The sequence below is a fragment of the Ochotona princeps genome, chromosome 12 (genome assembly GCF_030435755.1).
Source record: "Ochotona princeps isolate mOchPri1 chromosome 12, mOchPri1.hap1, whole genome shotgun sequence".
NCBI classification, from domain to species: Eukaryota; Metazoa; Chordata; class Mammalia; order Lagomorpha; family Ochotonidae; genus Ochotona; species Ochotona princeps.
In genome coordinates, this window is record NC_080843.1 from 48,035,138 (window position 1) to 48,096,085 (window position 60,948).

General features: G+C 40.6%; 1 protein-coding gene and 1 long non-coding RNA gene across 3 annotated transcripts; one reads left to right on the forward strand and one right to left on the reverse strand.

The window, feature by feature from the left end:
- Positions 1-13,614: 13,614 nt before the first annotated feature.
- On the reverse strand, positions 13,615-31,230 carry LOC131481569 (uncharacterized). 2 transcript variants are annotated; one of them, XR_009246407.1, is made up of 3 exons: positions 31,085-31,230; positions 30,466-30,547; positions 13,615-13,954 (listed from the first exon to the last, which is right to left on the reverse strand). It is a non-coding gene; the product is annotated as an uncharacterized LOC131481569 (long non-coding RNA). The 2 variants fall into 2 exon arrangements; XR_009246406.1 differs by lacking the exon at positions 13,615-13,954 and adding an exon at positions 21,310-21,373.
- A 673-nt stretch (positions 31,231-31,903) lies between these two features.
- ITM2B (integral membrane protein 2B) lies at positions 31,904-60,391 on the forward strand. The gene is made up of 6 exons (XM_004577480.4): positions 31,904-32,248; positions 53,582-53,710; positions 55,641-55,847; positions 57,481-57,591; positions 58,032-58,182; positions 59,649-60,391. Exons 1-6 carry the CDS (start codon positions 32,132-32,134, stop codon positions 59,732-59,734), a joined length of 801 nt encoding a protein of 266 aa, XP_004577537.1. The 5' UTR covers positions 31,904-32,131; the 3' UTR covers positions 59,735-60,391.
- Positions 60,392-60,948: the final 557 nt, after the last annotated feature.

The following is a 60,948-nucleotide window of genomic DNA, read 5'->3' on the forward strand; positions in this document are numbered from 1 at the left end:
TCTCAGAACTCTCAAAACCACTCCAGTAGCACTCTTGGAACCTTCTTCCCCACATTGGGGTCTATTAAGACATCATCCAATGACTGTTCCCTATTAGTAGGTACTGATGTGGTTTGACAGCAAGGAGTGGTCCCCTCCCTTTCTCCCCCTGTGGACACTGGAGAAAAAATAAAGAAAAGAATCGAAGCACTTGTGGAACCCACCTTCCTGCATACCTCAACCCTCCCCACCTCCCTAATCAGAGACGCACCTGTGTGTGCATTCTTCTCAACTATGTAAACAATATTAAAAAATAATATTTAAAAGTATTTTTATAAAACGGATGCTGTAGATTATTGTTGCTGATAAGCTTTTGTAAAAGTTGTAACAAAAAGGCACATGGGCATAAATTTACCATCTTTACCATTTTTTATAAAGATATGCTTATTTTTATGACAGAGAGAAAGATCTTCCATCAACTGGTCCACTGCCTAAATGGCTGCAGCAGCTGTAGCTGGGTCAGTTGGAAGCCAGGAGCCTGGCGTTTTCTCTGGGTCTTCCACATGGATGCAGGGACTCAAGGACTTGGGCTGTCTTTTCGCTGCTTTCCCTGGCACATCAACAGAGAGCTGGATCAGAAGCAGAACAGTCAGTACTTGAAACAACATGCAAAGGGGATATAGCACTGCAGGAAGAGGTGCTGGCCCATGGTGCTGGCCCCATCATAATCATTTTTTTTTTAAAGATTTGTTTTATTTTTATTACAAAGTCAGACATACTGAGAGGAGGAGAGACAGAGAGGAAGTGGAGCCTCCGGGACCAGAACCAGCGGCCATATGGGATCAAGGCGAGGACCCTAGCCACCAGGCCACGCTGCCGAGCCCCCATCATAATCATTTTTAAGATAGGTTATTTCTTAGAGCAGTTTTAGGTTCAAACAAAATAAGGAGGAAAGTAGAAATTTCATACACACTTCCTATTGCCCTTAGACATGCAAAACTTTCTCACTACCAAAATCCTACACCAGTATGGTTCTTGCTAGGATAAAAGAATAATCCTATACAAAATAGATAAAAACCATTTATTTGAGTAAAAAATGATTTGTGAACTCAGCAGCCTCTGAACCAGCACTCCCGTGTGGGCAGGAAGTGTTTATGACAGCAAAAGGCAGAAGAAAGCAGAAGCAAGTAACAAACACTAGATTGGTCATGTCAATATCACTTTCTTTGTAAAGGTTAAAACAAAGGGGACTTTCCTATTATACTGGCTGACACCAGTCTGTATGGGGATTGGAATACGATCTCCATTTCCAGTTTCTCAGGTCAGATGAGTGGCTTGCTTTCTGTTGGTGGTGTAGAACTTTAGCCTGAGAAACTCCATTGTGGTCTGATCTTCTGGTGCCTGCTGCGGAACTCAGTCCTAGCCAACAGCACCTGATATCAACTGCAATCAATGAAGTTACATGAGCATATCTTTGTCACACAGAGTCCACACTTTAGAGCTCATTCTTCAGTGTTGCACAGTCTGTGGGTTTTGCAGAATCAAGCAGAACTCTGTCATGACCCTAAAAATCCTTTGCGTTCTTCCGGTTCATCCCTGCTTCCATCCCCATTCATCTTCTACCTGCTTACAGTCTACACATCTTTGCCTTTTCCAGAATGTCACGGAGTTGGAATCACAGAATATTAAATGTTTTCAAATTGACTTCTTTCCCTAAATAAGATTCACCTAACTTTCCTCCATGTTATTCCCTGCCTTAAGGTTCTTTTTGTTTTTTGTTTAGTGCTGAATAGTATTCCATTCTCTTTTGGTATTACTGACTATTTATTTACTCATCTACTAAAGGACAGTTTAGCTGCATCTGAGTTTGGGCCATTATGAGTAAAACTTCTATAAGCATCCCTATTATCGCAACTCTCAGGGTAAATATCAAAAACCATAATGCCACAGCTAAAATGCGTCTCTCTCAAAAAATTTAAGTTTTGAAAACTTGATTGCTGTGTTATAATATTAAGAGGTAAGGTCTTTAAGAGATGATTAGAAGGGGGCAAGTTGTGGCATTGAGACATGTTAAGCAGCCATTTGGAGCACCCATGTTCCATTTTGGAATGTCAAATTCATGCAGTTGAGGATGGCCCAAAGCCTTGGGACCCTGCATCCATGTAGGAGACCAGGAAGAGGCTCCAGGCTCCTGGCTTTGGATCGGCTCAGCTCCAGCCATTGCAGCTGCTTGGGGAGTGAAATCAACAGACGGAAGATCTTCCTTTCTGTCTCTCCTTCTCTCTGTATATCTGACTTTCCAATAAAAATAAAATAAATATTTTTTTAAAAAGAACTTTAACAATGTAAGAACTTTAAGTGCATTTTAAAACCCAACAGTATGTGTGTGAGAGAGAGACAGAGAGGGTGAGGAGGGGAGGGGGGGCAGAGAGAGAGAGAGACTATCCCCTCTATCATTCTGCCAAATAATTAGGGCCTAGGTCCTGGTGCAGTGGCATAGTAGCTAAAGTCCTTGCCTTGCCTGTGCTGGAATCCCACATGGGCATCAGCAAGTATCCCAGCTGCTCCATTTCCCTTTCAGTTCCCTGCTTGTGGCCTGGGAAATCAGTGAAGAATGCCCAAATCTTGAGACACTGCACCTGCGTGAGAGACCTGGAAGACGTTCTTGGCTCCTGACTTCAGGTTATCTCAACTCCAGCCATTGCAGCCACTTGCGGAGTAAACCAGTAGGTAGAAGATCTTGATCTCTGTCTCTCCTTCTGCCTGTAAATCTGATTTTCGAATTAAAAGAAATAAATCTTTAAAAATAAACTAATAAATCTTTTTTTAAGGATTGATTGAATTATAAGAGTTCTTCCTTTGTGAATGGGTTTAAGATTCTTTTAAAAGAGCCTTTAATCAAGACACAAGGCCCTCTTGCCCATCTGCCTTCTCCTATGTCGAAACACAAAGTTCCTATCCTCCAGAGATTAAAGCAGCAAGTCTCCTTGTTGGAGCAGCAGCCCTTACCAGACAAACCGGCTCACACCTTGACCTTGATTTCCCAACCCCCAGAACTGGGAGAGGTAAATTTCTGCTCTTTATCAACAAACCAGTCTCAGATATTTGGTATAGCAGCACAAAATGGACTAAAACAGGTGGCATGAATATATTCAGTGTTGTAGGAAAGTGCAAAACTGTCTTCCAAAATGGCTGTGCCATTTGCATTCTGCCAGCAATAAATTTGAGTTCCTGCTGCTTCTCACTCTTGCCAGCATGTGGTGTCACAAAAGAAAGAATTGAGAAGCTGCATTATATTACAATGGAAGACTTCAACTTTGTAAAAACAATGCAGAGAGAGAACAAACAAGGCAAGCCACAGAACAGAGAAAATGTTTGCCAAAAACATATCCCAAATCATGCAACAAACTCAAGTCCATGCACAAAAACAACCCAAATAAAGTATAGCCAAAAGACTTGCACAGAGAGTGCATCAAAAAAGATCCATAGCAAATGAGCACAGCAGATGATGTTGACATCATGACATTAGAGAACTGCAAACTAAAACTACATACCCATCAGAATTGCCAGAATCCATTGTCAACATTTTTACATATATGTTTCCATAGTATTAACTGTATTCACATCGCTGTACAACAGAGTTTTAAAAATCTCTGAAACTGGACCTGGCACAACAGCCTAGTGGCTAAAGTCCTTGCCTTGCATGAGCCCAGATTCCATATGGGTGATGGTTCAAATCCTGGCTGCTCCACTTCTCTTCTAACTCCCTGCTTGTGTCCTGGGGAAGCAGTGGAGGATGGCCCAAGGACTTGGGACCCTGCACCAATGTGGGAGACCCAGAAGAAGTTTCTGGCTTCGGGTTGTCTCAGCTCTCCTGTTCAGCCACTTAGGGAGTAAACCAGTGGACAGAAGATCTTTCTGTCTCTCCTTTCTGTAAATCTGACTTTCCAATTAAAAAAAAATAAATCTTTAAAAAATCTGAAACTTTGGATGTTGCAAAACTGAAACTCTATACCCATTAAGTACACAAATCTATTTTCCCCTCCCACAGATCCTTGCAATCACCTTTCTACCTTCTGTTTCAATGACTTTGACTATGTAAGTTATCTCAAATAAGAATAATACTATTAGCATTTGTCTTTTCATGAGTGGCTGACATAATAACTCTTAGCATAAGGCCTTCAGAGTTCATCTGTATTATGGAATGTGTGTTTCTACTGTAAAAAAATTATTGATTTATTTGGGAAAGAGAGAAAGTGAGGGAGAAATGAGATTGAAGAGCAGAAAGAGCAAGAGAGTGGGAGGAGAGGGGAAGAGAGAAAGCTGGAGACAGGGAGAAAGAGAAAGTGAGATAGGAGAGAGAAAGTGAGATAGGAGAGAGAAAGTGAGTGGGAGGGGAAGAGAGACAGAGAGGTATGAGAGAGAGCTCAAGACCACCTTCTTCCTCTGGTTCTTTCCCTAAATGCCTGGAACAGCAATGACCAGTGCTGGGCCAATGTGAAGGCAGGTGCCAAGAACACACCCAAGTCTCCCACATTGTTGGCAGGGACTCAAGGTTTTTTTGTTCATTTGTTTTCAGTTTTTATAGTTTTATGGGTTTTGTAGTTGTTGTTTTTAACGACTTAGTATTTTTATTGGAAAGGCAGATTTACAGAGAGGAGAGACAGAGAAAAAGATCTTCAATCTGCTGGTCCACTCCCCAATTGGCCACAACAACTGGAGCTGAGCTGAGCTGAAGCCAGGAGCTTCCCAAAGCTCTCATACAAAGACGCAGGGTCAGAAGGCTCTGAGCCATCCTCCACTGCTTTTCCAGGCCACAAGCAGGGAGCTAGATGGGAAGTGGAGCAGCGGGGACATAAACTGATTCCCATATAAGATGCTGGTGAAGGACTGGCCAGTAGAACCATCATGTCAGCCTTTAAGTTCTTGTGTTATCTCCTGCAGATTCAGGAGCAGAGCTGGGGGCAGCACCTCTGTAGAGTGCATCACCTTGACCTTACCCTTTAACTTCTGGTTGAGTTTGCAGAACCACCAGGAGACTGAATTCCTCTACACAATCATTCCCTTTTTGCCCCTATGGCTTTCCTCATCTCCCTGAACAGCTGTTCACTCTAGGTTCCTTTCCTACCACTTTGACCAATTCCTCTCATCCTATTTGCCTATTTAGACAGAGGAATAGAAACAACTTTCTACCATTTCTGATCCCTATATACATTACCAGTACCTTTTACCACCAGTTTTTACCCCCTTGCCCAAGCCGTGGTAAATAGTCCCTCTAGGATAGTCTCTTTGTGATTCCTTCTGAGTATGCTCTCTGTTCACAGGTTGTTGCTAAGATCTAGAGTCACACACTTGCAGCTCTAAAATAAACAAATAAACAAATACAATGTAAATCTGTCTATACCCATTGTTCCTTCTCTCATTCAATCCATGGATTGTTGCCATTTTGTTTGATGTGTCCCTACTGAAATAATATCAAATAATCATGTTTACTTCATCCCCCCTGACAGTTACAGGTTAACTAACCTAACCCATTGATATGGGGTATTTTTTTTTTTGTCATGGCAATCAGGATCCAAATGGGTAAATAAGTCATTGCCACAATTCAGGGCTGGGAGAAGTTTGTTGTAAGATTCCTCTCAAGAGACCCAAGCTTGGAGGTGAACCCCAAGTGCTGGAATCAGTTTGAGTGGAGCTAGTAGAGAAGACAATTGAGGAGGATGAAAGAAAAAATTCAGAGGAATCCATGTTTCCAGTGAAGTACCCTGATAAATTTCATGAATTGCTATTCACTTGCTACAGAAGTATCTTTTTTTTAGATTTATTTATTTTTATTGGAAAGGCAGATTTACGGAGATAGACAGAAATATCTTTCATCCGTTGATTCACTCCCCAAGTGGCCTCAACAGCCAGAGCTGAGTCAATCTGAGGCCAGCAGCCAGGAGCTTCTTCTGGGTCTCACCATGCGGATGCAGGGTCCCAAGGCTTTAGGCCTTGCTCCACTGCTTTTTCAGGCCACCAGCAGGGAGCTGGAAGTGGAGTATCCGGAACACGAACTGGCACCCACATGGGATCCCAGCTGAAGCAAGGTGAGGGTTTAACTAATAGGCTATCCTGCCCAGCCCAGAAGTATCTTAAGAATACATTTATAGAGTCTGGCACATTGGCTCAACAGCTAATCCTCCACCTACAAGTGCAGGGATCCCATATGGCAGTGGTTCATGTCCCAGCTGCTCCACTTCCCATCCAGTTCCTTTCTTGTGGCCTTGGAAAGCAGAGAGGATGGCTTAGATTCTTAGGATTCTGCCCCATGTGGGAGACCAGGAAGAAGTTCCTGGTTGCTTGCTTCAGATTGACTCAGCTCTGGCTGTTGTGGCCACTTGGGGAACAAACCAGAGAGTGGAAGATCTTTCTCTCTGTTTCTCTTTGTCTTTGTAAATTTAACTTCACTTAGTTATTTAAATACCAGACCGCATTTTGTGGAAGGTGATCATGACAGTTTCGGGTTTTTTTCTGGTTGTTTATGTTTTTTTTCCCACTATGAACAGAAACACAATGGCAATAAACTTGGCTTATCTGTATTGACATATATATAAGATGAAATCCTGGTGGAACTGCCTAGTCAAAAAGTCTGGAACTATTAAATGTTCGTGAATGGTCATCCCTCAGGGAATATAGTCATTTATAGGGGTCTGAACACCAGGATTCATCGATGTTCAAGTTTTGTTCAAGTCCCTTAGATAGAATGGAATAGTATTTTCATAGAAGTTGTGTACATCACCTCATATATTTTTATCATTACTTATAATGCCTAAATTCAATGTATATGTTTAGTAAATAGCTCTTATACTGTAATATTTAGGGAATAATGACAAGAAAACCCTTTGCAGGGATTTAGTCCATACAGCTTTTATTTCCCAAATAGTTTTGACCTATGACTTCCGTCATAAAATGTGGAACCTATGGCTATGGACCTCTGACTGCCCCAATATTCTTCACATTCATGTCAACATTGTGCAGCAGAAAAAGCTAAATCTTTGGTTATCAGATAAAAATTACATCATAATATTAATTAATATTTTATTAATGAGATTGAAAGTGTTTTATATGCTTTCCTGGGAAAGATATTCATATATTTTGACCAATTTTCTATTCAATTGTAATTTTCTTATTCATCTGAAGTAGCATTCAAAATAGTCATTAATTATGAATAGTTTAAATTTTGTGTACCTGCCTTTTTCATATTTTAAGTTTTCCATGACTCATTTTTCATGAGAGCATTTATGCAATTTAATGTGTGGATGTTTCCCTTTATCATTATAGAGGATTATTTTATCCTGGAGTTCTTCCCTGGCTACAAGATTCTTATGTAAATTGACCAATGATGTCTTCCAGTTAGTTTATGAACTCATAAATTTAAATCCAAGAGAGAAAATTTTGCTCTGCACAAATACATGCTGTTCGATTTTACTGCAATGAGCATATTACTATCATAATTTTTAAGAACGTGGTCACTAGCTAGTACAGTACAGATATGTCTTTCTATGAAAATCCTGACAAAAACAAACCCAGTAACAGATGTGATTTGAAAACTGCCAATATGGTAACAGAGTGAAACCAAGCTTCTCACATTTTTACTTTGAAACTTGAAAGATCAACATATGTGAGTGTGTCTCTCCCTGGTGTCTCCAAGTTCCTCTTCCATGTGTACACACTGTTCAGCACAAGAGTTTGCTGACACCATAGCCATGGCCACTCTCCCTAGAGAGGCTTGAAACCAAACCACAGAAAAAAGGAAGAAGCCCAGAGGAAAAGAGTAAGACAAAACAAAAGTGTTAGAAACAGAACCAGCATGTACAAGCACGCAGCAGCTCTGTGTGAAATGCCTGGACTGCCTAATGTAGGATTCCTTTCTTAGTCTCCACTCCATGCAAAATCTTCCCAGGCCGCAGCACCTCTGGGCCATAACCCCAAACCGTGTCCACTACGCACCAAATTAAGAGCATGGCTCTGGAGCCAGAATGCTCAGACCTTGTGAAGCACTGCTACTTGCCATCTGTGTGACCTTAGCCCCTGCTCGCACATCTGTGGGTTGCAGTTTTCTCACCTGTAACATGGGGATGACAACAATAATGTTTATCTTTCAAGCAGGCCAAGTGTATGACTAGGTAGTTAATACCTGTTGGGGATTATTTTTAAGTTATTTATTTAATGTGAAAGAGACAGAGACAGACAGCATCTCTCATCTGTTGATTCAATCCTCAAATGCCAGCAAGACTCAGGGCCAAGCCAGGTCAAAGACAATAGCCAAGATGCTCTTAGTCAGGTGTCCCATGTAAGTGGCAGTTTCCAAATTACTTGCACTGTCCGCTGTCCCCTCCCAAGGCACACATTAGCAGGAAGCTAGAATTGAAAATGGTACCAGAATTCAAGGTCAGGTGCTCTGATACAGAATGCAGGCATCCCAGGTGGCATTTTAACTTCTATACCAAATGCTTATCTCTGGTTATCATTTTTTATTAGCAACTAGTTAAGTCTATGCAAATATCAGGGGGACCAGTACTGTGGTTCATCAGGCTAATCTGTTTGCCAGTGCCAGCATCCCATATGGGCACTGGTTTGTGTCCTGGCTGTTCTATCACCTATCCAGCTCTCTGCTTGTGGCCTGGGAAAGCACCCAAAGATGGCTCAAGTCTTTGGGCCTCTATACCCACATGGAAGACCTGGAAAAAATGCAGGCTCCTGGTTTCAGATTGGCTCAGCTCTGGCTGTTGTGATCAAGTAAGGAGTGAACCTGCAGATGGAAGATTCTCTCTCACTCTCTGTCTCTGTCTGTCTCTGTCTCTGTCTCTCTCTGTCTCCTGTAGTCTGCCTTTCAAATAAAAATAAATAAATTTGGGGGGGGGGGAAGGATATCAGAAAGGCAGTAATTGCTAATTGTGGGATGTTGCGATTTTGCTTGTTGTTGGATGGGTTTGAGCCCTGCTACCTCTGCCTTTTTACTTTCCTGAACCTTTACACACAGATAATTAGTTTCCTATAACAGTTAACTACTCCTCCTAAAATGCAATAACCATGCAGTGTGAGGACTACTGTTACTAAAGTGGCTTTCATTCACCTGACTGAAGGCATGCTCACTTTATTTCTCCAACTGACTCAGTGATCTCCTTGCTGCTGTTGTACAACGAACTTAGGGAAAGCTAATACATTGTTTCCAACCGACTCATTAACACTAAGATCTCACTGCATCATGGCAGAAAAGATCTCAGTCCCACCAGCAAGGACTGAGCAGTATAGTTGGAAGGAAGGCAAGTGTCCTTCAAAAGCTGTTTGACTCTGGTGTGTTTATGATAGTGATCCTCAGGGCAACTCCAAGGAGAAACAGCTGCATGAACTCATCCCATGCAGCTTCCCTTTTGCAGTAAAGCATCGCAATATCACCTCGCTTGCTGGCAGGGACCACCCGGAGCTGCCATAGAAGACAGTCTCCCACCTCTATATGTAGGTCTAAGTTTTACCTTTTTTCAAAAAACAAAGGAATGTGTGCAATTAAAACAGATTAATGCCTTATTCGATTTCTTTTTGTTGCACTTTCAATTTCTGGCGTGCTGTTAGGACTGAATGCTAGTGTTTATTGCTTACAGTTACCTGTTTTAGTCTTTGGCCTGCTTGAAAACTGCCTACCATTGTGACCATAACAACTCTTCTTACTGCTAAGGTTTTCTGATACAGTTCATTCTTTTGGGCTGCCTCTGTGGATGAGATTTGGTACTCATCCTTCCTGATGATTTTTGGTTTACTGCTTGTCTTTGTGATTCAGAGTGCTTGTCCATGGGAGCTGGCTGTGGTGCCAAGAGCTTGTCTGGGGTCACTGAGAATAGGTTAGGTAAAGATGCTGAGAGGAGCAACCCAGGACTCCCTGCACTCTTCCAAGTTTGCTGCTGTCCAGAGAAATGTTTCTCAGTATTGCTTGTCTTCCAAGCACCTTTCTAGACAGTTTTCACCCCATGATATTTTAGTATCACCGATATGTGACACATAGTGTGGAGGGCCAAAATGGTGCCAATATCTCAGAGAATTTTGTTCTCTTATTACCCAAGAAGCAACCTTCACTCTGATGGAAGTGATAGCACTCCCAGCTGAGATACACACTCTGAGGAACACCCCTGTATTTCTGTCCTGTGTGTCCTGGAGGTCAAGGTAGTGCTAGTTTCTGTTCAGAAAACAGTTAACTGAGGAATTCTCTTCCTTTACCTGATGTATCACTCCTTCACCCACTGATGCTTATGAAGTCTCTGGGTATTGTGGTTATTTTGTTTTCTTTTAAAAACATTTTAAAGCAGTTTTAGATTCAGAGCAAAAATGAACAGAAAGTACTAAGTTCCTATACTGTCCCCACACCTCCACACCCAGCTGGCCTACCATCTATATCCAGCAGCATTTCCTAACATTTATGTTAGGTTTTATGCTGGATTTTATTTATTTCCACTTAAAAAGCAGAGAGATAGAGTCAAAGGAGAGACAGAGAAATCTCCCATCTGTTGGTGGACTCTCAAAATGCCTCCAACAGTGGGGCCTGGGTTCAAACCAAAACTTCTACAACTAAGTCAAACTTCTAAAAGTGAAATTAACTTACATGCAATGAAGTTGCACGGTTCTGCTTTGTAAGTTCTTTCTTTTATATGGTTGTTGGAGTTTGTGATATATTTAATTTATACATTATACTAAAAGTATATATTAGTGCTGTTCATTAAAACAAGTTTATAGGGTCCGGTGCAAGAGCATAATGGTTAGGGTCCTTGCCTTACATGCGCTGGGATCCTACATGGGCGTCGGTTCTAATCCTAGATGCTCCACTTCCCATCCAGCTCCCTGCTTGTGGCCTGGGAAAGCAGTCGAGGATGGCCCAAAGCCTTGGGACCCTGCATCCACATGGGAGACCCAGAAAGAAGTTCCTGGCTCCTGGCTTCGGACTGGCGCAGCACTGGCTGTTGTGCTCACTTGGGGAGTGAATCATCGGACGGAAGATCTTCCTCTCTGTCTCTCCTCCTCTCTGTATATCTGTCTTTCCAATAAAATAAATAAATCATAAAAAACACAAGTTTATATGGAAAAAACATACAGGCCATTCAGTTAGCTTTCTGTTTTCTATAATCACTGTCAATCTATCAGTATATATGATAATATTTCAAAAAATTAGTGGAAAAATTAAAGATTCCAGCACAAAAATATTTTTATATCTAGTCCTAGTTTTTCATAATACACATTTCCCCACAAACTTTCTAAAATACCTGATATATTTACATTTTTGCATAACTCTACTATTTTATGCATCCTATGACTTGTGCTGTTTTATTCATGTATAAATTTTTTATATCTACTAGTTTACAAAGTTGCCATTTTTACTGTTTTAGAATTATTAAACAACATCGAATCAAATTAATTGTTTCTATGTTTTTTATTGGGTCTGAGCATATGGCTATTATTAAGCAGTTTTTCAAAAAACCTTGAATCAATTTATAATGCATATGCAGTCCCACCAAGCACCATGTTCAACATTTTTAGTTCTTTGGAAGTTACACTGTGACTTCCTTTTTCCATATCAGATCTGATTTCCTATCTATTCTGTCACACACGAAAGTGTCCGTGACAGAATCTGTTTTCCCAATCAATCTACAGCCACAAATCCAGGCCACACATTCTTCTCTGACGCTCCTGGCTCTGAGAAGTGAGACCAAGGCTCATTCCCCGTGCTTCTGGGCTGGCCTTGTGGGTATGGCTCAAGTTGCTAGTGTGTAACTTCCAAGACTAAGTTATTAAGTGCAATATAGCTTCCTCTTAGGTTTTTCCCATATGTATGCTGGCTCTTGGCACTGAGCCACAAACTATGAGGAAGCTCAAGGAATCTGGGAAGAGGTCCACCTGAGGCAGAAGAGAGCCCCAGCCCGCAGCAAACAGCCAAGACCAGTGTGCAGCCAGGGGCATGATTCATCCTGACAGCAACTCTGTAAGTGTCCTAGCTAGCCACGCCTCTGATCTGCAGGAGCAGACACAGGCATCCCTTAGGAGCCTGCCCAACTCAAAGACAGTATGCATAAAATAAATGATTGTTGTTAAATTTTAAATATCAAATTTTGGTACTGCAACAGATTATTGATGCAGTGTATATGCCTTTTAAGTCTCTTACAGATTACAGTTTGAAATACTGACATATTTGTCTTTATTACGAACCTTTAAAAAAAATCAGAAGAAACTATAAAGAAGGGAAAAGCAATCTAGCCTAATGTATAAGAGCACTCCAGAATTAGACTACCTCCATCTGAATCCTGACTTTGCCAATTACTAGCAAGTTACCAACAGTTACCTTATTATTTGTTAGATTGAAATAGTGGTAACTACCTCAGAAGCATTTTGGGGCCTGGCTTGTATATGAACACCGATTCATCCTTGATGCTCCATTTCTGATGCAGATCCTAGGAAGGTAGGGAAAATGTCCCAAGCGCCTGCACAGTGTGAGAGATCCAACTGCTGGCTTCAGCCTGATTCAGCCCTGGCTGTTGCAGAAACTGGGGAGAGAACCGGCAGATGGAAGATCTGTGTGTGTGTGTGTATGTTCCTCTCCCTTTCCTTAGCTCTGCCTTTCAAATAAATAAGTCTTTTTTTAAGTAAGTACTTCAAAGATTAAATGAGTTAATATATTTATCTCAATACATAATCCACTATTAGATCCTGTTTTCAATGGTCACCACTTCTAGCAGTTATATGTTTTTACATCTGTGTATTCTCTATTTTGCTTTCTTTTTTAATTGTATTAAGATGTATAAAATTTCTTTACTTTTACACTTTGCATCAGTCAAAATTGTTCTCAATACATTAAAAGAAAACTAAATAAGACTGTGTTGGGCCTGGCAGGATAGCCTAATGGCTAAATCTTCTGAGATCCCATATGGACGCCAGTTTGCATCCTGGCGGTTCCGCTTTATACCCAGCTCCCTCCTTGTGGCCTGGGAAAGCAGTCAAGGATGGCCCAAAGCCTTGGGATCCTGCATCCCTATGGAAGACCCAGAAGAAGCCTTTTGGGTCATTTGGGAGTGAACCAGTGGACAGAAGATATTTCTCTCTGTCTTTCCTTCTTTGTATATCTGCCTTTTAAATATAAATAAATAAATCTTCAAAGGAAAAAAACTGTTAAGAAATTATATGTCTTGACTAAGTTAATAAGAGGCCTGAGAACAGGAAAGAGCCTCAGTTGGCCGAGACATCATTTCAATAACACTCTCAAAGACCAACGTTCTACCCAACTCTTAGATTTATAAATATTGGTAGCTAAGTACTTAAGTTACCCCTAGTCTCATATCCAAATATGGCAAAACCAAAAGGAAAAAATGAGGCCATCTTCTTGTTATATTTTCTCATAAAAGTGAGAAAGCTTATTTTCACAAACTTAAAATCACTGGTAAATACTGGGTACCGGCCCAATTCAGATACAATCCCTGCCTGTGACAAGAGTGGGACAGCCATTGGAACATCAATACAATACTTCCAGAATGCTTTGGAATACATCCAATTTGTTTCTGGCACTATCTATCTTTTTTAGTTAGTAGTTCTGATTTTTTCTTTGACCCAGGTGTTGTTACTTAAGAGAGTGTGCTATGCTTTCCAGGTGGTTGATTACTTTAAAGTTCTACATCTGTGGGGGGCAGTTGTTTGGCATAATGGTTCATTGCTTGAGACACACACATTCCCTGTTCAATTGCCTGGATTGAGTAGAAGCTCCTCTACTGATCCAGCTTCCTGCTAATGTGTACCCTAAAAGGTGATAAGTAATGGCTTGAATACTTTGGTCCTTACTATGTGGGAGATATGAACTGAATTCCAGGCTTCTGACTTCTGTCTGGCCTTACCCTAGTTCATGCAGGTACTTGAAGAGTGAGTCAGTGAAATGGAAGTTCATTCTTTATCTCTGTTTCTCCTCCTTTCAAAGGAAGTGAAAACAAAAAAGTAAAAAATTTTAATTCCACTTTATAATGGTAAACAAAGTGACATGTAAGGTATTTTGTGTTGATAGTGTATCTTCAAAGATTTTACTTCACATGAAGAAAATATTTTTCCATCTCTGTTAACTCTAATTGTTTAGCTATATATAGCTATTTTGATAGCATAACTTAAAAGTCTTCAGTTACAAACATATTTTTACTTATCTCTTCCTGTACAAGAGCTTTTGTTTTGGGGCATTGTTTGTTCTATTTCTTGGGGGCATGCAGATTTATTGTTATTAATATTTTACTTCATATAGTTTTTACCATCATATAATGATCTTGTTTCTCACTTGTTACGTTTTAATTCTGAATCTGTTTTACCTGATGCCATAGCAATAAGTCTGCCTTTTGTTCTTTCATGTATTTTTATTTTATTTTGGGACCAACATGTTGAAACTCAGATAACCTTTAATAACCCTATTACTTCTTGTTTTGATAACCATTGTTGGTAATAAAAACATTTAGCCTAGAAAAGTACAAAAAGTTACTGCTAGTTATGCACATTTTATGTCTGTTCTTAGAATAGCAAAAAGGTCTTTGAGTCCCTGAAATTTACATTTCTAAGGAAATTCATCTTTTACCAAACCAGTTTGTACTTCATTAAGGAATATCTAGGTGGGGGAGATTCAAAATGGCTAAACAGTGAGAAGCCACCCAGACTTGAGCCACAGAAAAGTATCAGAAAAACAAAGGCCACGTTCCTATTGCACTGACTGAGAGAAACTTCCAGGGGAGAATGCACATGGCAGAACTCCATAGGACAATGAGGAGGAGGACAACACACACACCAGCCAGCCTACCCCTGCATCGACACAGCCAGCTCACAGCTGGGAAGCCTCATCCTGCCAGGAAAAACACAAAGGAAAAGATACAGAAAATGGAAAGGCAAATTTCCTGGTTTAATCAATTTATGTTGCTCTACATGCCAAAATATTACACTGTACTCCATGAAAATGTTCAAGTATTATGTATTCATTAAAATTTTTTAAAATGATTAAAAATTAGTGTCAGAAAGAAAAAAGAAATATCACCAACATCTGGCTATGATTAGTAATGAAGGGGATATGTTGCATATAAAAAATACTGCTTTTGGTTGGGATTTTTTTAGAAGATCTATTTATTTTGAAAGAGTAATATACAAAGAGAGACAGAGCAACATTTAATGGTTCACTTTCCCAGATGGCTGCAATGCTAGCATTTTGGCAGGCCAATGCCGGGAGTTCATCCGGGTCTCCTATGTGGGTGACAGGGACCCAAACACTTGATCCATCTTTGCTTTTCCCAGGCCATTAGCAGTGAGCTGGGTTAGAAGTGAGGCAGCCAGGACATGAATTGGTGCCCATACAGGATGTTGGTGTTGTAGGCAGTGGCTCCACATGCAGTACCACCAAGTGTTTACAAAAGACAGCAATGCCTCAAAGGTTGTTTTATTACCTCTTTTTTTTTTTTAAATAATGTCTGTAGGTATTATAAGTAATTTCCCAAATAGTTAAAAAGAAAAAAAGATTATCTCTAAAAAAATTGCAGGCTTGAAATGGCTCGTATTTTCTGTGCTTTTTAAATGAAAACTTTCTTTGAACATCTGCAGCATTTATAATCTAAGAAAAGTTTGACTAACCTTTGTCTTGCAGTGTTTGTGTCACTTGTGTGTGAATCTTTTCTTCCAATCATATTTGTCTTTTACTACAAGGCACAGGTTGTGTTTTTTGTGCTCCTCTTGTTTTGCTACCGCAATTTGCCAAACACTCAGCATAGAGCAGGTGCTTAGTAAGTGCTTATTAGTTAATTAGAGTTCTCCAAGCAGCCCAGCGATGACTCTTAGAATAGGGTGGGTATTGTGTGCAAGACAGAATAGAATGTATTTCTACAGTAGGCTGAATAATAGTCTTTAAAATAACAGGTTCTAATCCCAAGAACCTATAAACATTACCTTATATGGGAGAAGGGTTTTTTGCAGATTGATTCAGCTAAGAACCTTGAAATTGGGAGATCATACTGGATTATCCAGTGAGCCCAAAATGTCAATTACAAGTGTTCTTTTCTTTTTTTAAGATTTATTTATTTTTATTGGAAAGGCGGATATACAGAGGAGGAGAGACAGAGAGGAAGATCTTCCGTCCAATGATTCACTCCCCAAGTGAGTGCAATGGCCGGTGCTACGCTGATCCGAAGCCAGGAGCCAGGAACTTCTTTCTGGGTCCCCCACGTGGAAAGTAAAGATATTTGAAAATAAGATATACAGAGAGAAGGAGATCCAGAAGGGAAATATTCTGTCTGCTGATTCACTCCCCAATTGACTGCGATGGCTATTGCTGAGCCAATCCAAAGCCAGGAACCAGGAGCCAGGAGCTTTTTCCAGATCTTCCATGCAGGTGCAGGGTCCCAATGTTTTGGGTCATCCTCCATTGCTTTCCCAGGCCACAAGCAGGCAGCTGGATGGGAAGTGGAGCATCCAAGACATGAACCGGTGCCTATACAGTATCCTTGTGCTTGCAAGGCAAGGATTTTAGGCACTAGGCTGTTATGCCAGGATGGTAACTCCACCTTTCAAATAAACAAATTTATTTCTTTATTTTGAAAGATTTATTTATTTTTATTGGAAAGTCAGATATACAGAGAGAAAGAGAGACAGAGAAAGATCTTCCATCTGCTGGTTCACTCCCCAGTGGCCACAACAGCCAGAGCTGAGCCAATCCAAAGCCAGGAGCCAGGAACTTCTTTAGGGTCTCCCACATGCATTCAGGGTCTCAAGGCTTTGGGCATTCTTGACTGCTTTCCCAGGCCACAAACAGGGAGCTGGAAAGAAAATGGAGCAGTCGGGGTTAGTACTGGTGCCCATATGAGATACCGACACAAGCAAGGCGAGGACTTTAACCATAGGCTATTGCGCCAGGCCTAACAGATTTATTAAAAAAAAAAAAAGAAGAAGAAGAAGAGGAAGAAGAAGAAAACAGGTCTAGCACAGGTAATCTAGTGGTTAAAATCCTCACCTTGCATGTGCCAGGATCTCATATGGTCGCTGGTTCTAATCCTGGTTGCTCTACTTCCCATCCAGCTCCCTGCTTGTGGCCTGGGAAAGCAGTCAAGCATGCCCAAAGCCTTGGAACTCTGCACCCATGTGGGAAACCCAGAAGAAGCTCCTGGCTCCTGGCTTTAGATTGGCTCAGCTGTGCTCTGGCCATTGCTGCCACTTGGGAAGTGGATCAACTGACAGAAAATGTTTCTCTCTGTATGTCCTCTCTATATCTGCCTTTCCAAGATAAATAAATAAATCTTAAAAAAAAAAGAAAATGGAAATACTCTAGTTTAAAAAAAAAACTCCAGTTGAATAAAATAATCTGTCTTTAAGTAGCCATTGAATGAAATGTAGTGGAATATGGCAGGGCAGGTGTTGTGACACAGTACATTAAGTACCTGCCTGGCATCCTATATGAGCTCTCCACTTCTGCTCCAACTGCCTGCTATTGTACCTGGGAGAGCAGTGGAAGACGGCCCAAGTGCTTCGGCCCCCGCACACACAGGAAAGGCCTACATGGAGTTCCTGACTCCTCGCTCTGGCCTGCTCCAGACCCCACAGTTGCAGATATTTAAAGAATATTTGATTTGATGATCTCTTTGTTGCTCTCTAACTCTGCTTTTCAAATAAGTAAATCTTAAAAGAGAGAGAGAAAGAAAATTGGGGCTGGCACACACTGAGGCTATGCTTTTGCTTGTGGCACCAATAACAGATATGGGTGTTAGTTCAGGTTCTGACAGCTCCACTTTTGTTCCAGCTCCCTACTAATGGCCTGGAAAAGCAGTGAAGGATGGCTTAAATTCTTGGTCCTCTGAACCCGTGTGGGAGATACAGAGGAAGCTCCTAGCTCCTAATTGGACCAGCCCATTTCCAGCTGTTGTGGCCATCTGGGAAGTGAACCAGGGGATGGAAGAGCTCTGTCTGTCTCTTCTTCTTTTTCTGTAACTCTGCCTTCCATGTTAAAAAATAAGTAAATCTTTTTTTTTTTTTTTTTAAAAAGGCGTGCGGCTAACCAGGCAAGGCATGCCATTTCTTCACTTGCTGAGCTTCCCACTGGCTGCTCTGTGTTTAGATTATTTTAGAACAGCTGAGGGCTGAGGGCGGGCTGAGGGCTGCAGATCCTGCAAAGGCTTCCCTGTTTCTCAACCTCTTCTTTTCTTTTCTTTTCTTTTCTTTTTCCTTTTCTTTTCTTTCTTCTTTTCTTTTCTTTCATCCTTCCTTCCTTCCTTTCTTCTTTCTTTCTTTTCTCTCTTTTTTTTTTTGATGATTTCTTTCTTTCTTTGGTTTTGAAAACCAGGAATTCAGCCTGCATTTCCAAGGTCGTAAACTCTATCTCAGGTCTCTTCATGACCATATTGTTTTGTTTTCCTCAACCTGGGAAAAAAGCTCAACCACAAATGTAATGTTTATCTTTCAAAACAGTAGCTGAGAAAAAGCACAGGATATGTGAGACTAAAAACACTCTTTTGACTTCCTCTCCCCTTTTTGTCTTTCCTCTGGTTCCTTCCAGAGGGAGCTAGCTCTAAATAACACATTTCAGCTGGGTGTCAGGGCCACGGGGAAAGTTCCCTGATTGAGAGCACTGTCATGTTAGAAACAACTTTGTCTGCTGGGCTCAGGGACAACAGACTTGGACTCCACTTCCATTAGGCTATCATTCTTCACCATCTTGCGTGCTCACAATTGCATGACCACACACGCTCCTCTTGACTTCACCCCTTAGTTGTCTGAAATGCCATTTAATCCTGGCTACCAGAGCTTTTGTGATATCGATTTTCTTTGGGAACACTATTAAAAAAAATCTTAGAAATCTGTCTTCAACCAAGTGAGCTGGTTTATTTTCTTTGCTTTTTGGGTGCAGTCCACTAGCCAACAGGAATTATTAGTCCAAATTCCTGCCTCACAGAACGTCTTGTTCTTAATAATATGTGTCCTTTCTTCTGCTTCTGAGACCCCATGTCCTCTCTGCTCCATTTCTTTCTTCCTCTATTAGTTTAGCATTGCACAGTCTCCTACAACCACCCACCTACTGGCCATTACCCAGGGACCTCTTGCACTCCATTATGACACAGGTGGCTTTTATAAAGTAAGGTGGCAAAAAGTTTTTAAAACATCCAGTCAAATTTCCTTGCCTGCAGTAGACATATGCGGTTTCTCTTCTGTGCACACTCCTTGCTTCATGAAGCTGACTGGTGTCTCAGAATGACAGTCATGGCAGGTCTTGTTAATGACTATAATGCACTGTTTGGCTATGCCGCCAAAATATCATCTTTCTCCTTGCCAATTGGAATTGGTTCACTTTCAGAGAGAAATGAGCATCAAGTGTTAATGATTGATAGAGGGAGAAGGAAAGGGAAGGAAAAGGAAGGCAAAAGGAAAGGAGGGAGAAGAGGAGGGAAGCAGGGGGAGAAAGGAAATAAGGAAGGAAAGAAAGAAAAACTGGTTGAAGTGCATTGGAAGCGGCATACTGTATCCATAGCTGGACCCACAGTACTGAAAGACAAGGCAGGGTGAAGCTGAGTGGAACAGATGCTCCTCTTCCTAACAGTGTACAATCACACTGAGGGCCTATCCTCCCTCTGGGGACTGCGGCGGCTTTAATGAGACTAGAACAATTCGGGAGATTTCCTCAGTCCAAGAGTATTTCTTGAACCAGTAGTTTTGTTTTGTTTTCCCCTGTTAAATACAGATTTATTTGCAGTCCTGTGCAATTATATTTTTTTCAGGAAATTCTTACTGCCTTTACTCCTTTAAACTTGCTGTGCCTAACAGTTGGTCCTGACTTGAGCTCTTGGAAAGAGGAAGAGGGTTCTGTTTTTATTCCTTTGCTGTTTTCATCAGTAAAAACCAAAGGAAGACCACTTTCTTTGTGTGTCTTTCAGCATCTGATGAGGTTTTCTTTTATAATATTTCTCCCCACTCTGTGTGGTCTTTTTTTTTTTTTTTTTTTTTAAGGTCTTCCGTCTGATGATTCATTCTCCAAGTAGCCGCAACAGCCAGAACTGTGCTGATCTGAAGCCAAGAGCCAGGAGCCTTTTCCGGGTCTCTCACAAGGGTGCAGGGTGCCAAGGCATTGGGCTGTCCTCGACTGCCTTCCCAGGCCACAAGCAGGAGCTGGATGGGAAGTGGGCTGCCGGGATTAGAACCGGTGACCAAATGGGATCCTGGTTCATGCAAGGTGAGGACTTCAGTTGCTAGGCTACTGCACCAGGCCCTCTGTGTGGTCTCTTAAAGCAAATGGCAGTCAAACACACTGTTTCCGGTTTCGGTCATATAGCTTCTCTAAGATTGAATCGGTAGCCTTTAATGCAGTATGATGAACCAAACTCAAGAATAGCCTATGGAGAAACTTCAGTATATTTCTCTTGGCTTTCGAAAGATATATCCCGACATTGATCTTACTTTAACGGTGTAAAATATCCTTTAAGGGAGATTTTTAAAATTTTTAAAATAAGCTTTTAACATAAATGTTTGTACTTCTGTTCTTTTGAATTTTAATAAATCAAACCATTCTCCCTAGGAGAAAGATTATACAGAACAGTCTCTCTGGATGCTTCCTGGCTCAAAGCACAATTTAGTCTTGAATTCACATCTTCTCTGTTACTTAGTGATTCAAAATGCAAGGAAATTGAATATGCCTAGCTAAAGGTAAAACTCCAAGTGAATTCCTCTTGGTCTGATGGGACTTATTGCATTGCTCGTGCTCTTTTTGTAGATTAATTAAACTGGCCCAGAACACAGGCATATTTAGGGAACAAAATTATTCCCTTTGCATCTGAAGTCATTGTGGGAAGTAACCTGTTTCAGGGTTTGTTTTTATTTTTCTTTTCGGTCCCTGGCATGGGTCATCCAGCACCATTCTTTTTTGGCACTCTACGTGAGGCTTTTTGGGTTGCAGTCTCTCAATCTGCTTTACAGCTGTTACCTCACTAAAGAGATTTAGTCACCCTTTGGTATCCATAGGGGATTGGTTCCAAGACACACATACATCCACAGATACCAAAATGAGCAGATGTTTAAATCTCCCATGCAATGCATAGTGCTTGCAGGTATCTATGCATACTCTCCAGCAAAGTTTAAATCAACTCCAGATTATTTTTCCTGTTTAGTAAAATGCTTGCCTGTATTGCTTATGAAATAAAAGAAAAATAGTCCTACAGTACAGATGCAATATTTTTTTCTAAATATTTTAGATTCAAGGTTGGTTACATCCACGCGTGTGGAACCCGTATCATGCAGTCTATGGATAATGATAGCCAATGAAATATCTTTAGTGTTTCCTCTTTGGCATCATAGCAAATCTGTAAGACTTTCCAAAGAGAATCTAGTGACACAGAACCTAGGGAAAAAAAACACAGTGTGTTTCACCAGTCCCAAGGTCTTGCAGGTTACAGTAAATCTGAGACACACAGATTTCAGCTGCTTTGGATGACACAGTTGCGCTGTGCCAGGAGTTACTCAGGGTTCATTTGCCAATAACTTATTGTGAGGCCTTTCCCAGATCTGTGTGCTAAGGGCCTGGAACATGGGGGGCAGTTTTAGCGAGGCAGACACTGTCATGCTGATGTAGGAAATGATGCTGAGTTAATAGGAAACAGCTTTCTCCACAGTATCAATGGCTGGGGTTGGACTACCACCCAGGAGCTATGAAAACTAAGTGTGTAATAAAGCCTTTACTGTTTTCATCCCATTAATTACGCTGCTTTATGAGTGTTTCCCGTGCTTAATAACTATTGCCAGATGCAATGTGTCTTGGGGTTCCAAGCTGGAAAGATCACTTCAGTGCTTGCCCACCTATAGCTGCCATTAGCCACATTTCTGTAGGAGATCATAATAGCTCAAATTTTTCTTTGATTTTTGAATAGTTTTTTAAAATGATCATAAGAAGAAGTAATTTGGTTGTGGCTTTTAAAAAAATGAAGTCTGTCTCAATAAGCATGGCCTTCTCATTATATTTAATTGTAACTCATTTTTGGACTGGGCAGGAAAAAAAAAACTATCAGAGACTTCTTGAAGTTGTTTTCCAGAACTTTGATTCTATTAGTAAGAACATTGTTTGAACCTAAGGCAAAGTCCTCTGGCTATTAAATCTGGGAACATAAGGTTTCAAATTTATGGTTTTCAGAAATCTGAGTTTCCCAAGAAAGCCAAGTTTATTTTTTATTTCTTCCCTGGTATGTCTTTCTCCTCTAATTTAATATATAACTACATTGCACATATACCTCAGATATGATTAATATAGACACAAAATATTATACACAAATATTAAGGAATGTAGTAAATCAAACCATGGTTAGACTCTCAGTTATTCTCATAAAAGTGCTAGATAAAGCAATTAGATTTACAAAAATATTTCCAGGAAATAATATATGTTGTCATATGCTCCACTTACAAAAACTGCAACACTTTATTTTCAGAGTTGGTGTTAACTGAGATCATTTTCTTTTTTTTATTTTCCACGAAATTGGTAGAATGTTAAATAAGTCACTGAAACTCACCAGTGATTTGACTCACCTATGGGGAAAGAGTAAACAATGGAGAAAGGACAAAATATTCAGAGCTTACTTGGGGACTTTAAGTTAGATCCTATAGTAATTAACACATCTCTAAAACCTAAAGTTCAACGTATCTGCCTTCAGGTATCTCATATATGTCCTACTATTCATAAGGAGACTTCAAAATATAAATGGGAAAATAGAATTAAAAGGTAAGCTTGGGGCCAGTATTGTGGCATAATGCGTTAAACTGCTATTTGCTGTGTTGGCATCTCACATGGACCCCAGTTTCAGTGAGTCCCAGCTGCTCCACTTCCAGTCCAGCTCCCTGCTAATGTGCTTGAGAAAGCAATGAAGTACAGCCTAAATGCTTGGATCTCTGCAGGAGCTCCAGGATCCTGGTTTTTGACTGGCCCAGTCCCAACTATCGCAACCATTTGGGGAGTGAGCCAATGTAAAGAAGATCTCTGTCTTTTCCTCTTTCTCTCCGTAACTCTGTGCTTCAAAGAAATCTTTTTTAAAAATAAATTTATTTTGTTACAAAAAGGTATTGAAATCCAGGCATAGTTTTTATACCCCATATTTTCCATGTACTTTTTTGAAAACCCTGTGTATCTCAAGTATAGGAAATTGCGGTACACACACACACACACACACACACACAAGCTTTCTCTGAAAATTTAATGAAGAAATACACTGGAAGACATTTACTACCAACTTTTTATTCTCATTTATTGTTATAACAAAATTTGCTACTTGTTTTTTGTATTAATTGGGATGATGATTTTGATAGAGGCAGAAGGAAGGAAAATTTGACACTAGTTGAACAGAACACAGTAGTAAAAGCATACCGGGGATTTAAGGTGAGTGTAGTGTGATATCCCCAAGTAGCACAGGACCATGGCGGCAGGTGGTTGGGGGGTGGTTTAGATTACACAGCCACTCACCTACACACACATTTTGTGTAAGGATGTGTTACTGAAACAATGCTTATGACAACATCTATACATAATGCCATTTATGCAGAAGTTTAAAATTTTCCTGAATGAAGTAGAGTGACCCCTGGTAAGGTTCAGAGGCAGTAGGACAGATTTGTCCAAATGTTCCACCAGTCCTGAGCCCTTTCTTCTACCACATTTCATTTATAACCACAATATATTGTTTCTTTACTCATATTGCATATTGCTATGGATAATACTGAATTTATATGGTATTCTTTCTTGTCACACAATAAAAGGACATTAAAAACATATCATTTCATTTTCATTTAAGAGAAAGAGACAGAGACAAGCTGCTTGAATTTCTTTTTGCCTCTGGTACTTCTTCCTTTCTCACTCATCCAAAACACTAGCTCATTCTTTACAGAGCAAACCCTCCACCGCACTTCCCCCACCCTCTTTTCATAAACTGATGTTTGTAGAATCTTTCAGCAATCCCTCTGAGGGTAAAGCCCATCCTACTAACTCTAACACGATATGAGCTTTTGGCTCCAGTCCCTACCCAACTGTGTTTCCTATCATTATTCAACACATGCCCCCTGTTCCTGCCTCAATTCCCTCTCCTGGGCTTGGTGCTCTTCCTAATTTCTTTCCTTCACTTGCTTTTTTCCTTCTTTTATTTATTTATTTAAGGATTTATTTATTTTTATTGGAAAAGGAGATTTACAGACAGAGAGAGTCAGAGTGAAAGATCTTCCATTCACTGGCTCACTTTCCAAGAGCTTCCTCCTTGTCTCCCATGTAGGTGCAGGTCCCAAGGCTTTGGATCATCCTCTACTGCTTTCCCAGGCCACAAGCAGGGAACTAGAAGGGAAGTGGAGCAGCTGGGATAAAAACTGGCACCCATATGGGATCCTGGCAATTTGCAAGGCGAGAACTTTCGCCACTTAATCATTGTTCCGGGTCCTCTTTTCCTTCTTCTTTTGCCTTTGGCCAAATGCTTTGCTCCAACTAAAATTCTTTCTTTCTCATAAAACCTTATCCAGTCACTTCATTCACTCTACATTCCAACAGCATATTATGAACAGTTGGTTTACTGGCAGAATATAATTGGTCCTCCATATGTTTGGGTTCTGCAACTGCAGGTTCAAAAGAGGGTTGTTGGAAAATGTTTGAGGAAACAAATTGCGTTTATACTTAATATCTACAGACTTTTTCTCTTTTCATTACTCCCTTCACAATACAGTACAATGACTCTTCACATCAGATTTACATTGCATTAGGTACAACAAATAATCTAGAGATGATTTAAAGCAATTGGGAGGATACATGATAGGTTATACGTAAATATATCACATAATACGATACAAGGAATTTGAGCATTCATGGAGTTTGATATTCACAAAGGGGTTCCTGGAACAAATACCCCATATATAACAATGGAAAATTATATTGACAATGAAAATAAGAAGCATGATGAGGTTTCTGGAAAACTATGGCCTGGATCTTCTGAGTGATTGTGCTCATTGGCTTTCCAGACTTTGTGCCTTTCCCTTCTCTTTTTCTCTAAAAAACATCTTTTTAGAGCACTTTCAGGGTCACAGCAAAATTGAGCAAGATAGTCCAACAGTTTTCATAGTCCAACAGTTTGCTGTCTTCACACATATAGTCTCCCCTGTTATCAATACCTCCCACCACACAGGCTTACCAGTTACAACCAATGAAACTACACTGACACACCATTGTTACCCAATGTCTGTAGTTTGTATTAGGGTTCACTCTTCTTTTTTAAGGATCAAAAAAAAAAAAGATTTATTTGAAAGCCAGAATGACAGCTAGAGGAGAGATACTCCAAGATGTGGGTATGGTATGGGTGGCAGACTTTCCATCCACTGCTTCAACTCCCCAGTTAATTCCAACAACCAAAGTGGGGCCAGGAGAAAGCCAGGATCCAAGACATCCATTCTGATTCCCCACATGGGTGGCAAGGGTTGAAATATATGGCCCATTATCTGATACTTTTCCAGGTGCATTAGCAGGAAGCAAGATCAGAACTGAATAGCTGGGACTTGAACTGGCACTCTGAGAAGAGACATTGGTGTATCAAGTGGTAGTTAATGAGTTGTACCATAACACTAGCCCCAGAGTTCACTCTTTTTTTTTTTTTTAAAGATTCATTTTTATTACAAAGTCAGATACAGAGAGGAGGAGAGACAGAGAGGAAGATCTTCCGTCCGATGATTCACTCCCCAAGTGAGCCGCAACAGGCCGGTGCACGCCGATCCGATGCCAGGAACCAGGAACCTCTTCCAGGTCTCCCACGCGGTTGCAGGGTCCCAATGCATTGGGCCGTCCTCAACTGCCTTTCCAGGCCACAAGCAGGGAGCTGGATGGGAGGTGGAGCTGCCGGGATTAGAACCGGCGCCCATATGGGATCCCGGGGAGTTCAAGGCGAGGACTTTAGCCGCTAGGCCACGCTGCCGGGCCCAGAGTTCACTCTTGATGCTGTACATTCTGTGGGTTTTGATAAACATGCATTTGCCTTTTGCAGTACCATACAGAACAGATTTACTGCCCTAAATATCCTCCTCTGTGCCATTCTTACTCCTCCTTGCTTCCTTCCTACCAACCATGGATTTTTCACCAATCAGTGACAATCATTGATCTAATTGTCTCCACACAGTTGCCTTTTCCAAAATGTCAGAGGGTTGGAATTTACAGAATATATTGTCATTTCAGATCTCCTTCTTTTACTTAGTAAAGTGCATTGAAATTTCTTCCAATAAATGGCTTGAAGGCTCATTTCTTGTCTTTATGCACTATCATTTATACATCCACTTATCAAAACATATATTTAGTTGTTTCCAAGTTTGGCCACCACAAATAAAGCAGCCATAAATGTACATGTGAGGTTTATTTGTGAACATAAATGCTCAATTTTTTGGAGTAAAAAATGACAAGCATGATTGTTAGATTGCATGGGAATAGGATAAGAGTATGTTTCATCTTATAAGAAACCGCCCCTCGTTGTTACCAGCAATGAGCTAGACTTCTTGTTGCTCACATCCTCATCAGCATTAGTTGTTAGTGTTTGGGAGTTGCCCATTCTAAGAGGTGTGCAGGTGTTTCTCCTTGTTGCGGCACTAGTTGACAACAGGATGTGAGGCACATTTTTAGAGGCTTGCTTGGCACCTGTATATTTGTTCAGATAGTTTGCCCTTTTTTGTTTTTGTTTTAATATTTATTTATTTATTTGTGAGCCCAGTGTGACAGCCTAGTGGCTAAATTTTCACCTTGCATTCTCCAGGATTCCATATGGGCACCAGTTTTATCCCAGCTGCTCCACCTCACATCCAGCCCGCTTGTGGCCTGGGAAAGCAGTCGAGGATGGCCCAAAGCCTTGGGACCCTGCATCCACATGGGAGACAAGGAGGAAGCTCCTGGCTCCTGGCTTCGGACTGGCTCAGCTCTAGCTGTTGCGGCTACTTGGGGAGTAACCAGGGGACAGAAGATTTTTCTCTCTGTTTCTCCTTCTCTCTGTAAATTTGACATTCCAAAAAATTATATAAATCTTAAAAACTGTTTTAAGAAGATTTATCTATTTGAAAGGCAGACCCTGGGACTTGGTTGGGCACAATGGCTCAATAGGCTAATCCTATATCCTGTGGTGCTGGCATCTCATATGGAAGTCAGTTTGTGTCCCAACTATTCTACTTCCAATTCAGCTCTCTGCTTGTGACCCAGGAAGGCAGCAAAGGATGACCCAAGTCCTTGGAACTTTATACCCACCTGGGAGACCTGGAAGAGGTTCTTGGCTGCAGATCTCGGACCAGCTCAGTTCTGGCCATTGCAATCATTGTGGTACTGCCTAAGGGATGGAAGACCTTCTCTATCTCTCCTTTTCTCTGCAAATCTGCCTTTTGAATAAAAATAACAAATAAATCTTTAAAAAAAAAAAGGCAGAGTCACAGAAAGAGCAAGTGCGAGAGAGAGAAAAAGAGAGACTTTCCATCTGCAGGAGCTTCTTCGGTGTCTCTCACATGGATACAGTGGGCCAAGGTACTGGGCCATCCTCTGCTGCTTCCCCAGGCATATTCATAGGGAGCTGATTCAGAAGTGGAGCAGCAAGGGCTTAAGTTAGTGCCAATGTAGGATGTGGTTTGTCTGTGTTTTAGCGTATTAGTTTGTTTTCCCAAAACTGAAGTTTTGAGAATTCTTTGTGGGCCTGGTGTGATGGCTTGACAGGTAAATCCTCATCCTATAAACACCTAGATCCCACATGAGCACTGATTCATGTGCTGGCTGCTCCACTTCCATCCAGCTCCTTCTTTATGACCTGGGAAAGCAGTAGAACATGGCCCAAAGCCTTGGGACCCCACACCTACGTGAGGGACCCTGAAGTTCCTGGCTCCTGGCTTTGGATCAGCTCTGGCCATTGCAGCCACTTGGAGAGTGAATCAGTGCATGAAAGATATTTTTCTGTTACTCCTTCTCTCCATAAAATCTGATCTGCTTTTCCAGTAAAATGAATAAATAAATCTTAAAAAAAAAAAAAGAAAGAAAGAAAAGAATCAGGGGCCTAGCGCAGTGGCTCAGTGGCTAAATACTTGCCTTGCAAGGGCTGGGATCCCATATGGGTGCTGGATCATGCTCCAGCTGCTCCACTTCCCATCCAGCTCCCTGCCTGTGGCCTGGGAAAGCAGTTGAGGATGGCCCAAAGCCTTGGGACCCTACACATACGGGAGACCCAGAAGAAGCTCCTGGTTCCTGGCTTCGGATCAGCTAAGCTCGGGTAGTTGTGATGACAGAGAGACTTTCTGTCTATCCTTCTCTTTGTAAATCTGCCTTTCCAATAAAAAGTAAGTTTTTTTTATCTTTTTTTAAAAAAAGAATCAGCTCTTTACTTAGTAAAACAAAAAAAGAATTCTTTGAACATTTTGTCTACAATTCCTTTATCAGTTACGTCTCCAACAAATATTTTCTCCCAGTCAGTTGCTCATCTACTCATTCAATTTTACTTTTTGTGGTTTATGTTTCTAATATTTTCTGTTTTTTCCCCCATGTATGAAGAAACATACTCTAAACATGTATATGCTTAGAAAGCAACACTTTTGAGGAGGAAAACCAAGAGATGGAAACCAGAAAGGCAAAACACTCAGTAAGGAGCATACTCTGTCTTTCCATAATCAAACAAAACAAAGCAAAAATTCTAAATGTCACAATCAGTAAAATTATTGTCAAGACAATTCCCAAAGGGCTTTGGATAGTACAGCACAAGACTCTAAAAAAAAAAAATCAAATAGCCAGCTAATGGAATAAAAAGCTAATTATTTTAAATTAAGTTGAAAACAATTGAAAAATGTATTTAACACTGAGATAGGGATTTGGGGAGAAATATCAACTTAGCAGCAAGAAAGTGAGAAACAATGAAGGCTAGCCAATGCCATGAAGACAGAAAGGCAGGGCTGTGTCTCCAGAGAGACAAGAAGCCTTCACCTCTCACCTAATAGAAACTTTTCTTTCATGAAAGCTGAGACAAAGCACAGATGCCCAGTTAAAGCCACAGGTTCCGTAAAGCTAGGAGGTGTCAAGAGAACATTTCAAAGGGCATATTCAGATATGTTGTTTCACCAACAGCCTGATATTTGCAAAAGAAAAAAAAACTATTTTCCATTCATCCTGCGAAACCTTAAGAAATTCCAGCAACAAGAAGGAAATGCTTTCCTGAGGAAGAACAGAGGGTGTGGAAATATAAGGAACCTACCAAAAGGGGGGAAAAAGTCCAAGCTTAAACAGAAATCTAAAGGAACAAAGAGCCTAGCATTTAGTTTCTTGATTCTATTTTATCCTCCTTCCCAGTTAAGTGCAAATACAAACTTGATTCCAGAGACATGCAAAGTTAGTAAAATCCATGGCTCTGGCTGTCTCAAAATCAACGTGAAAAAGGAAAACAAAGCTCTCCTAAGGACTCCCTTTAAGTTCACTACTTCATGGTAACTTATGATTATGTTTTTAACTTTCTTCTGTTGACTCATCAATCTGCTCCTCCCCCGCTTCTTAGTTTCCAGGGTCAGCAGCAACCTCTTATAAATCATGGGACTCAAGTTGCTATGTTTGGTCTTGGTCCAGCTTCTTTATTATCCTTGTGCCGTTGTGTACTACATAGTTCTGTAGACACCCCAGAATAAAAACGGTGCAACAAACCCAGAGACTGTTCCCACACTGTTTGCCAGTTGATTTTGAACTGTTGTTTGTTGCTAGTACACAAATACTGAATGGTCTTTTATGCATATGTCTTTTAAAACAAAACTCCTGGAGCAGGGCAGGATTTCTCAATCTGTTAACTTCATTTGTTCTTTGCCTCAGTTTCCCAATCTTTTACTAGTGTTGCTTAGGGAAAATTTTTTTTTCTCTATATCTATTGACTGAAAAATGGGTATTTTGAGTATTTCCCACTATTTCAGTGTAACATAGAAAGAAATAAGAAAGCATTAAATAAGATTACAGGAGGTTAATGTTTTGGATTAAGCTCCTGCACGGGGCTCCAACAGACCAGACTAAAAGTCAAAATGGAGTCACTCCTGCTAAACTTCTACAATACCAAGCAGAAACAGAACTATCTGACCTTCTGAGAAACCAGGTGTACAATGATACACAAATTTCCCAACAAGCCAGTTTCAATTGGCATGACAATAAAGTTCCTTCTGCCCTCATCTTTGCATATGAAAAGGTAATTTGATAGTAAGCAGTTATATTTCTAATGTTCTGTCTCTGTCCTAGTCTCAAAAGGAGAAGTGAATTTAAAATGATCATTTCACTTTTCAGTTTTGTTCTGCTTTCTTTAATTCTTTCCTGTCTTTAAAAGCACTGTCTGCTGCTGGGCTCACTGCGATCTCATTGGGATACTTTTCTGTTCTCTGGAATGAAGTGAATCACACAATACTCGACCACAAAATTGAAAATAGAGCTAAAATCCTGAAGCCAATTTGTAATTTTACCTTTTGACAGATGGATATGAGGATTGTCATGGCATCTTGTTTCCAGGATTCCTTAAGCATGGATTGTAATGTCCCAGGAAACCTGGGAAGAGAGAGATGGGAAGCAACAGTTAACTTTGAGAAACTGAATTCCTTTTTTACTACCAAATGTCAGTTCACAGGGTCAACTCAGAGTTGAAGCCTGCAGAAAGGAGACAAAGGGAATCCAAACAAGTTACTCTAAGTCACATGACTAGCTTGTTTAAAACTCAAAGGAGCCAGAACCCCAGCTTTCCCATACCCTGCTGAACACTTTGACTAGAATTTCAGAATAACCAATCCAACACAAACTCTGAGCTAGGATTCTCTCTCAGCCCCTGATATTCCTGAAATAAGTGTTCTGAAAGATTCTGGAAACCTGGGCTATTTCTTAGAGATTTGTGATCTGACATTCTACAGAGACTCCAAGGTACCTAACTCCTTTCTCAAGCACAGCCAAAGCCCAGAGAACCTCAAACTCAACCTACTTTTCTCTTGGGGTTGACCCAGGGCAGAGTTGACACAGTTGGAACATTCTGGAGCACACCCACACTGTGGCTGAACCAGGCCAGAGTGGGGAGGGGGGGAGTACAAGACTAACCCTTTGTCCAAGAGGCCATCTGTCGCCTGTCACAGAACCCCACAGCCATGTGGGCCAGTATCTGCTCTTGCTTTCGGTGACACTTCTTCAGCACAAGAAAAATGAAGGGGTTTTCACTTTGCAGAGAAAGAATTCCTCACCGAGTGTTGGTTTGCCTTGCATCACAAGTCAGCCCAGTGTGCATGAGGTTGGTTTTTTTCTCTCTCTCTTTTTTTCCAAGCCTGTACAGGAGTGGAATATGTTGTTTTAACAGTGTGCTTTGTTTGAAACTCGAAGTCTTCCTGCGAAAAGCTGTGGGATTAAGCCGGGCAGACAGGCGAGGCAAAAACAAGCCTGAATGAGGCCCACACTTGGGTGAGGTCCGTGGCAGGCACGGTTAGATCTCGAGGGATAGAGAGGGTGAAGTATTTCCGTGCTCCAATGGGTCGGATCCCTACCAAGTGAGCAGAGGGAGCTGTGGGATGCACAAAAGCTCCCTGTTCCTGAGGAGGCCCGCGCAGGGGGCGGGGGCAGCGGTCCGAGAAGAGACGGCCTAAAGTGTTCCCTGAGGTGAATCCGCCGTATGCGGCGAACCCCGCCAACTTAGCCCGAATTAGAAACCCCCCAACACTGGGTCCAGTGGCGAATGGGCCAGAAGCGAGTTCGGAACAAGAAAAGCCAGCAGTCCCAAGAGAAGGGCCGGCCCCCAACCAAGCCAGCACCCCCGTCCCTGGCCTCCCTCTCTGGTAGCCCGGCCTCGGGGCCCCAGGAAGGCCTCGCCCCGCCCCGGCCCTGCCGGTCCCGCCCCTCCCCGAGGCCCCACCCCCGGCCCGGGGCTGGTGCGCGAGCGGTCTCCGCCCTTGCGCCGGAGCTGGGGGCTGCCGGAGCCGTGCCGCAGTAGCCACCTCAGCAGCCGTCGAGCTCCCACAGCATCGTCTTGCCGCCGCTGAGCCTCGCCCGGAGCCCGGCCGAGGAGGCTGTTGCCGTAGCCGGGAGCCCGTAGCCCGTGCCTCCAGCCCGCCACCGCCGCCGCCGCCGCCCCCCTCCGAGGGCGCCTCAGGCCGCGCCATGGTGAAGGTGACGTTCAACTCGGCTCTGGCCCAGAAGGAGGCCAAGAAAGACGATGCCAAGAGCGGCGAGGAGGCTCTCATCATACCCCCCGACGCCGTCGCGGTGGACTGCAAGGTCCGAGTCCAGGGGAGGGAATGGGGGTTACGGGGCCCCGGCGGGAGAGGCTCCGGAGAGAGCGAGCGCCGCTCCTCGTCCTTTGTGAGGGAAGTGCGTGTGCGCTCGCCAGGCCCGGGGAAGGAGGACCCGGGGATTGCGCCGCGTTCTCTGTGGTTTGTGCAGCCCGGAACGTGCGTTGTGGCCGGGGCTTGCTTGGTCGCCTCCGCCTGAGCCCCGGTGGAGACGGCAAAACAACCACCAAACAAAACAAAACAACAAAAAAAGAAACCACTTCCCTTCCCAGTATAAATAATGTGCCTAAAATGGCTGACATCACTGCAAGCCTAAATCCATGTTGTTTGCTACTTTCGTTTCAGCCGAGCAGCACTTGGACTAGGTCCAGCCGCTGTGAGGGTCTTGGTTTTTTAAAAGCATTTTCTTTTACCTCCTTTTTTTTTTTCTTTCCACGACGCTAAGGTCCTGGCCGGTGGACTTGCACCGTGGGGGTCCCGAGAAGGGACCGGGTGACTTCCTGCTGGCTGTTTATCTCAGAATTAAAGCAGTATTCCCAGTGAAGGTCAGGAATTAGGTGGATGGGAGGGTAAATCTAACATTTGGCTTTAAAATTGTCTTGGTGACTGCTCTTTAATGCTAAGTGAATTCAGAGAAATTTGCCCTCGGGTCCCTCATAAAAATTCTCCTTCATTTTACAACATTTCCCTTTGGCCCTGCGTGTAGGCACTCTTGCGTTAACTTTTAGTGGCTTACAAGAATATTCGTTTAAACGGAGTGGAATTACCTCAGAAAGTTCCCTCCTTCTACCAGATAGTCTCTAGGCTACAGACATTCAGTCCTGTAGAAATTAACCGTAGAAGTTAGGTAGCTTAGCTTGTTTGAAAAACTTTGGGGACCTATGCAAATTTGTTTTTCAAAATGTAAGGACTTGTGGGCCAGGTTTGAGTAATAATGAATGGGCTTTTCAGTGGTATAATGGAAATTACTCTTGAAAAGTAGACCATTGTTATAAAAAAATTTTTAATGCATTTTTAATCTGGACTTGCCTGCGGAATAGGCAGGGGTTGGTGTTTTTAAGTGACTGCCTTGCCTCGGAAAGGGAACAGTAAACGATTCCCTAAAAGGATTAAAGGTTTGGGGTTTGGGATTGGTATTGTTTTCTAGAGCCCACTGCAAACAGTCTTGGTCTTTAAAAGAAAATGTTTAGAATGTGCAGATCTAGTAGCAAATTATTTTAGCTCTTTAAATATATTCGCTATGCTTCAGGTAGGTTGTCAAGTACTGTATTACAGCCACCTCAGGTATACAAATATGTTCTCAATGGTCCTCTATATATTCTAAAAAATCTTCTAAACAAATATAACTCTTCCCATGTTTTATAAAAAGGAAGAGAAAGCATTGGATGATGTCACTTCAGACAGCTTCGCTCTGTTCCACTGTGGTGAAGGAGGTTGGAAACTCTGGGCAAGCATAATTGCTTTTCCGGAGCTGCTTTAAAGCTGTCTTGACAGTTGTCATTCCTGAAGTGGTGACTCTGTTTTCAGATTCTCAGAATGTCTCACAGGTTCACCATATTCAAATTTCATGGTCACAGCAATTGTAAAAGGTGAGCTCTGTAGTTGAAGGTTTTGAGCTTTGCTTTCTGTTTATGTTCTCATATTCCCGTGTGTAATGAAAAGTCACTGGGACTGAGCCGGCCAGGGGCCAGAGCCTTGCTTTGTAACCACACAGCCATCATGGATGAATTGGTAGATAGAAAAATATTTGTTTCCAGCTCTAAGCTGAAAAAGATGAATCTTATGTGGTGGATTTTTTTTTTTCACTACATTAATTGTGTTATGAACAGTCTGTCAAAAAGCAAAGCAAAAAACCTACTTGGTGAGAGACATTGCCAAGAGAACTTGGGATCTCTCCATCTCCGAGCCTGGGCGGCGATTACATAACGTTTGCTCCCTGCCTCCTTGGGGATGAGTGTGAGCTAACCACCTCCGGCTTTGGCCTTCCCAGGGCTGGGAACTGAATCAGCCTCAGTGAGTTTTGCCTGGAGCCTTTCCTTCCCTTGATTGGTGTGGAGGGGAACAAGTGGAACTAGTTATATGGCTCAGAACTCCTGGAGACAATTTGTGAATATCTTTAACTCTCCCAGACCACAACATCCCATCATTCATATTTTTCAAAGTGTGCTGTTACAGACCACCTGCTGTGGTGTCATCTGAATTCCGCTTTTAAAGTGCAGATCCTAGTGCCTTATATCACCAGGGTTCTGTTCCTGCTAGTCAGCTGGCTTATATAACATGCATTCCGGTACTTTTATGCACTTCTCCTGTCTTCTGCTGTTTTTATAGAGTAAGAATTATCTGGAAGCAGTGACATTGCTCTGTTTTCCTTCTGTTTTTCTGGGGCTCTCAGTCCTATCAGCGATTTCTATTATGTCAACTACATTTCTGCTTATTCTCTAGTGCATTTTTCTCTGAATCTTTTTTTCTTTTTTAATCTATATTGGTTGGTCCAAAACTTATGATTATTGAAAGAGCAAAAAGTAGGATCTTGGTTTTGTATATCAAAGATAAATTTGAAACTACATGCATATTTTACAGGCAGCAACTCATTCACTTGTATTTGTGTTCATAACTTTGAACCTAGGAAAATTGTTTGTTGTTTGTGTGACTCTGTCAAAATACTTGATGTACTGGATTGGGTGTCCCAGTTCTGTCATCAAATAATTGCTTGATCTTGGGTTTAAATTTTTATTTTCTTGTCAGTAAGATGAGAGAACCAGATGGTCTATAAGGACTCTTCCAGTTTTAAAATTCTCATAAAGATGCCAACATTACATAATTATATTTGGCAGGAATGAAATTGTTCATTGTGAAAAATAACAGCTACCTTTTCACGCTGCCCAAACTGTTCCCCTTCTCCCTTTCCCTGTTTAACATGTTCCATTCCTCTATCACAGTGAAGAACATTGGATCCAAGAGGAGATGGATAGGATTATGTAACAATGTGAATTTTCATTTTTGATTACCTCACTATGAAGCAATTAAGTTGTCAACAACTATTTTTGTTGCAGTGCCTGCTGATGAAACTCCCTTTTCTGGTGTCAAGCCACAGAAAAGCTTACCTTTGCTTTACAGGTATCCTCACAGCCATTTGGCTGGTGAAGTGTTAGATGCCTCTCTACCCTGTGCTGTAGGTGTTCCTAAAAGAAAGGAGGGAAAGAGAATTGCAGTTCCAGAGGAATGGGGCAGGGTTGATTGAGGAAGAGAAAGTGAAGGCAGATGAAGCAGTAAGTTATGAGTTGGTGGTCATGGCATGCCATTTAGTCTGTCGGCCTTTACCCTTTCCTGCCCTCCAAATTTGCATACTCAGTATTAGAGGGTTTGGAAATTGAGCTTTTGGTTTGTGGGTGGTAGTTTTTGTTTTTTTGTGGGGAGGAAAGAGGAACATGAAATGCATGGCTGGATATTTACTAAAAAGTGTTGATCTTTAGACAAAAGATTGGAGGTTAAGTTGTCTTTCCCTGAAGACACGTCATTACGGTTATATAAGTGCAGACATTAACCAGTCATTACATTGGGTTCTCTGAGTGAAGTGATCTCTCTGGGAGATGACTGCATTGCCCTAGGCCTCCCAAATGCCTTGGAGCAGGACTTCCTGTGCTGCGGCTGGGCAAGGTTGCATACTGTGAATTACCTGCCAGGGATCCAGGACAGTCCTCTGCAGCAACACAGAAGCAAGTCTGGTTCCCTTGGCCTGATGATAAAGAGCTCATGGAATTTGAATGTGATGTGTAAGAGATTTATATGAATAGAGTTTTGTTTTTTTTTTAACTAGAAGTATCTCAAACACATTTAGGGTACAAGCCTATTACAGTTGGTTTGGATTTAACTTATCAGGTGTTGTGTGTTACTGTGTTACTGCTAACTCATATATATAGGAAAGTACACTAATTGGTATCAGGGTTTGCTTTTTTTTTAGTTTTATCATGCTATCACTTAAGTTTGGTGGACTGTATATCCCAGTTTCCAAAATCACCTAAGGAAGTTATTTTTGGATCAGTATTTTAGCTAAAGCTTTTTAGACAGCTTTGTATATCTTGTTGTCAGTAAAGAAGGATTTAGGAAAAAATTGTTTTTTCATCAGTGGATTCATCCTGTTAAAATGTTGACAACATGGTGCTTTTCATTAAAGACTGAAGGAGGAGTTAAGGACTTCCCCACCAAGGGCCACAGACTGACACTGCTGACCTGGTAAAGACCGTGAGGGCTCTGGATTTCTCAGTGAGGCTGGTTTTGACAGGATTCAGAAGATAACACTGGGACTATACTTGGAATAAACATGTGTTGATACAGTTATTATTTGCATAAAACTTAACAAAGAAATTTTTTTTTACAGGATAGTCACCTGAAAGTTAAAAATCAGGAATTATATTCATAAAACCCCAAAGGCCTTATTTTTTTTTTTGGCTTGAACCAACTATGAATCATGTTTATTGAGGAAAATGAATAATCTAATAAGCTAATTTTAACTAAAATTTCAAATATATATTAAGGAAGGTACCATGAGTTTTGTGTTTATAGGATTGTGCTAGCTTCAGCAGCACGCACACCATATATTGGAATGAAAGTATAGGATTAGCATCATTTGAAAAATATAGTAAGATATAGATGAGGAAAGTTGAATTGTGATAACTTTTGATCCATAAATTTGTACTTTTTCTGTGTTTATAAGATTTGTATTTATCTTTAATACATAAAATAAAGCCATATGTAACTTCCAGTTATACAGTAGTTCTGTGAACTTAAACAATCAATATTTTCAAAAGACTTTTATAATAGCAGTGAAGATAATATATTTCCTCCTGTAAATATAGATTTCCAATGTGTAACAGAAGCTGATGAATGGAAAAACAAAGATTCATCCAAAGGCCTTATTTTTAAAAAGCTGTCTAAATGTGATTATCTTCTTTAACCAGTATTTATGATACATACTCTTGTTTTAAAGAAACCTAAAGTATATTCTTATTTTATAAAAGCTACCTATTGAATGAATAAGATTATTTTACATAATTGCAAGTTTTTCAATCTCATTAGTTGATTAGAGGAAAAACTTTATGCAGCATTTCTATAATTGACCATTTGGGGAATAATCAGTAAGAACAACCATTCTTGCTGTTCTTAAGTAGAAAAATTGAGTATTGAATTGTAGTAATAAGACAATTACTCTTGTTTTTATAATAGATATTTTCATTTAAACCTTTTGTGTTTTAATGCTGGTAAGTTTCTAACAGTTATTTTCTAACTTAGAACTTACATAAATATGATAGCATTGTGGCGCAGGGAGTTAGGCTTTTGCTTGTCATGTCAGCATCTGGTTTTGAGGGTACAAATGCTGCTCCACATCTGACCCAACTTTGTGCTGATGGGCCTGAAGGCAGTAGAAGATGGTCTAGGTGCTTGGGCCCGGTCACCCATGTGGAGACCAAGACAGAGCTCCTGGCTTTCGGTGTCAGCCTGCCCACTTCTGGCTGTTGGTTACCATTTGAAGAGTGAAATAGCAGATGGAAAATCTTTGTCTCTCCATCTCTTCTTTGTCACTATCTTTTTGAGTAAATACATAAATCTTGGGTGTTGGGGGGAACCCTATCAAGGGGCCCTGTGCAATAGCCTACTGGCTAAAATCCTTTCCACGCTTGCACCGGGATCCCATATGGGCGCCAGTTCGCGTCCTGGCTGCTCCACTTCCTTTCCAGCTCCCTGCTTGTGGCCCAAAGCCTTGGGACCCTGCACCCCCGTTGGAGATCTGGAAGAAACTCCTGGCCTCTGGCTTTGGGTAAATTTCCAATAAAAAATAAATAATCTAGAAAAAAAAATTATTTAAAAGAAAAACCTACTGAATGACTTGAGAGGAATAAATATGAGAAATTGACACTTGAATGTGATATTGGACATTTATAAGTTGACATTTTAAAATATTTATGAGTCTTTTGACATTAGATTTCATGCTTTAGGAAACAAGTTTTGGACGATTTGTTAATTTTGTTTTAAAGATTTAGAAAGCCCCGGGATCCCATATGGGTGCTGGTTCTAGTTCTGGCAGCTCCACTTCCCATCCAGCTCCCTGCTTGTGGCCTGGGAAGGCAGTCGAGGTTGGCCCAAAGCTTTGGGACCCTGCACCCGCGTGGGAGACCTGGAAGAGGTTCCTGGTTTCCTGGCTTCGGATCAGCACAGCATCGGCCGTTGTGGTCACTTGGGGAGTGAAACATCGGACGGAAGATCTTCCTCTCTGTCTCTCCTCCTCTCTGTATATCTGACTTTGTAATGAAAAACAAATAAATCTTTAAAAAAATATATTTATTTATTTATTTATTTATTTATTTGGTTAGAAAGTCAGACTTACAGAGAGGAGACAAGGATCTTCATTTGCCAGCTTACTCCCCAAATGGCTGCAGTGGCTGCAATGGTTGGAGCTGGGCTGATCTGAAGCTGGGAGCAGAGAGCTTCCCCTGGGCTTCTCACAGGGTGCAGGGTCCTAAGGCTTTGGGCCATGCTCCACTACTTTCCTAGGCCAGAAGCAGGAAACTGTATGGGAAGTGGAGCAGCTGGGTTAGGAACCCGTGCCCATATGGGATCCTGGTGCTTACAGGGGGAAGGGCTAGCCAACTGAGGCATCCCACCAGCCCATTTTTGTTGTTGTTGTTTTGTACTGGAATTTCAGCCCAAAACATGGAAGTCCTGACATAGGCCATCATTTTATAAAGCAGAAAAAAAAGATAGCAAATTATGGTTCATGTTTTTTGATATGACACGCCACCTGTTTTCTCATGACTGAGAGAGCAATGATTTCTACATTTTTAAGTTATTGAGGGTTGGGGGGGCGGGGAGAAGATCCCAAGAATAATACTCTTTTTTGCCCGTTATGTTGATAAAATAGAGGCTTTCTGGTTGAGCAGTATCATCAGCTAAGTGATTAAAAATTCAGGCTATTGGACTGGCACTGTGTCATAGTGAGTTGATAGCAGCAGCATCTTCTCATATGGGGACCGGTTCAAGTTCCAGCTGCTCCACTTCCAATCCAACTCTGCTAATGCACCTGGGAAAGCAGGGGAAGATGGCCCAAGACCCTAGATCCCTGCATCCACATGGGAATACCCAGGTGAAGCTCATGGCTTCAGCCTGCCCCAGCCCTGACAAATGCAGCCTATTTGGGAAGAGAATCAATGGATTGAAGATATTGCCCTCTTGTACCCCCTCTGTGTGTGTATCTCCCCAGTTCTGCCTTTCAAATCTTAAGAAGAACTTTGGCTATTCAGTCATACTCGAGGTTTAGTTCTTGGCTCTACTACTTAACCTTGTTACTTGGATAAGTCTCAGTTTCCCCATTAGGTGACTGGGATATATATATAGTCTGGACTGCGATTAACATGATGCCTGGAAGCAGAGAAAGAATCCTTAGGTATTAGCTGGTAATCTATCTTCCCTCTTCCTCCCCCCTTTCCTTCTTAACAAGATTTATTTCCTTCTTAACAAGATTTATGGGAAGAAGGAGAGATAGAAAGATCTTCAGTCTGCTGGTTCACTCCCCACATGACCACAACGCCGATACTGAGCTGATCTGATACCAGGAGCCAGGGGCTTCTTTGGGGTCTCCCACATGGGTGCAGGGTCCCAAGGTACTGGGACATGTTCTACTGCTTTTCCACGGTGTAAGCAGGGAACTAGATGGAAAGTGGAGCAGCTGGGACACAAACCCATATGGGATCCTGGGGCTTGCAAGGTGAGGATTTAGCCACTGAGCCTTCGCATTGGGCCCTGCTAATATTTCTTAAGCCCCACTTTAATCTTTCATCGTTGTTTTAGAGTCTTTACTTCCTGTATTATCATTCCTGCTTGTCCCTACTTCACCTGTCAGTTATGTAACAACACTTTTTTTTCTGTAATTCTTTATTTTACTTAAAAGGCTGAATTAGGGAGAGAGAGGTCTTCTAGCTGCCAGTTCCCAAATGGCTGTCTTGGCCCAAACTGGATGGGTGGAAACTGGGAGCCAGGAGCTCCTTTCTAGTCTCCCATGTGGGTGCAGGGGTCCAAGGTGTTAGGTCATGACTTCTGCCTCCCAGGCCTTTAGCAGGGAACTGAATCAGAAGCTGAGCAGCCAGCACTAATTGGCATCCATATGGGAGTCTGGCACCTCTGGTGGAGAATTAGCCTGTTTAGTCACTAGTATAGATGTACTGCAACCTTTTTTTTCCCAGCAAAGTATTTAAACGAGAATTCAGTCCTGGAACATAAAAACCTTTAGGCTTTAGTAACTATATCCATTTGCAGTTTGAAAATGTGTATTTCTTCATTACGTTATATATGTTGACATGAAGTTTCAAGTTGTAATTTGGGATTTATCTAAGTAGTATGTACTTACTTTAAAATGCAAATAGCCCTGATCCTTATCAGATGATCACACTATATAAATATTGTGTTATCATTATCCACAATGAAATTCACAATGAGCATACAGCTGAATAATTTTAAATGTATACACCTGAAATAACATGCCAATCAAAATAGAGTCTCACCCACCTTCAGCTCAAAGTTATCTTGTGTTCTTTTACATTTGTCCTGCCATTATTTTCATTAGAATGTTTTCATACATGTTTTAAAAATAACAGATCTGTAATGTTCGATGTTTTTATGAATAGTAGAAGTTTTCAAAAGAATTAAGAAAATTGCAGGTGGTGGTTTAAGCTGCAACAGCTCAACACCAGCCCCTCTAGATATACACTGCTGTGGCTCCTGAATCCCATATGTGTGCCGGTACATATCCCAGCTGCTCCAGTTTCCATCTAGCTAAGCTGCTCATGTGTCTGGAAAAGCAGTGGAGGGTGGCCCAAGCACCCATGTGGGAGACCTTGATGAAGCTCTATGCTCCTCACTGCAGCCTGGCAAGCCCCTGCTGTTGGGGCTATATGGAAGGTGAATCAGCAGGTTGGAGACCTTTCTTTCTGTCACAGTGCCTTTCAATTAAATACAGTAAGTGTTAAGAAAAAAAATAGAAGGGGCCTGGCACAGTAGCCTAGTGGTTAAAGTCCTCACCTTGCAAACACTTGGAATCCTTATGGATGCTGGTTCTTATCCCGGCTGTTGCACTTCCCTTCCACCTCCCTGCTTCTGGCCTGGAAAGCAGTTGAGAATGGCCTGAAGCCTTCGGACCCTGCACCTACATGAGAGACCCAGAAGAAGCTCCTGCCTGGTTTTTGGCTTTGCTGCCTCCATTTGGGGAGTGAATCAGCAGATGAAAGATGTTTCTCACTATAAATCTGCCTTTCCAATAAAAATAATAAAAAAAAAATAGAAGACAGTAGTCTTCTCAGCTTCTGCCTCTAGACTATAGTAATATCAAATGTTCAAGTTCTGGAAACGGCCACCATAAATTAGGGAAAGAATGGAAGAAGTGTAAAAATAATCATTGTCTTAAAAAAGAAATCATTGTTATGGGGCCATTGCAGTGGCATTGCAAGCTAATCATCAGCCTGTCAGTACAAGCATCCCATGTAGGCACTGGTTCATGTGTACTGGCTGCTCCATTTCTGTTCTAGCTCTGCTGTGGCCTGAGAAAGCTCCAGAGGAAGCTCCTGGCTTCTGGTTTCAGATTAACTCATCATTGGCCATTGTTGCCATTAGGGGAGTGTATCAGCAGATGGAACGTCTTTCTGTTTTCTTTTTTTCTGTAAATCTTCCTTTCCAATATAAATAAATACATCTTAAAATCTGCATTTCAAATAAAAATAAATCTTTTAAAAAAATCATCATCTTAGTTTTATTATGGAAATGCTTTGGCTTTGGGGATCCCCTGAAAGGGTGTTCCTGGGCCACTCTGGCAGAACTTTTCTAAGATTTACTTACATTACTGTTTTGTAGGAGTTTTTCTTTTTTCATTTTTATTGTTGGTTTTCTCACAATATTAGATGGAAGGTGAATTTTTTAAAAATTTATTTATTTTTATTGGAAAGTCAGATTTATAGAGGGAAGAAGAGAGAGAAAGTCAATTTACAGTGAGAAGGAGAGACAAGAAAAGGATCCTCCATCTGCTGGTTCGCTCCCCAAGTGGCTGCAACAGCCACACCCGAGCCGATCTGAAGCCAGGAGCTTCTTCCGGGTCTCCCACGTGGGTGCAGGGTCCCAAGGCTTTGGGTCGTCCTCGACTGCTTCCCCAGGCCACAAGCAGGGAGCTGGATGGGAAGTGGAGCAGCCAGGGTATAAATGCACCCCAATGGGATCCTGGCACATGCAAGAGGAGGACTTTAGCCATAAGGCATCAGTCTCGGCATTAATTTTCTCTTAACATTTTGGTTTACATTGCTCTTACTATCTCATCTGATGCTGTTCTGGTGACTGAATCATAGTTGGTTGGGTGTGACCCTTTTAGAAGCTTCAAATTTTCTCCTAATGGTTGGTATTTTTTTCCTGTGCTTTCAAGCTTTTGAAACATTATTGACATAACTCGTTGGCTGTCATTCCTTTCCATTCTCTCTTAACTGAGGGTTTATTTGTTTATCCCTTTACTGTCACTTTATTCGATTTTCAGGAGGAAGTAAAAGTAAATAATTAACTGACAATCAATACCTTGGCTTCCAGCTCAACTATTTTGAAAGCTTTTTAAAGATCAATTAGAATATTTTCTTTTATGCTGAAATGAACTTGATGATAATGAGCAATAATGGAAACCATCTGAATTGTTATTATTAACATGAATTTGATCAGACAGGATGCCCTGGAAAGTTGGGTGAGGCATCCTTCGGTCTCCCTTTTCCAAGTGCGCAGACTGTCATCGTGAGGAGTCACTATAGAGGCAACTTGCTGCCAACCTTGTGATGTTATTACTCTGACCTTGCTTGGGTTTCACTTTTATAATATCTTTTTTGTTGATCTTAAAGTAGTTACATAGTGGTATACCTGAATTATTTTCCTCTATTTGTTTTATGTGTATGTGGTTTTAATATTTTTGTTATCTCTTATAATTTGATGAACATTATAGAAAAATCCTGCTGTTAGTGTATTACACATAGTCGTATTATGTTGTAATAGTGAATCCATAGAGTGCTCATTGAGTGTGGCTCAAGTGAAGTAAGCATGTTACAGGAACATAATTCTGTAGAAAATTAGAGTGGTCTCTTTTGGATATGAGTGCTCTTAAGATGCACGTAGAGTCAGCTGATGTTCAGGCTTTGAGATACTACAGCGATAGATTCACTGCGTTTCATTATTTATCACAAATGCAATGTTGAGCTAAATGACCTTTCAAAGAGAATCTTTTCTTTCTTAACACTATACTGATTGCATATGCAGAAACATCTAAGTGTATTTAGACACTTAGTGATTTAAAAATTACTAAGCACCCCACCCTTCAAGAAGCATGTATTGTAGCCAGGAAAGACCAAGCCATTGTGTAAACCAAATTAATCACAACCCACTTACGTGTCTACATTTGTTTTCACAAGAAAATCACACCCCTTTTCCCACGAACTCGGAAAGTGGTGTATTAAAGGAGCAAGATCAATTATTTTTTCTAAGATTCATTTATTTTTATTGGAAAGGCGGATATACAGAGAGGAGGAGAGACAGAGAGGAAGATATTCCGTCCAATGGTTCACTCCCCAAGCGGCCACAACGGCTGGAGCTCAGCCAATCAAAGCCAGGAGCCAGGAGCTCTTCCAGGTCTCCCACGCAGGTGCAGAGTCCCAAGGCTTTGGGCTGTCCTCGACTGATTTCCCAGGCCACAGGCAGGGAGGTGGATGGGAAGTGGGGCCGCTGGGATTAGAACTGTTACCCATATGGGATCCCGGCGCATGCAAGGTGAGGACTTTAACCACTAGGCTATCATGCCGGGCCTCCGAGCAAGCTCAGTTATTACCACTGAGTATTTTACATATATTCAGTGCTTGATGCTGTAGCTTTATAGTATCAAAGCACTAACTGATGTAAAGAGACAAACATCCCTAATATTAAACATTGGAACTGGAGAAGGTGTTTGGTGCTCTGCTGGGAGGGAGCAAGTGAGACCCAGAGTTCCTGGCTCCAGCCTGGCCCAGCCCAAGCTGCTGTAGACACCTGAGGAGAGAAGCTTTGGGTGTGAGATCTCAGTCTTTGCCTTTCAAAGGAATAAAAATAAAATTTCAGAAAGTTGTTCAAAGCAAATGTTACCTTTATTTTTATTTAGTTATTAAAGATTTTATTTGAAAGGTGGAGTTAAAGTGATAGAAGGAGAAACAGAAAGTCTTCTATCCGTTGGTTCACAGAGCTGGTAGAGTCAGCTGGAAGGGAAGTCTTGAACTGACACCCATGGGATGCTGGCAGTGTTGGCAGCAGCTTTTTTGTTAAACACAAAGGCAGAGTTTTGTTTTTTCCTTTTTTTTTTTTTTTCCTCCATGGTAATCACTTTTTTTGAACTTATAAAATTTCAGATCTGGATGGCAGATACCTGTAAATTTTCAAATTTATTTATACTTTTAGAAGAAAACACTTTGAATTTTCTTACCAGAACTCTGCATTTTAAATGAAATTACCCATATCTGAATATGAATATGTAATAGTTCTCTCATTGAATAGTATTAAAACCCAACATGTACACAAAAACGAGCCCAGGTTTGCTTTCTCTAATCTTGACACTTGGATGTTATAATGAATTATACAAGAATAGAGCATTCTTGTCATGGTTAAAATTTTTAGGAAATCAGTTGATACTATGGGAACAGCGTGTGATCCCATTGTGGTTCAGCCAGCAGCAGGAAAAACAAAATCTGTCTTGACCCGCTTATCTCGTGCTGGTCAAGGCTGTTCCTCTGCAATGAGTAACATTTGTGTATAATGCTATTGTCTATAACTGCCTGGTTTTGCTAGTCTTGCCTTCCTGGTGCCTTTTAGCTCACCAATCTGCGTTTGTAAATCTTACATAGTACTGTATAAACTATCACGTTAGTATATTTCTATATAGCGTAAGTTGAAATATGTATTGCATAGGATTGAAGGTCATCTTTTAAACTATGTAGAAAAAAGGAGATTTTTGAGGTACTGTTCCTGAATGTACTACTCTGCACCAGAGCCTGTTTCTCTAATGATGCAAATATTACTTAAGCTATGATCTAGCCTTAAACACATTGGCAGTTTTTCTGTTTTTATTTTTTTAGATAGATTTTTTTTTCAACCTATACCTGTGCTAATTTGATATGCTAATAATTTGGGTCAGTTTTCATAGATTTGTCAAAATAGTTAAAATTGTTAAATAGTAGGTTTAAAGTTTCTCTTCCTCTACTGCTGTTTGTTTAAAAAACTGGTTAGCAGGCCCGGCGGCGTGGCCTAGTGGCTGGAGTCCTCGCCTTGAAAGCCCCGGGATCCCATATGGGTGCCGGTTCTAATCCCGGCAGCTCCACTTCCCATCCAGCTCCCTGCTTGTGGCCTGGGAAAGCAGTTGAGGACGGCCCAATGCATTGGGACCCTGCAACCGCGTGGGAGACCTGGAGGAGGTTCCTGGTTCCCGGCTTGGGATCGGCGTGCACCGGCCCGTTGCGGCTCACTTGGGGAGTGAATCATCGGATGGAAGATCTTCCTCTCTATCTCTCCTCCTCTCTGTATATCTGGCTGTAATAAAATGAGTAAATCTTTAAAAAAAAAACTGGTTAGCAAAAATATGCTAATGAGAAATTGTTATGATGTCTGTGTAGACGTCATAATTTGCGATTATAAACTCTTCGCCCATTCTGAATAGAGAATGATGTTCGTCATAGTGCACTGGTATGGTTCTGACTCCATTTTATTTGAACAAAAGCCAGTATTGACAAGGTGAGAGAGGTCCTTGTAAAATAAATGGAATGTACAGATAACAGTGAGTAGTTTGCATAATGCTGGCTACTGGAAAAACTGTGTTCTTTTCTTTCTCATGTGGACTTTGTTACCACAGTTGAGGCAGTAGCAATCTTATTTGAAAAAGAAAATTAGGAAGCAGTTAAGAAACTGACTTAAGTGGATAAGAGAAAATGCAAGCAAGTAGTTGGTGCCTGTAGATTGTTAACTTTTCAGCCAGAGGTTTTGAGTTTTATATGTAGTAGATTGATGAACAAGATAATTAACAAGATTTCTTGTTCTTTAAAGATTGATTATTTTGAAAGGGAAAGTTACGAAGAGAGTTTCCATCCTCTGGTTAACGCCTCAAATGGTTACACCAGTTAGCTGAGCCAGGTCAAAACCAGGAACCCTAAACTCTGTCTGGGTCTCTGGTGGGTGGCAGGAGCTGAAGCATTTGAGCCTTCCCCTGCTGCTTTGACTGGCACATTAGCAGGGAGCTGGATCAGAAGTGGAACAGCTGGAGCTTGAACCAGTGTTTGTATGGGATTCCAGTAGTGAGGGTGGAGACTTCACCCACTGGCACCACAACACGGGCACCAAAAAAACAGATTAGGTCATGTCTATATAATGTTTCCGTGCTGGAGAAAGAACCCTGAGGTAGAAGCCAGGTGAAGAGAAGATGTACAAACAATATGGGGTTGGTGCCATGGTATTGCAAGTAAAGCTACTGCCTGCAGTGTTGGCATCCCATGTGAGCACCTGTTCAAGACCTGGCTGTCCCACTCCCAAAAAGTATCCATCTCTTAAAATCCAAAGCTCTATTACCTTTGTTTTGGTAATAATATATAGAAATGTTTCATATGTTTGATCTCTAAGTAGGGGAAAAATGATGAAACAGGAGTTGAGAACATTGAAACATTTTATGGGAGACCCATTTTTATTTAAAGTGAAACCTACTTTTTTTTTTTAAAGATTTATCTATTTTTATTGGAAAGTCAGATTTTTTTTAAAGATGTATTTATTTTTATTTATTTTTTAAAGATTTATTCATTTTATTACAGCCAGATATACACAGAGGAGGAGAGCCAGAGAGGAAGATCTTCCATCCGATGATTTACTCCCCAAGTGAGCCGCAACGGGCCGATGCGCGCCGATCCCAAGCCGGGAACCAGGAACCTCTTCCAGGTCTCCCACGCAGGTGCAGGGTCCCAATGCATTGGGCCGTCCTCAACTGCTTTCCCAGGCCACAAGCAGGGAGCTGGATGGGAAGTGGAGCTGCCGGGATTAGAACCGGCACCCATATGGGATCCCGGGGCTTTCAAGGCGAGTACTTTAGCCGCTAGGCCACGCTGCCGGGCCCAATGTATTTATTTTTATTACAAAGTCAGATATACAGAGAGGAGGAGAGAGAAAGATTTTCCATCTGATGACTGCAACAGCTGGTGCTGGTGCTGGTTCTCCCAATTGGGATCCCGGCATGTTCAAGGCGAGGACTTTAGCTGCTAGGCCACTGTGCCAGGCCCTGGAAAGTTAGATTTTACAGAGAGGAGAAAGAGAAAGATTCTCCATCCACTGACTCACTCACCAAGTGACCCCAAGGTTTGGAGCTGAACTGAGCTGATCCATAGCCAGGAGCCCAGAGCTGCTTCTTGGTCTCCGATGCAGGTGTAGGGTCCCAAGGCTGTGAGCTGTCGTTGACTTCCTTCCCAAGCCACAAGCAGGGAGCTGGAAGGGAAGTGGATCATCCAGAATAGGAACCAGTGCTTAATGGCATCCTGGCACATGCAAGGCAAGGACTTTAGCCACTAGGCTACTGTGCCAGGCCCCAAAACTACATTTTTAAAGTGTTGCCAGCTAATTCTCTGTTATCAGGGGATATATTACAGGCAGAACAGCACATCCATAGGCCTATGCAACTCACACTTACCTTAATTACCCAGCTTGTTTTAAATTTTACATGTTTCTGTGCAACTGAATCTATTTGTGAATACTCAGTAATTTCTGATATTCTGAATAGGCTAATTTGTACTGGCTATTTTACTTATTTTTGTCTCACTTTAACCCATTAAATCCTATATTTTTAATTCTGTGACTAATTCAACAGAAATTACTTCAAATTACTGTAAATGGTATATTTATTAGTCAGCTTAAGCCTTTATAGGTGTGCTATATATAGAAGCATGGGACATAGTGGGTTACAGTGTTTTTATACCATTGCTGTCTCCCCCTTTTTGCATACTATATATTTTTTTAATAGGTTGGTTGGTTTGAAAGTCAGAGTTAGAGTGAGCGAGCTAGCTAGCTGGCTTCTAACTTCTGTTCATTTCTAGGTAGCTGTGAAGCAGCCAGGATTTGAACTACAGCTCAAAACCCCACAACTCCAGCCCCATATATTATAATTTTTAACCCTAAAGAGATGCTTTACTCTTCAGTATTCCGGTTCCTAAAGCATTGCTGTTGCATTTCTGTTATAATGTATACTTGTGAGCCTGGCGGGGGGCAGAAAGTCATCTCTTGAAGACTTCATTCATCCTGTAAAATTCAAGTAGAAGTACCTAAGAGTTCAAAGGGGTTTATCAGAGAACAGGGCATAAATTGAGGAAACCACTTTACTTCTTAAATTTTGAGTTAAATTCATAATTGAAGCCCATTTACCAAACAAAGCCTCTTAGAGAACTGATCGAGGTGACCTGATTCTTAACTGAAGTACCAGAACAGCATTTATCCTTCATTTGGCTTAAGATATAATTGGTTAGCTATTTTATTTTATAATCTGATAATAAAATTTTTGAGCCAGAAATCAGAAGGCCCTGTCTTTCTGTATCTGTTGTTGAAAGCTGGTTGTAGGCCAGCTTGTGCTTCAGTGTCTTCAATGTCTTCCTTTATGAACTGGGCTAAAAATTTGAGGTTTTCGGAAAATTAATGAGATGATAATTGAGTGGCACCTGTGGGAGTTCTGTTACCTTATAAGCACAGTTTAGGATGCACCAATTTTATTGCAGTACAGGGGAAGGAAATGTCTGACTTGTTTTAAATTAGGTCAGGGAAAGTTACATTTCCCAGTGGGAATCTCCTACTTATTTGTGATTTTTCTTTTTCTTTTATGAAGTATTCCAAGCATATTTAAAAAGTATAAAAAACCTGTCACATTTTGTATGTTTCTATACTTTTTTTTTTTTTGGTTAAATGTAGTTGAAAGCAACAGAAAGAGATCTTCCATCTGTTCGTTTACTCCCTGAAGGCCAGTGATAGCCAGGTTTAGGCAGGCCAGAGCCAGGAGCCAGGAAGTCCAGCCTGGTCCCCACATAGACTCCATATAGACAGCGACTCAAGTTCTGGGCCACCTTCTGCAGCCTGCCCAGGCACTTCAGCAGGGAGCTGCATTCTTTTTGTCAGTAATATATAAAATTCTGCTGCACATTTAGAGTCATTCTTGTGGTTTTTGTTGTTGTTGTTATGAACATTACTTTACTTTTGCTTTTTAAATTATTATTAACTAGAGAGAGGAAACGCTCCCTCCAATCTGCTGATTCACTCCCCAGATGCCCATCTAGTTTGGGGCTATTATGCCTTATGATATGGATATTGATAAGTATGTATGCCTTCTTGATATTTGCTTACTGATCTTTAGCAGTCTTGCTAATTATTAGTTTGGATAAACTGATGTTTTTAGATTTTCTGCATAAATAGATCATTTACAAATAATAGTTTTGTTTCTTAATCGTATGCCTATTGTTTATATACTGGCTGATATCTCTAGTACAATGTTAGATGAAAGCAAAGGATCAGTATTAGAAGGTAACTCTGTATTCCTAACTGCAAAGTGTGTGACAGAAGTTTAAAATTTCACCATTATTAAATTTGAGATTTGCTGTAGGTTTTTGATCTTTGCTGATTAAAGAGTTTCACTTCTTCGTGATGTGCACAGAGATCTTATGAATAAAAGTTGAGTTTTGTCGAATGCGTTTTCTATACGTTTTTCCATGGTCATGGGAATTTTCTGAAATCCTACTTGAGTGGCTTAGTTTACTAAGTCAGACTCGTTCAAGTGTGGTAATTTAATTATTTAAATGTATTTAAATGCAGGTTCTTAGATTAAATGTTTTAAATGTTCAATATATTTTAATCGTCTCCATGATTTAGTTTATAATATGGGACACCATTTATCTGTCACACCTGATGATAATTCTTGACCGCAAATTGCTCAAGGTATGAGCTATGTCTTAGTCAGATTTTAATTTCCCAGAGGATACAGCACAGTGCCTTGCAAATGACAGGTTCTTAATAAAGAACTGGTCTATTAGGGCTACTGTTTTTTCTAAATAGTCTGGTTTGGACATCATGAATTATTTTATTCCCCATTCCCCAAGCTCCATTATTATGCCGGCAGCAATTGTAACTTTAGAGAATCACAGAAAGTTAAATAACTGAAGGTTGGAGGGCTTTTTTTCTCCTTAGTATCTAAGTTTTATTCATTGATCACTATTTGAGTGCCAACTAAGAGCCAGGCGTGGCTTGGAGCTACCAGTAATGCAAAATGAACATGCAAGGGGACCTCTCAAGATCCTTGTATTCTAGTTATAAGTAAGATCTATGTAGGGATTATTCTATTTTTTAGAATATTTATGTATTTGTTTATATAAATTATTCTAATGCAAGACAAAGTGATCACTAGGAATTTAGAGGCAAAGAGGGATTAAATGGACTTTGTAGATTTGGTAGCTCTTCTATGGAGTGCCTCACTAATTGGCCACAAATGGGAACAACAATTTGACTATTCAATTTATTTCCTAATTTTTAAGTTACTCCTTTCCCATTGTTGAGGTGCTGAATAAATAATCTGAATAAATATGTTAAATTCTTCAAGAGACTGAGGTTTCATTTTATTGTAAAAGTCTTTCAAATGTGATTTTCAAATAAATCTGAGGATGCAGATGCTGCAGAACATATACAAAGCCCCTTATGATCTGCCCTATTTATTTGCCTCATCTCTTGTCCCTGTTCCTCTACCACATTGGGACATATATGTGACTCATGGTAGCATCACAGATTCTTTTTTTTCAAGATTTATTTTTTATTTTTATTACAAAGTCAGATATAAAGAGAGGAGGAAAGACAGGAAGATCTTCTGTCTGATGATTCACTCCCCAAGTGAGTGCAACAGGTGGTGCTGTGCCGATCCGAATTTGGGAACCAAAAACCTCTTCCGGGTCTCCCACGTGGGTGCAGGGTCCCAAGGCTTTGGGCTGTCTTCGACTGCTTTCCCAGGTCACAAGCAGGGAGCTGGATGGGAAGTGGAGCTGCTGGGATTAGAACCGGCTCCCATATGGGATCCCGGGGCTTTCAAGGCGAGGACTTTAGCTGCTAGGCCACGCTGCCGGGCCCGCATCATAGATTCTGATTTCATGATTTTATTGATTCTTTGCTTTGTAATTTCTTTTAGCTCTGTCTCCTGTGTATGTAATGAAATTTTGTCCTTTAGCATTTCATTCAACTATCTCCTTCCCCTGGGAAGTCTTCCCTAAACTCATCCATTCATGTTCTCTCTGCTTTTATGTATTTTCTAGATGGATCCATCCAGTCTTGTTGATGGAAGCTGTATTTCCAGTGTCTAGCTCAGCTTTAGCACATGATAGACATTTATAATTTATTTCCAAAATTACTGTTTGTTGAATAATGATTATATATATATATATATATGTAAAAACAGCCTTTTCTGATTTTTTTTTTTACTGATTTATTATTTCCCATTTTATATATATATAAAGGCCTGGAAAACTGCCATTGGTTTGACAGTTGCTGGTTGCAGATTCTTTTGCAAGTATCTGTGTGTGCTCCTTGCTATTCAAACAGGGTGGGCGTGTGCTCATTTGCTGTCTCGGCAGCTGATAGCACATGTTGGACATGACTGTTTCCATTTGTCATTTTCATTCCTCCACCCTAAAACTAATTATGTTAGAAACAATTTCTTATCTCCTTAGGTATTTATGCCAGACAAAAGCTTAAGCAACACATGAATATATTATCATTCACATTTCATAATACCTTATAACTGCATGAAATTCTTGTAACTTTGTCTGCATAGATGGGATTATCTTGCATGGCATGATAAATCTGTATTTGTTCTTACTGTGTACTGCTTCCGTGCAGTGCTCTCAATGCCTTGAGCTTCTACACACAGTAAAGTGTAGTGTGGCACTCTCAGCATTTGATCTGTTTCTTGGGCTAATCAGTTTTGTTCAGCCTTAATGTCCGTGTTCAGAACCTCAATGTAGTAGGATACTTATCTAGTCCTTGTGTTACTATTGCTATGACATCTGAGGTTTAGTAATAGTATCAAGGTAAAATTGTTAGAATTGAAAACATGCAATCTCAGGTTTACATTCCTAAATGATGTCTTGCTTCATCCATGAACCTAAGTACACATCAAAAATTAGCAGTGACTCCAAAGTGACAAGGGTAGAGGAACAGAGATAAAAGAATGCAAATGTTGTTCTATTGGAAAATTATTTCCTTCGGTGAATCTAAATAAAAATTCTGTGATAACTGGTAGTTCTGTCTTTGTTTTTATGAATCAGTATTCACCCCTTTTTTCTATTTTTCATGATAAAACAAAGAATTTTATCAAACCTATGCTTAAGGTAGAGTAGCAGAATGACAGGATTATTTTTAGGCAACCAACTTTGTCTCCTTTTGAGGTTTTAATTGTTTGAATAAGTTTGGCTTCATAATGTTTTAGTGTTTGTTTTGTCCCTTCTAAATTTTTTTATGATTTGTGAATTGTTAGTAATGGCTTTTATACCTGATATGATATGTAAACAGCTTGTAGCAGGCTAACACACAATTTTGTAAATGACCCAATTCAGATATAACCTAAACATGTAACATGTAAGGTTCAGCAGCATTATAATTTTGCATGACAAAGTCATATTACAGCCTTTTCTGATTTTTTTTTTTTTTTACTGATTTATTATTGCCCATTTTATTTGGAGAACACAGAGATAAAGGTCTTCCAGCTGCTGGTTTAATCCCCAAATTGGCCACATGGGCGGCAGGGTTCCATGTACTTGAGTCATCATCTGCGGCTTCCCAAGGTACATATACTAGCAGGAAGCTGACTCAGGTGGAGCTGGAATTTGAACCAGGCATTCTGATAATAGGATGTGGGCACCCAAGGTGGTATCTTAACTACCATCACCAAATGCCCTCTCTTCTGAATTTTTAAGTGTTAAAAAAAAAAGAAGCTGTCTCCAAAAGTTCTGCTTGGGAAATAGAAATTATGAAATGTATTATTGCTGGAGACATCTAGCAGGTAGAGAGTGTTGAGTCAGAAGTCCACAGAACTCCCCCAACACCCTAGTCCGAGAAGCATTGTGAGGAGTCCTTGCACCACCACGTAATCATTCTTGCTTGGTTGGGATCAGAGATCCAAGTCCTTGGATCTTTCTGTTTTCGTTGGTTTCTAGACTCTGCTTGCAGAGATACTGACTTTGTCATCTTTTAGGATCCGGATGACGTGGTGCCAGTCGGTCAGAGAAGAGCCTGGTGCTGGTGCATGTGCTTTGGACTTGCTTTCATGCTTGCCGGCGTCATCCTGGGAGGAGCATACCTGTACAAATATTTTGCACTTCAAGTAAGCTGAAAAATTTCTTTTTGTCTTTTGCTTTTTTATTTTTGGCCTGCCCTCCACATGTATTAGAAAATTATGCCTGACATTGTTTTCTGTGGCCTTTAGCCAGAGTGCAGGCTCTACTTTAAAGTTAGGTTGAAAAATCCTGATCATGCTTGTTAGCCCGTTAGATCTGTAGTCACGGAAAGTAGGTTAACTTTGGCACACTTGCTGACTAGATAGCTTAGTTTAGATGACTTTTTCTAAAAACAAATTTTTAAAGAGTTACAGAAAGGAGAGTGAGAGAGAGAAATCTTCCATCTGCTGGTTCACTGCCAAATGGGACCACAGTAGCTGGAGTTGGGCCAGTCAGGAGCCAAGAGCTTCCTCTGGGTCTCCCTCATGGGTAGGGGCTTGGGTGCTCCTCCACTGCCTTCCCAGGTCAGTAGCAGGGGGCTAGATTGGAAATGGAGCTGCTGGGACTCAACCTGGTGCTCATATGGGATGCTGGTGCCACAGAACTGGCTCCAGTTTGGGTGACTTTTCGAAACTGACCAGGCTTCTTTCTCCATCTGTAATTAATGGTTAACAGGTGTGGCATCATCTGTTGTCAGCTGGATATGCTAATATTAGCCACACAAATGTTGACTCTCATTAGTTTGAACTCCCTCCACAATAGCCTTTTTTTTTTCTAAGATTTGTTTATTTTTATTGGAAAGGCAGATTTACAGAGAGAAGGTGAAACAGCGAGAAAGATATTCCCTCTGCTGGTTCACTCCCCAAAAGGCTGCAACTGCTGGAGCTGAGCCGACCTGAAGCCAGGAGCATCCAGGAGCTTCTTCCTGATCTCCCATGTGGGTGCAGGGTCCCAAGGCTTTGGGCAGTCCTTTGCTGCCTTCCCATGCCGCAAGGAGGGAGCTGGATGGGAAGTAGAGCATCGGGACACAAACCAGCACCCATATGGGATCTCTGCGCTTGAAGGGGAGGACTAGCTGATTGAGCCATTGCACCAGGCGCCCCACAGTAGCCTTTTGCTGTCTGAGCCAGAGAATACGGCACCCATTCTCTGCCTGCTTGCTCATCAGTGTTATCTCTAAAGAATCAGGTGAATTCAGCAGTGATGTTGAGGTTATTCAGGATGAAAGCTGCTCAGAATTTAAGGATCCCAGTTGATTAAGAGATTGATTTTATTCCAGTTAATTCAGATTTGTGATCTGTATTTTGTGATTGTATCAGGTCATTTCCCTCTTTCAGGACTCTTGGTGGGGAAGGCAAATTGCCTTCAAGCTTTATGACTGCTTCAAGGGTAGATGCCAAAAGCTGGGGAAACAGTTGACAGCTGGATTATTAAAATCATCTAAGTAGCCAATTTTGAAACCTCCTAGAGGATAGTTCTAGGTACTACTGAAATACAAGTCATCTTTTTAAATATAAATTTTAGTAAAGATTTAAAGTAATCCAATATTTTGGTAGTTTTAGGAAAAAAATAAAAACTACCCATTTGTATGTGGAAATTTTAGAGAAATTTCTCCTTTCAGCTAGTGAGAGAAAAATGATTTAACCAGCAAACCACTTAAAAGTATTTTAAATGTGTTCTGTCTGAACCATATTAGTTTCAAAATAGTTTTTTGTTGTTGTTGTTGTTAAAAATTCTGTACAGTTAGAAGAATGCCTGGCTGTTCTTGAGATATACTTGCTACCAGAAGGATAATCACTTTTTAAATTCTATTTTTATCTACCTCAGAAAGCACTGTTTTTTTTCTTTAAGCGGTACTTCAAAACCTGATCTTAAAGAATGTGCTAGCTCAGTAATTAAGCTGTCTGACTTGTCATCTAAAAGTAAGAGTTTGCAAGCAAAATGCTATTTGGATAGAAGTGGCAGCCTAAGTAATGCTTGCGTTTAAAAACCGGTCTCACATGGAGTTGCTGAGCTGAGTGTCGGAACTCTCTGCAGCCAGATGATGTGTACTACTGCGGAATCAAGTACATCAAGGATGACGTCGTCCTAAACGAGCCTTCTGCAGATGCCCCGGCTGCTCGCTACCAGACTATTGAAGAGAACATTAAGATCTTTGAGGAAGATGAGGTTGAATTCATCAGTGTGCCTGTTCCAGAGTTTGCAGACAGTGATCCTGCCAACATTGTTCATGACTTTAACAAGGTAAGCTGTGCGTCCAGAATTACAAAAAAACATGCAGGTTCTTTGCCATACGGTTTTTATAGTCCTAATGTCAATGTTTGCTAAATATTCTATTGTACTGTGTGGTTTTTACCACACATTTTAAAAATGAACTTGGCATTCTGCTTCCCACAGGATGAACTGTCCGCATTTGATGGCACACTGCTTTTTCTGAACCAGACCCCCCAGTGACCTGGCCTTCTTGTTATTTTTTATTGTTCTTTCCCTTGGTTTGTCTTCTTCTTTCTAGATTTTATTTATTGGAAAGGCAGAGTTAGAGAAAGACAGAGATATCTTCTATCCTTTCATTCATTCCCCAGATTTCTGCAGTGGCCAAGGCTGAACCCAAAATGAAGCCAAGAGCCATGGGCTTCATCTGGGTCTCCCATACCAGTGTAGGTACCCAAGTACTTGGGTGGTCTCTCTGCTTTCCCAGGCTCATAACCAGGGAGCTGGATCAGAAATGAAGGTACTCAAACCACCTCCTATTTAGGATACTAGTATTACAAGTGGCATTTTAACTTACTGTGCCACAATGCCAACCCTGACCTTGCATATTGTTAAAGCCCACTTTATGGCTGTTGCTCTTTGTTGGCAAATAATTCATGTTCCTGGTTTTTTTTTTTTTTGTAGCATTTACACTTTTCTCACTTTTGAACATTTTTATGCAATGCGGAAAAGTTGGAATACCTTACATCTCCCATCGAGTTCAGAATTTTGCCATTCTTGCTTTACCTCTTTTTCACTTACTTAACACAGTCCTAAATGTTTAAGCTGTTACCTATGAAGAATAAAGATGTTCTCTCATATAAGCACCATACCATTAACTTGATGCTAGTATTATGTAATATCAACTTCCTCAGCAATTTTTGTCACAGCACATTTTTGTTTTAAATTAGGATTCAGAGATTCATGAGTTCAAATAGTACCTGTGGTTCTTAGGCTTGTCTCTAAGCCTGCCACACTGAATTCTTACCCCATCACTGAAGCTAGTTTTTCAAACATTTCGTGCCTTGTAAATGCATTTGGTGAATTTTAAACCAGTTGACAAATTACTTTGAGGTAAAATAAACTTTATCAAAGCAAATAGTTAATAACAATAGGTAATAGTTACTAAGCTCTCAGAAATCTCACTTTTTACTGTTTGGTTTAATTCCATCCTTGGCAGTAGTCCTTTTCAGTGGAAGTTTCTCACTGGAGCAGCAGAACATAAAAGCATTTAAATAACTTTTCCCATTGCTCCAGGGATGGTTATAGTGTTTCAGGTGCATAAAAGAGGTGTTTCATCTTGATATGCAACGGATTGATTGCTTAGAGGACATTTGGGCTTAGAAGTGAGGAGTCTAAATCCCGTAATCAGGTTTTAGGCATTTATATCTAATTGTAATAGGTTTTACTTATTGTAGAAATAAACTCTTGATAGAACTGTTTCCTCTCCTATTCCTATTCCTATTCCTGTTCCTATCCCTTCTCCACCAAATTCTCAATTTGTTGAAACATATGTGATAACATTTTCAAAAGATACCCCATTTTAATGGTTTAGATTATTCTCAAAAATCCAGTTGCTGATTGTCTACAAATAATAATAAACTGAAATTTATGTCTTTCTTCCTAGAAACTTACGGCCTACTTAGATCTTAACCTGGACAAGTGCTATGTGATCCCTCTGAACACTTCAATTGTCATGCCACCCAGAAACCTGTTGGAGTTACTTATTAACATCAAGGTATAAAAATGTTGAATGCTATTACAGTGTGTTGGCATTTCCTGTTGAGATATTATCCCTCTAAGAGTCCAAACTACCAAAGTATTAGTAAGCATATTACAAAGAAAAGTTAAGACTTGTTTTTTTTTTCTGTTGTTGTTGTTGTTTTTGTTCTTATTTTTCTTTGTTTTAGCATTTTTCATTATGAAATCCAAATATATTTTCCTATGATGGTGTTCTTAATTTGCCAGAGTAAATATTAGCCAACTACCTAATTTTGATGCCTTGGATAATACGTAAACAAGCATGACTGTATTCCAGAAAACTGGCATTAAAACAAGTGGGGAATATGAGTTTGTCAGCTTCTGTTTCAAAGTATAATTTCTAAAAATTTTGCCTGTTTTTCTACTCTGCTCAAGGTATGTTGTAAGATAATCATGTACTACTTTCTTTATATGTAGGCTGGAACTTATTTGCCTCAGTCATACTTGATTCATGAGCACATGGTCATTACTGATCGCATTGACAACATCGATCACCTGGGTTTCTTTATTTACCGACTGTGTCATGATAAGGAAACTTACAAACTGCAACGCAGAGACACTATTAGAGGTAATTCTTTTCAGTGTTCCTTTATTGGCAGCAAAATTCATTATGCTATGTCACTTTGAGCTAACTTTAGGGGAAATCTAGTCATCATTAACAGTGTGCTAGTCACATGAGAAAATAAAATTACACATGTTACTACAAGTACTTTCAGAGAACCATCCAAATTCTGTGTCTACTCTTTACAGAAGAGTTCCATGTGAAATGCCACTGCCTTGAAATGGTGGTGTGTGTCTTTGTATGTATCTGCTAGTCCAACTTCCCTTTGGTTCAGCCATACTGAAAGAGATCTTTTGTTTTAATATGTATTAATTTACTTAAAAGGCAAAACATAAGAGAGACAGAGATGGCAGTTTTCCATCTGCTGGTTCATTCCCCAAATGTCTTCACACAGCTACAGCTGGCCCAGGCTGAAGTGAGGAGCCTGATTGCCTGTTATTCCATTCAGGTCTTCTGTCTGTGAGGTCACCCAGGATGCATTAGCATAAAGCTGGATTTACAGTGGAATAGCTGCTGCTCAAACCAGAACTCTGATACAGTGTGCTGGCACCTTAAGCTAGGGCCTGACCCATTGTACCACATGCCTGCCCTCCACCCCAATTATATGTTCTGAAGAGGAGGGGTTATCTAAAGATAACCGCACTAATGGGTATGTAAAATGGACCCCTGCAAAGGTTCTTAACATCGTAGGGGTCTCTTGAGACTAGCTGTTCAACTGTGTTCTCAGGGAACTGCATTCTGAGCAGATTGCTTGATTTCGTCAAATCACATTGGGAGATAATCTGTCCAGATTAATAGAAAAGGAATTTGGGTGACAACCTAAGAGCACTGTCAAAACTAATGTTGTAACTTTGCCAACTCATTTTCATACCTGAGAAGTAAGGATAATAGTAGCTCCTTATTTCCTTTTAAGATCATTATGAAAATGAAAGTACATGTAACAGTGTAGAAAGTGAGACATACCATTCAAATATAGGATTTCTTCAGAATTGGATAACCCAGGAACAGTGCTTTTTTGGCTTTTTAAACAAGACATTTAAATACAACATTTCCTTTACCTATGCTGATGAGTCATCCAAAAGCTACTGCTTAATTTCTTAGATTTTAAAATTGACTCATAACTTGTAAGACAGAGAGTTGGACATACATTGTAGCTTGCCCTTTGTAGCAGCCAGTTCTGAGTTTATACAAAGACACACAAGGTTATGCAAATACGTCGTAGTCAATGTGGATAGCATTTTTAGGCCCAGTTCATCAGTTTTCAGTAATATGCATGTATTATTGTTGCAGTACTGTTTTAAGCCAGTTCAGAAACAGAGGCAATTATTTTCTCTAGTGTAACAAATTCAGCCTATAGACAATCATGAAATATATAGTGAGGTACTTCAGTATGGCTTAGTAACTATGAAATTTATGGTGAATACTTCCTAAATGAAAAACCAAAAATTTAAAAAATTTTGTTTCCCTAACAGGTCTTCAGAAACGTGAGGCCAGTGATTGTGTCACAATTCGGCATTTTGAAAACAAATTTGCCGTGGAAACTTTAATTTGTTCTTGAATAGTCAAGACAAGCATTAATGGAAAAACATTTACTACCACAGCATAACCCCACCCTTTGTATTTTGTGCAGTGATTATTTTTTAAAATCTTCTTTCATGTAAGTAGCAACCAGGGCTTCACTATCTTTCATCTCATTTTACTTCAATTAAAACCATTACCTTTAAAAATTTTTTTCCTCTTTCCAAGTGTGGTGTCTTTTATATTTGAACTAGTAATTGTATGAAGTCATAGACCAGTAGCACATTTCACTGTAGATCTAGGTGTTAGGAAAAATTAAATTTCTTTAAATCACTTATGTGGATTTTTGTTTTAGTTACATGTTCTCAAGAGGAGGGTTTATCTAAAGATAATCACACATATGCATATGTAAAATGGACCACGGTGACTTATTTGCAGTTGTTAGTTGCCCTGCTACCTTGTTTATTAGAGCATTTGAGCACTCATCCTAGTTTTTCTTCAGTTATAATGTGCAGTATTTTCAGTGTTGCATTCAACTATTTAGAGGACGATTTCCACCTTGCTGTTTTAATATCCGAGGCATCTGCTGTAATAATATTTTAGAAAATGTTTGGAATTTAAGAAATTACTTGTGTTACTAATTTGTATAACCCATATCTGTGCAATGGAATATAAATATCACAAAGTTGTTTGACTAGACTGTGTGTTGTTTTTCCCACATAATAAAACCAAAGAGTCATTTGGTTCTTCATATCTTAAGATAATCACATAAAGGAAAAAGCTATTTAGAAAATCCAGTTCTCCTAGTAAAATCATAGATTTAAAAAAATTTCCAGATTGTTAATGGATACAATGAAAGTAACATATAAAACTCAACTTTGAATGATGCTGTTTAATATGTAATAATTTTCTGTTTAATGGAGGAGGTTCTCTGAAGCTTCTGAAGGCCTGCCTCATCCCCCACAGACCTGGAAAGATAGGCTTTATAGTGATGTTTTTTTACATATCTGAGGTTGCTTCCTGTCTGAGGTAATTCAGAACTCACTGTTTGGAACATCTAAGAGTAACTCAGTACAAATTCCCAAGACAAAAATAACTAACTCACTTCTGAGTTTAGGAGGCTAACATTTTTAAAACTTAAAAAGCAAACTCATAAAAGATGTGATCCAGAAACCAGTTCTAGTTCCAAAGAGCATTGTTTGACTCCCACCTCCTGATTTTGTCTCAAAGCTTTCAGCCAACTAGGTAGACATT

Coding starts and splice junctions, on each gene's coding strand:
- ITM2B (XM_004577480.4), top strand. CDS start 32,132: ATGGTGAAGGTGACGTTCAACTCGGCTCTGGCCCAGAAGGAGGCCAAG. Junction 32,249..53,581: donor CCGTCGCGGTGGACTGCAAG/GTCCGAGTCCAG, acceptor GTCATCTTTTAG/GATCCGGATGACGTGGTGCC. Junction 58,183..59,648: donor ACGCAGAGACACTATTAGAG/GTAATTCTTTTC, acceptor TTTCCCTAACAG/GTCTTCAGAAACGTGAGGCC.